The sequence below is a fragment of the Castanea sativa genome, chromosome 5 (assembly GCF_040712315.1).
Source record: "Castanea sativa cultivar Marrone di Chiusa Pesio chromosome 5, ASM4071231v1".
Taxonomy (NCBI): Eukaryota; Viridiplantae; Streptophyta; class Magnoliopsida; order Fagales; family Fagaceae; genus Castanea; species Castanea sativa.
The window spans coordinates 59,801,588-59,873,676 of record NC_134017.1 but is presented as its reverse complement, the minus strand read 5'-3'; the positions used below and the strand labels follow the sequence as shown (position 1 = coordinate 59,873,676).

At 38.4% G+C, this 72,089-nt stretch overlaps 4 protein-coding genes, 2 long non-coding RNA genes and 1 pseudogene across 9 annotated transcripts; 4 read left to right on the top strand and 3 right to left on the bottom strand.

The window, feature by feature from the left end:
• Window positions 1-20,393: 20,393 nt before the first annotated feature.
• Window positions 20,394-20,831, bottom strand: LOC142635535 (uncharacterized). The gene is made up of 2 exons (XM_075809673.1): window positions 20,736-20,831; window positions 20,394-20,654 (listed from the first exon to the last, which is right to left on the bottom strand). Exons 1-2 carry the CDS (start codon window positions 20,829-20,831, stop codon window positions 20,394-20,396), a joined length of 357 nt encoding a protein of 118 aa, XP_075665788.1.
• A 4,034-nt stretch (window positions 20,832-24,865) lies between these two features.
• LOC142636467 (putative LRR receptor-like serine/threonine-protein kinase At1g56130) lies at window positions 24,866-30,089 on the bottom strand. Its single transcript, XM_075810709.1, has 7 exons — window positions 29,475-30,089; window positions 29,116-29,311; window positions 28,864-29,025; window positions 28,342-28,460; window positions 27,688-27,898; window positions 25,296-25,527; window positions 24,866-25,009 (listed from the first exon to the last, which is right to left on the bottom strand). The coding sequence occupies exons 1-6, from the start codon at window positions 29,811-29,813 to the stop codon at window positions 25,418-25,420; spliced, it is 1,137 nt and encodes a 378-aa protein (XP_075666824.1). The 5' UTR covers window positions 29,814-30,089; the 3' UTR covers window positions 24,866-25,009; window positions 25,296-25,417.
• A 9,234-nt stretch (window positions 30,090-39,323) lies between these two features.
• Window positions 39,324-54,576, bottom strand: LOC142636470 (putative LRR receptor-like serine/threonine-protein kinase At1g56130; annotated as a pseudogene).
• A 742-nt stretch (window positions 54,577-55,318) lies between these two features.
• On the top strand, window positions 55,319-57,205 carry LOC142636474 (uncharacterized). Its single transcript, XR_012844332.1, has 3 exons — window positions 55,319-55,771; window positions 56,857-56,964; window positions 57,073-57,205. It is a non-coding gene; the product is annotated as an uncharacterized LOC142636474 (long non-coding RNA).
• Window positions 57,206-58,710: 1,505 nt separating this feature from the next.
• LOC142636468 (uncharacterized) lies at window positions 58,711-59,743 on the top strand. Its single transcript, XM_075810710.1, has 2 exons — window positions 58,711-58,797; window positions 59,018-59,743. The coding sequence occupies exons 1-2, from the start codon at window positions 58,711-58,713 to the stop codon at window positions 59,741-59,743; spliced, it is 813 nt and encodes a 270-aa protein (XP_075666825.1).
• Window positions 59,744-60,527: 784 nt separating this feature from the next.
• Window positions 60,528-63,427, top strand: LOC142635533 (very-long-chain (3R)-3-hydroxyacyl-CoA dehydratase PASTICCINO 2A-like; the record flags this gene model as incomplete). The annotated part of the gene is made up of 9 exons (XM_075809672.1): window positions 60,528-60,541; window positions 60,808-60,919; window positions 61,059-61,077; window positions 61,195-61,283; window positions 61,385-61,438; window positions 61,935-62,005; window positions 62,089-62,170; window positions 62,966-63,062; window positions 63,169-63,427. Coding segments are annotated over 9 exons (609 nt in total), but the record flags the coding sequence as incomplete, so codon positions are not given.
• Window positions 63,428-65,462: 2,035 nt separating this feature from the next.
• On the top strand, window positions 65,463-67,186 carry LOC142636473 (uncharacterized). Of its 4 annotated transcripts, none has more exons than XR_012844330.1 (4): window positions 65,463-65,979; window positions 66,078-66,180; window positions 66,285-66,893; window positions 67,011-67,186. It is a non-coding gene; the product is annotated as an uncharacterized LOC142636473 (long non-coding RNA). The 4 variants fall into 4 exon arrangements; XR_012844329.1 differs by having other exon boundaries at window positions 66,273-66,893; XR_012844331.1 differs by having other exon boundaries at window positions 66,078-66,382; window positions 66,801-66,893.
• The last annotated feature ends 4,903 nt before the right edge of the window (window positions 67,187-72,089 follow it).

Sequence of the window (72,089 nt, the reverse complement as noted above, 5' to 3'; positions counted from 1 at the left end):
AAATGCCACAAGGTCTTCCAAAAATAACTCATGAAGTGAACATCCCTATCAGACACTATGGTTTTGGGGAGACCATAAAGCTTGACAATCTCATCAAAGTAAAGCTTTGCAATTTTAGAAGCATCAGAAGTCTTAGAACATGGTAGGAAATGAGCCATCTTAGAGAAGCGATTAACAACTACTAGGATAGAATCATGCTTCCTAAAGGTGCGGGGCAAACCTAGCACAAAGTTCATACTCACATCCTGCCACAGGCGATCTGGCACAGGTAAAGGCGTGTACAAACCAGTGTTTTGCTTGCGATGCTTGGCTAGTTGACATGTATGACACTGACCAACTATCTTGGCAACGCCCCTCTTAAGACCAGACCAATAGAATTGACGTTCCACTTTCTCAATTGTCTTATCTCGGCCAAAATGACCTGCAAGGCCTCCTGCATGTATCTCCCAAGCTAGGAAATCTCTCACTGACGACCGAGGGATACACAACTTGTTGGCTTTGAACAAGTAACCATCTTGAAGGGTATAATCATCCAAGATGGGACATGAAGCATTACTTAGGCTAGTGTAGAGCTCCCCAAAATCTAGGCATGACTGATAGTCATCCTTAAGTCGTTCAAACCCAGTGACCTTAACACTCATGACTGATAGCAAAGACACTCTTCGACTCAGTGCATCAGCAGCCTTATTCTCAACTCCCGCTCTATGTTTCACCACAAAGTAGTAGCATTGCAGAAATTGAACCCAACTACCGTGCCTAAAATTTAGCTTCTTTTGGGAATTGAGATAGCGCAAAGCTTCATGATTAGAGTAGATAATAAACTCTCGAGACAACAAGTAATGGCGCCAATGCCAAAGAGCTCGTACAATGGCATAAAATTCTTTGTCATATGTGGAGTACTTTTGCTTAACATCATTCAACTTCTCACTGAAATAGGCAATTGGGTGGCGCTCTTGACTAAGTACTCCCCCTATGCCAATACCTGAGGCATCACATTCCACTTCAAAAGGCTTGGTGAAATCAGGGAGATGCATGACAAGTGCCTCAGTCATCTTCTGTTTCACCTCCTTGAAGGCCTTAGTAGCAGCTTTTGTCCAAATAAACTCCCCATGTTTCAAGCAGTCAGTGATGGGGGACATAATGGTACTTAACCCTTTAATGAATCGACGATAAAAGGAAGCGAGCCCATGAAAGCTTCAAATCTCATGTATATTTTTGGGCTCGGACCAATCTATAATTGCTTGAACCTTCTGGGGGTCGGCAGAAACTCCTTCAGATGACACTATGAAACCTAGGAAGACAACTTTATGGGTAAAGAAAGAGCACTTCTTGAGGTTACCATATAAACTCTCCTTCCTATGCGTTGTACAAACTTGAGTTAGGTGGTCTAAGTGTTGCTCCCTAGACTTACTATAAATGAGGATATCATCAAAGTACACAACCAAGAATTTTCCCATAAAAGGCTTGAGCACTTGAGTCATCACTCTCATAAAGGTACTAGGAGCATTGGACAATCCAAAAGGCATAACCATCCACTCATATAAACCATCTTTCATCTTGAAGGCAGTTTTCCACTCATCACCAGGACGAACCTTAATTTGATGATAGCCACTTTTCAAGTCTATCTTGGAGAAGATCATTGCTCCAGCCATCATATCCAACATGTCATCCAACCGAGGGATAGGAAAACAATACTTCACAGTGATCTTATTGATGGCACTACTATCACCACACATTCTCCAAGTCCCATCTTTCTTTGGAGTTAAGAGTGCAGGGACTGCACAAGGGCTCATGCTCTCACGAACAAATCCCTTCCTAAGTAGTTCTTCTACTTGCCTTTGCAACTCAACATGTTCTGCAGGGCTCATCCTATAATGAGGCAAGTTAGGTAGGGTTGCTTCGGGCACAAAATCTATGACGTGTTGGATATCACGCATGGGCAGTAAATGATCGGGGAGTTCCTCAAGGAAAACATCCTTAAATTCCTGGAGCACGAACCTCACTTCTTCAGGTTGCTCCTCATAGGTCTCTCCATGAAGTTCCCTAGCAACCAAGACAAACACAATGGATTCCTAAACTGCTACCCTTTCAAATGCCTTTGGGCTTATGATGTTCAGACCTTTCGCCTTCGGCACTTCTGGCTTCTTGCTCATGTCGATTGGCTTGGGTTTCAAAGGATTAAGCACAATCTTCTTGCCTCCAAACATAAATGAGCAAGAATTGGATCGCCCATGAAGGGTGACATCCAAATCATAAAGCCAAGGTCTACCTAAGATAATATGCCCTACATCCATGGGAATTACGTCACACCATATTTCTGCCTTGTAGGTGAGGAATTGAAGTGGGACAACACATCTCTCTTTTATGGCTATAGAGGAAGTATCCACCCAAGAAACTTTATATGGGTTAGGGTGTGGGATCAATTTCAAGCCTAGGCGGGAAACAGCGTTAGAGGACACCGCATTAATGCAACTCCCACTATCTATAATAACCTTTCACGTTTTGTCTCCACACTTAGTGTAAGTTTGGAAGATGGCACTTCTTCGCCAATCATCAGTTTCCCTTTGTTCTGTCAAAGCACACCTTACCACATTCACTCTAGGGACACCAAAAACAGCCTTGGCATCATCAACCTGGGGAGAGATGGCTCTAATGCACGTGAGGTAGCTGAGATCATCTTCCCATCCGGCCTCAACATCTTGGACTTCTTCAGCATTTGGATCATACACTAGCTCTTCAACATTTTCTACCTTTTCATCATCCTCTTGAATGACAAGGGTCCTAGAGGGACATCTAGTTGCGACATGTCCAATCCCATTGCATTTGAAGCATTGGAGGCGAGAGCCTAATCTTGAGGGCTCATTGATCACACCTTTTCCCTTGTCCTCTTTCTCTATCGGGATGCTATTGGGGTTGACCTTAGGGGGTAAGGCAAGTTTAGGTCTACTAGCAAAAGGTTGAGGGTTGGGAGGAACGCTTCGAAGCTCAGAACGTCGCCAAAAGATAGACTTGGATGCTAACTCACAATTCCTAGCTAGGTCATAGGCTTCTTTTAAGGTGGTGACTCCTCGAGTGATAATCTCGCCTAGTAGGTTAGCATTTAAACCCTTCTTGAACCTATTGAGTGTGACAACCTCTTCCTCAACTATTTGAATTTGCCTCTGGAATTCCTTGAATTTCTCTATGTACTCGGTCACAAGAGCAGTGCCTTGTTTTAGGCGATCCCATTCCTCAAGGAGGGAGCTCCTATAAGTTGGAGGAAGATATTTCCCCGAGAGGGCGTCCTTCATCTCAATCCAATCAATAATGGGGGGCTCACATCGTCGCCTAAGGGTTTCCTCAAGTTCCTCCCAGAAAAGATCAGCTCTCCCAATTAACTTCATCCTAGCATACCTCACTTTCCTATTCTCAGCCCAATGGTAATAGTCAAAGAATTTCTCCATTTGACGTAACCAATCAGTGAAAATCCATGGGTCTAGGCAGCCATCAAAGGTGGGTGCTTCTATCCTTTTCTTAGACATCCTATCATCATAATCCCTAGGACCATAGTGATTATAGTGATCATGTTCAACATGTGGAGCCCTATTAAAGTGACCATTGTTGTTTTGCCCAAGCATGTTATCTCCTTCATGGTTAGTGGTCTCTCTTTGAGATGTTTCAATTCGCTCTACCCTATCCAGCAAATCACGGACACTCTTGGCTAGGTCTCCTATGGTTTGCTCTAAAGAGGGCCTAGATTCGGAAGTGGATTGATGTTCAGGGTTTGACATGACGCGACCACTACGTAGATGCATGCAACACAATATTTATGAATGCAATTGAGATTCCCAAAAATTCAAGTAATCAATTCTCAATGTAAAATTAAAGGTCAAGCAAGAGTGCATGTAGAGACTAGATCAATGAATCAAAGGAAGAAATTGCAGACAAATAGTGACAGTGTTCACAATATTAAGAGATAGACCAAATAAAAGTCAAATTCCAATAAGCTCCACAATTAATAATAAGAATCAGATATTTTGAAGAAATTGGTTTTTGTTTTTTTGTTTTTTTTTTTGGGAATTTTAGAGTGGGTACTGAAAGAGGACACAAACAGTAAAACAGCTAATTTGAGCACAAAATGGATAGGATAATGGAGTATGGTGGGATATGCAAATAAAAAAACATAAAGATAATATTTTTTTAATGAGACAAAATTGAATCCACCAAAAAATAGAGTCAGAATTGTACCCTAGTCAGTGGCTCCACTTATTGCTCTAGGTATACAAGGTCTGCTCCTCAAGTAGTGAGTTGACTTAGGCTGAGTGGACCTGTGGAAACAACTTAAGCCCAATACAAGTAATAGGCTGTCACAACAACAATGCTCTCTTCTTCTTTTTTTTCAAAATAAGAAATTACTCTATGCTATGGACTTGAGACATTACAGGCTTTAAAATAAACTCAAAACGATAGGCTCTAAAAGAACTCAACCCGCATACTTAAAAAAAAAAAACAATAAAGACCATAGAAACTAAAAGAGAGCAGAATCTCTACAAGAAAATTTTGCTCGGCAATGGGCTCGCGGCGCTAAGGACCGACGACTGAGGTGGTGCAAAGATGAGGTGGCTGCTGTCTTAGGTCTTGGCATCGGAGTGTGTCGGCGTCCTCAGCGGCGGTGGTTGACGTCTTCAGCGGTGGTGGTCGAGGGTGATAATGGGTTCGGTGGTCAGTGGATGTTGGGTTTTAGGGCAGTGGGTGTTGATCTTGTGGGTTTCGGTGGCTGGTGGTTGATGGGTTGCCGTATTTTTTTTTTTTTTGGGTTGTGGGTAGATGATCCCAGCTACCTCACGTGCATTAGAGCGGGGCGTTAATGGGTTCTATGATCAGAGGCGGGCACGGATGGTGGTCACCGGCTTGGGAGGCACCACTGGCTTCTCTGTTGGTTTAGGGGTGAGAAACTCATGTGGGGCTTGGGGGAATACATGGGTTGCAGAGGCTAGCTTGGGCTTGTTCAAGATCTCATGGGAAAAAAACTTGAAAGGTACTATCATGATTGGCTTGCTTTTTTTGATGGCTTTGCTTTGACGTGGGTGTCTACGGTTGTGTTGAATGGACCGAAAGTCTGCTTTGATACCAAAACTGACGTAGGACAACCACAATAGTATAATTGAACAGAAAAATAATAGGATAAACCCTAGGAGTCAGCACCTAAGGGCTGCTTGGAGTCAGCACCAAGCAAATTGGAGTCGGCACCAGTGTAAAAGAAAACAAACGTTTTTTTATAGTCCTCAAAAGCCGTCTTACAATAATCAGAAAAAGTGTTTAAATAGCTAACAACACAAAACCCTAATTATTAAATGTTCGGGCTTGCTTAATCTCAAGCCCAATAACTAATAGGCTCCATCCATAATGCCACAGGTTGGGCCGTCTTCTTTTTGCTCTTCCTCCCATGCGTGTGTATAATTGGGGGCTTGTATCTTGTATCCGCACCAGTCACCCAAGTACACAGGGAGTATACAAGGGGGAACAAATCAAAGACAAACATTACAAAAGTCAAGAAAATCCAAAATAGAAAGAAAAGGATGGCTTCTCCATACAGAGAACCAATCAAGTAAGGTTCGGAAAAAAAGAAGCTTAAGATCAGGCATGGAACTCTCGATGTCTTCAAAACATCTACTATTTCTCTCCTTCCAAATACACCACAACAAACAATGAGGAATGGCCATCCAAATATCTCCATTACGATGGTGACCAAAACGACCTTGCCAGCAAGCCAAAAGCCCAACAACAGACCTTGGCATAACCCAACAAACTCCAAATAAACCGAAGACCTTATCCCACAACTCCATGGCAACCGGGCAATGAAGGAAAAGATGGTCAACACTTTCACAATTGCACTTGCACATATAACACCAATCCAAAATGCAAACTTTTCTTTTTCTTAAATTGTCAATAGTTAGACATTTCCCCAAAGCTACGGTCCAAACAAGAAAAGCCACTCTAGAGGGGATCTTTTGCTTCCAAATGCTTTTCCAAGGGAAAAACTGCTCACTATGGCCAACAAGAAGATGGTAGTAAGTACTAACCATGAACCCTTTACTCTTACAGGGCAACCAACAAATCCTGTCCTCCCCAATCCCCCTTACAGGAGTGCTATAAATGGAATTGATGAAGCTCCTAAAAGCTTCCAATTCACGATTATGCACTTCCCTACAAAACTGAAACTCCCAATGGAGGACTCCATTGGTGTACCTCATAAGATCCGCCACAGTTACCTCTTTTCTACGACAAATCCTATATAATTTAGGATAGCGGTCTGTAAGAGAAGAAGTTTCACACCAATGATCTAGCCAAAACAGCACCTTTGATCCATTTCCAATATCATACATAATGAAACGAGATAAAGAGTGCCACCCCCGTCTAATATTTTTCCACAAATAGACACCATAAGGACCAGAGAAAGAGCTAGAACACCAGCCACCCCAATCACAACCATACTTCACCTCAATCACTTGACGACATAGAGCATCCCTTTCTTACCCAAATCTCCATAACCACTTCCCTAATAAGGCAACATTGAAGGTTCTCAGGTTCCTAATCCCCAACCCACCTAAAGAGAGAGGAGTACATACCGAAGACCAATCAACTAGATGAAATTTGGGCTCATCACCTAGACCACCCCAAAGAAAGTCTCGTTGAAGTCTAGCAATTCGATTGGCCACAGAAGCAGGAATAGGGAATAAGGAAAGGAAATAAGTAGGAAGATTAGAGAGAGTGCTTTTAATTAAAGTGACTCTACCTCCCTTGGATAAATATAATTTTTTCCAACCTGCTAATTTTCTTTCCATCCTTTCAAGAATTGGAATCCATATTGACTTGTCCTTAAATTTTGCCCCCAAAGGAAGACCCAAGTATTTCATTGGGAGGGACCTTTGCTTGCATCCTAAGACAGCCACCAAAAGATCCATATCATGAACTAACCCCACTGCCACCAACTCCGACTTACCCAAATTTACCTTCAGACCCGACACAGCTTCAAACCAAATGAGCACCATACGGAAAGTCAGCAGCTGATCAATATTAGCATCACAAAAAATAAGAGTATCATCAGCGAAAAGGAGATGGGAAACCATCAAAGGTCTTCCATCAGAAACACCAACACTAAAGCCTAATAAACGACCTTCATGGGCAGTATTATCCAACATTCTACTGACGGCTTCCATAACCAACACAAATAACAAGGGGGACAAAGGATCACCTTGCCGCAACCCCCTTGAACTTCCAAAAAAGCCATGAGGAGTACCATTAATAAGGATAGAGAAACGAACCGTTGATACACAAAACGAAATCCATTGCCTCCACTTATCGGAAAAACCGCAACGCTCAAGCAAGTAATTAAGAAATCTCCATTCACATGATCGAAGGCTTTCTCTATGTCCAGTTTACATAACAACCCTGGCTGACCAGACTTCAATCTACTTCAAGACATTCATTAGCAATAAGAACGGAATCAAGGATCTGCCTATTTAGAACAAAGGCATTTTGAGGAGCTAAGATGATCTCTCCTAAAACCATGCGATGATGACTAGCCAAAGCTTTGGCAAGAATTTATAAACCCCCCCAACAAGGCTAATAGGCAGGAAGTCCTTTACTTTCACTGCTGCAGCTTTTTTAGGAATGAGAGAAATGAAAGTTGCATTCTAGCTTTTTTCAAACTGGCCAGTATCATGGAAATGGTGGAACACAACCATGATGTCTGATTTGAGAATCCCTCAGCAAGTTTGAAAGAAAGCCATCGAAAAACCATCAGGCCTAGGAGATTTATCCTCATTAAACTCCATGATGACATCAAAGATCTCAGAATCCTCAAAAGGTCTCTCTAACCAATCCACATTATCCCTAAAAATCCTAGGAAAATCCAAAACATCTGGGAAAGGGTGCTGCTCTTGCCACTCCGAGTAAAGGTTCAAATAGAATTGTTCAATATGGCCAGCAATCCTATCCTAGCTGGAAGACAAAGCCCCATCAATCATGAGGTTTTCAATACAATTACTTCTTCTATTAGAATTAGCCATCCTATGAAAAAACCTCGTATTGGAGTCACCCTCCTTTAAAAACAACACTTTGGACTTTTGTCTCCAGCTAATCTCCTCTAACAAGGTTGCCTTCTCAAGATCGGCACGAAGGGATGCTTTTTCCAACATTTCCTCTTCTGTTAGAGGTTGATTGTCTGCTTTAACATCGAGAGCATTCAACTTACTCCATAATTGCTGTTTCTTGACCATGATATTGCCAAAATCTGTTTCGTTCCACTTCTTTAGGTCTGATTTTAGAGCAGTCAACTTCTTGGCTAGAATGAAACTAGGGGTCCCTTGAAAATGGTAATTTTCCCACCAGGACTTCACCTTATCTAGAAACCCTTCTGCCTTCAACCATATATTCTCAAAACGAAAGGGGATTTGCCCTCTTCGATGATTCCCACTCTCCAACAGAATAGGGAAGTGATTAGATAACACTCTAGGAAGCCTTTTTTGGGAGAAATGAGAGAAGTGATCTACCAAAGCCGGAGAAAAGAGGAACCAATCTATTCTAGAGGCCAAGGTAGAGTTAGACCATGTGAAAAGACCTCCCTTAAAAGGGTTATCCATTAGCCCATGGAGAGAAATAAAATCTGAAAAATCATTCATGCAGCGAGTGAATCTTCCCGCCCCTAATCTCTCCGAAGGAAAGCGGATGACATTAAAATCACCTCCTAAACACCAAGGTAAATTCCACCAACTGATCAAGCCTGCCAATTCCTCCCATAAAAATTGACACTTCCTATTTAAATTTGGGCCATAGGTACCTGTGAAGGCCCACTCAAAATGATCACTGACATTTTTGAACCTACACGAAATTGAAAAATGCCCCATTGCTTTTTCTATTTTTTCAACCACCCTTCTGTCCCACAAGAGCAGAATTCCACCAGAAGCTCCCTCAGAACCCAAATATAACCAATCTATGAAAGGACAACTCCAAATACTTCTAACAAGTCCTCTTGTAACCCATTCCAATTTTTTCTCTAGCAATCAAACGATATCAGCCCTCCAAGAGCATAAAAAATTACGAACCTTGAGCCGTTTTTCCTTGCCATTCAGACCTCTGACATTCCAAGATATAATCTTCAAATTCATTGGGAAATAAATAAAGCCCTGTCCTCACCATTATCACTGCGTCGAGAAGAAGTTGAACCAAAATTGACAGAGCTAAACAAACCCCTCAATTCCCTTATCCCTTTCCTTCCTGAGCTCTTCATGGCTTTGTCAGATTTTTCCTTAATATCCCTTTGCTGTAACTCAGCTTCAACAGCCAACAGGAATTTGGTAGCTGGCTCTTCCAAACCTTTGAGGGATGTCCCAAGAAAATCATCAAAGCCACTGAATTTTTCCTGAAACGATTCTGAGTACTTGTCCTTTCCCAGCAAACTCTCCAAAACCAGAGTTGCTGACCCTTCATAAATTTCCCTGACACCCAGAGGTAAGGAGAAGGCCAGAGGTTCGACACTTAGAGGAGGCAATAAATTCGAAAACTGAGAAGCATCCTCAGAACAAATATCTGATACCCAATCCTCCACACTAACATCAACCCCTTTATCTAGTTCTGAATTTATCTCCCTAGGTTCCGATGACATCTTTGCTACCAACGCCAACTGGTTCGACTCATCCACTCCAACAACGGCAGCTTCCGGTGGCAAAGAAATATGAATCGGGACTGACACTCTCTTCCCGTCTCGTAATTTGAGAACCCACTGCTCAGAATTTCCCCATTTCCTGATGGCATTGTCTATGTGCTCATAGATGATCCGTTGGATGTCACGATGCAAGGCCACTTCATCATCGAAGCACAAGGACTCATCCACCGAAGCATCAGAACAGCTAGACTCAGCCACGAAGGCTTCAGAGTTGTCGAACACTGAGAGAAACTTCTCGGTGCTCGTCGATACCATGTACGATGGCGAAGGCTCAACGACAAACTCATCGCTACCAGTTTCTGCTGTTGCTGACGATATTAGTTGGGAGGGAGGGGCTTGCGAGGAGTAAAAAGACAGTGGGTGGGTCTGAGATCGTATCAAGGAGGGCTGGGAAGGCTTAGGTTTCCATTTATAAGAATTTTTCTGTTTGGGCTTAGAGGTAGAGGTAGAGGCTGGGTCAGTCGAAGGTGGAAGGGCTTTGGGTTTGGAGTTAGGCCCACGAATAGGACAGGATTGAAAGGGGTTTGGACTAGGAATGGGCTTTGGGTTAGAGGCTTGAGCGGGTTTTGGGTTTGGAATTTAATTGATTAGAGGGACAAATTTGGGCTTAAAAGAAAGAGAGGGCTTTGGGTTAGATGCTTGGCCCATGGAAGGGTCCACCTCAGTAACTTTGGACCAGCTGATCCCCCACTTACCACTAGGCCCACGATCCAGCCTAAAAGAGAGTTCCAAACTCATCCCACCATCACCTTTAGCTAAAAAGACCTTCTCCACTGACAGAGTATTCTCCTTCCCAAGACTGCTTCTGCGAGAATTTTGGGTCTGAGAACCCAGATTTGCAAAGTTGGACTTTCGAGAATCCAACATTAAATTTTTTGGATTCGCAATGCCGCGGGAATCCTGGGTTAAAGAAGACTTCTCCGCCGCTACCTGCCTGAGAGTTTTGGGTTCATTACGACAGCCTTGCTCCACTGCTGCCACAAAAGATTTGGAGGCTTTGTATTCAGACCCAGGTAAAAGCTTAGGGGGTAGGTTAAAGGCAAGAGTTCCTGGAGCTATCGCCTTCCTCAAGTAACTACCAAAACCTCTCCAACAACAGCCCAGTTTTCCTTCCGGAACTACTATGAAACCTTTCCGTCGGCCATGTAAGAGTTCTGAGATCATAAGGAAAGAGCCATGTGCATTGAAACCCAGTTGAAGAATAAAAATTGTCTCTCCATCTCTAACAGTTTTCGCAAAGTGTCCAGGGGGCTTGGTGGAAATAAAATCTTCCATCAAAGATAACATTCTCTTTGTAGTCTCTTTGCCCATGAATATTGATTGTAATGAAACTCTACCTCTCTCGAAAATACGTAAAAGGAAGAAGGAACCCCCTTCTTCAACAGAAAATTCAAAAGATTTTGACTCAACAAAGAAAAATAAAGAGCCACCCATGACAAATTATATCCCAAAAGATACTAATTACTCACACAAAGATAACATCTTTAGGATCCACAACAACAAATATTTGCAAAAACCCAGGATATTGGGTTCCAAAATGTCAACAAAAGAAGATCAAACATTGAAAACTTCAACTACACCTTTGCTGATTTATTGTACTGGTCCTCCATCTTAATAATGTACATGATCTTCAAACAACTTCGTGTTTAATACATTCATCAAAATAGATATTTGGAATGTGAGAAATCCTAGACCACTTGGCACTGCTCTCCTTTGCACATCTTTCCTTTAATTTGGGGCAATTACAGATATTCAGCACTTCGGTTGGCTTGAAATTGGGTTAAAAGCTCCACGAAATTCTTATCTCCAACTATCCAATGATCGTTCGTCACTATCCCAACTAATACTTATTATTAGAGATGATATACAAGATAATAAATTAAAACATTGGTACAACAGATATTTACAAATGAGCATTGGCTCCTGAAGTCACCATTCTTAAAAAATTTGTAGTTAACACCCACTGAGGTATAGTGAAGAGCATTGTTAGGGTTCTCATAAAATAAGGGAAAACAGTTAACCAAGTAATAGAAGAGGCATAAAGATTTATTAGCGTTTGACATGACCTTAAAATAAAAAATAAAAAGAAAAGAATTATGCAGGATGGGCTATACCTAATATAGTTTCCACCATCTTTGTCAAACTAGTTAACATGATGTTTATTTTTTATTTTCTTTTCTTATTTTTAGAATGGAGCATTAGAAGTTTTCTTTTGAGGTAGCTAATCATCATTTCCAGAAGCTCTAGTATAGATAGACACCCATAGAATGAAAGAAACCAAGTTCAAGTTTCTAACCGGTTTTATTAATATTCTTTAAATTACTATGGCTGGAATAAATTAATTTGATTCTTCAATTACATTCATGCGGCATATACTAAAATAAATCAGTTAGGTTTATGTCAATAGCACCTGGTGTTCATACCTAGGTGTTAAATTCAGAAAAAGATATGAAAGAAAAGAGTACTATGACTTGAGATACATACAGTTTTAAGTTTGAGGATGCAGTTACCCATGAGGGAAATCCTCCAGACAGATGATTGTAGGACAAATCTCTGCACGCAAAGGAATGTGAAAAGTATTGAGCAGACACATAATGCACTCCCCCCCCCCCCCCCCCCGGAAAAAAAAAATCAGAATAAGAAATCTACAAAGCAACTAGACTGTTTTATCAATTGGTCGCATGCCAAATGCAAAACATTCTGATTTGGACACTTTATTGCATGAAATTTGGAAGATACCACACAAAGTAAGAAGGTTTCTTCTTCTTCTTCTTCTTCTTCTTCTTCTCTTTTTGGCCCCTTGATCAATTTAATTTAAGAATTATGCAAACTTGAAATGATAATAACAGCAATTAATTAATTAATTAATATTTTTAGGTATATTTTACATATTGTATTTGTAGTTAGGCAATAAAAATAAAGAAAGAAAAGAAAGTAGAATACTAGAATATGACAATACTATTATTTAAGCAAAAAAAAAGGGGGGAGTTTCTCCATTTTATAGGGAAAGGGAACTTTCTCCAATGTTAGGGTTATATTTGCCCAAGTCCATGTGTGGGCTTAGGCCCATTGTACTACTCCTAGTGTATTTTTTCTACTAGTCCTTAAGGTTTGCAGTTGTATGGATCCTAACTAGTGAAGGAAGAATTGGAGTAATTCGAGGTAGTTGTGCACTCCCAAGAGAAGGTAGAGGGGGTTTAGAGAGAACTAGCTTATCATTCACATAATGAGCAAGTACAAATACATGATTCTATTTATACTCGAGATCATGGTATTTTTTAAGCAAAATTATCTCTAAATAACTTTTAATCAACGAACCAATTGTAACAAAGTGCTTTAACAACTACCTAAATTAAATACAATCTTTAGCTTCCTACTTGCCTATTTCCCTCACATGTCATGATTCTCACAGATAATTCCTACACATGATGCCACTTTCACACGCTTACACACATAATTTTGGCTGTTGACTTGCTTGCACACGACATATGGGTTGGGGTTGCTTGGCAAGCATAGCACAAGGCCCTTACTAGGCTCCCAAGATATCCCTCCCTTTGAAAAGCACCTTGCCCACAAGGTGAGGGAATTGGAGCTGCAAGGTATGGAATAACTCTCACGTAACATAATCTACATGAGTGCCTTGATTTGACAAGCACCTCTATAGCAACCTTGTTGCCCAGCTTGGTCACTATTCTTTGTAAGATTTCTTTGGGTTCAGGAGAGAGATCCCCCTCTTTGTTAACTTGAGGATATGTTGACAAAGGAGTAGTATGTAGTTTTCCCAATTTTGGCCTGAGGTAGATACTTGAAAGACTGAATGGATCTGAAATTCAGAGGAATCCTTTGAAGGATTTAAATGGAACAAAGTACATCGGTGACAGCTTCAAATGGCTTTGAAGTCCCAAATATTTTTGTCTGTAAGGGAGTCTCAAGAACAACCAATCATCCACTGAGTATTCTCAACTAAAGTTGAGGAGTTAGGATGTTAAAGGGATGTGGATAACACCAAGTTGTCACTATGGGTAACTAATAGAATTAAAGCTTTATAGAAATCTATTGGGACTTCCCTTAAGGGTTTCAAAGAACAAGTTACAGGTTTGCTCTTAGCTCTAGAAGCTCGAAGAAATAAGCGGATGCTTGATGTAGCTTCTAAGAGGAAGATGGGAAAGGCTGGGCACAAAGGGCATTGGGAATTAAAGAGTTTATGTTCGTGGGGTGATGAGAATGAGTTAGAAAGGAACAAGAGTGCTAGTCAGGATCGGGCTGTTGTAGTGCATCAATGAATTTGAGAATTTTTTCTTGGAATGTGAAAGGGTTGAATGAGCAGGATAAGCGGCTCCAGGTCTGAAATTTGATTCGAAAGTGGAAAGTAGATTTTGTTTGTCTGCAAGAAACTAAGATGGAGTTAATTAATAGAGGTGTCATTTGTAGTTTGTGGGGAGGTCAACCTGTAGATTGGCTTTATTTAGGCTCTATGGGTGCTTCAGGTGGGGTTTTATTGATGTGGGACAACAAGGCTGTGGATAAGGTAGAGGAAGCGGTGGGCTGTTTTTTTGTCTATTGTAAATTCAAAAATGTGGTGGATCATTTTGTTTGGGCTTTCACTGGTGTTTATGGACCAAATAGTGATAGAAATAGAAGTTTCTTATGGGAGGAGTTGGCTGGTTTATGTAGTTGGTGGGATGTGCCTTGGTGTGTGGGAGGTGATTTTAATGTGGTGCGGTTTCCTTCTGAACTCTTGGGTTCTGCAAATTTCACTTCAGCTATGCATCAGTTTTCAACTTTTATCTCTAAGCATAGCCTTATTGACCTGCCTTTGGTTGGGGGAAGTTTCACTTGGTCTAATTCTAGAGAGGTTGTTTCAAGATCTAGATTGGTTAGGTTTCTATTGTCAGTAGATTGGGAGGAGAAATTTCCTTTTGTGTGTCAACGCCATCTATCTAGGTTGCTTTCAGATCACTTTCCTATCCTTCTTGAGGGTGGGAATTCACATGGAGGCAAAAAACCTTTTAGGTTTGAGAACATGTGGTTAAAGGATGAGGGATTCTTGGATAGGGTGAGTTATTGGTGGGAGTCCTCTCATTTCCAAGGAACTCCTAGTTTTGCTTTGGCTAACAAACTGAAGACGTTGAAAGTGGATTTAAAAAGATGGAAGGTGGAGGAGTTCGGCAATATAGGTCTGAGGGTGCAGAATTTATGGAAGGAGTTTAATACGTTGGAAGTTATTGAAGATGTCCGAGTTCTCTCAGCAGAGGAAAGTAGGGATAAGGATCGAATTCGTGGAGAGCTAGAAAAAACTACTTTGTTGGAAGAAATTTGCTGGAGGCAGAAATCTAGGGCTCTGTATCTTAGAGAGGGAGATAGGAACACAAAATTTTTCATCGTATTGCAAATTCGCATAGAAGATGCAATACTATCGATAGGCTTATGGTGGATGGAGAGTTAACTACGGATCAGGGGAGCATTGAGGGGTGCATTACTCATTTCTATTGGCAGTTGTACACGGAAAATAAGGTCCACAGACCTCTTTTGGATGAGGTTGCTTTTTCTAGAATTATTGAGGAAGATGCCACTTGGTTGGATAGGCCTTTTGATAAAGAAGAAGTTTTTGGAGTGGTCCGTGATTTCAATGGTGATAAAGCACCAGGTCCGGATGGTTTTACAATGGCATTTTTCCAGTCTTGTTGGAGCTTGGTGAAATCAGATATAATGAATGTGTTTCATAATTTTCATGCCCACGCTATGTTTGAAAAGAGCCTCAATGCTACTTTTCTTGCTCTCATTCCTAAGAAAACTGATGTTGTGGATGTTAAAGACTTTCGGCCTGTTAGTTTAGTGGGAGGAGTGTACAAGATTATTGCTAAGGTGTTAGCCAATCGAATGCATAGGGTGATTCACGGCCTTATTTCTGAATCTCAGAATGCCTTTGTGAAAGGTAGACAGATTTTAGATTCTGTTCTTATTGCTTCTGAGTGTTTAGACAGCCGATTGAAAGCAAGGGTTCCGGGGGTGCTGTGCAAACTGGATATTGAGAAAGCATATGATCACTTGAATTGGGAGTTTCTCATGTTTTCGTTACAGCAGTGTGGCTTTTCTGAAAAGTGGAGAAGGTGGATCAAGTGTTGTGTAGCAACTGTTAAATTCTCCATTTTGATCAATGGTAGCCCTTCTACCTTTTTTGGGAGTTCTAGAGGACTTCGGCAAGGTGACCCTTTATCCCCTTTTCTCTTTGATATTGTCATGAAGGCATTGAGCCGTATGTTGGCTACAGCTATTGCAGCAGGGTAGTTTTCAGGCATTACAGTGGGGAATGCAACTGGTTCCTTAATAACAGTGTCTCACCTTTTGTTCGCGGATGATACTCTTATTTTCTGTGATGCTGATAGCAATCATATAACAGCCTTGCATGGGATTCTCTCTAGATTTGAGGAGATGTTTGGCTTAAAAATTAATTTAGGAAAGTCTGAATTGGTTCCAGTTGGGGATGTGCCTAATCTTCATGAGTTAGTGGAGATTTTGGGCTACAGGGAGTCAGCTATTCCGTTGAAATATTTAGGTCTCCTGTTGGGGGCTTCTTTTAAAGATAAGACGATTTGGAATCTTATTGGAGAAGATGGAGCGAAGGCTAGCTGGTTGGAAGAGGTTGTATTTATCTAAGAGGGGCAAGGTTACTCTTATTAAGAGTACTCTCTCTAGCTTACCTACATATTTCCTTTCTCTTTTCCCTATCTCAGACAAGGTGGCTAAGAAGATGGAGAAATTACAAAGGGACTTCCTTTGGACTGGTATGGGGGATGAGCATAAAATTCACTTAGTAAATTGGCCTAAGATATGTAGGCCAGTGAAGAATGGAGGGATAGGCATTCGGTGTTTGAGAAGGTTTAACTCTGCCTTATTAGCCAAATGGTTGTGGCGCTATGGTTTGGAGAATGAGGCCTTTTGGAGATGGGTCATTGGGGTGAAGTATAGGAATGAGTGCGGTGGTTGGTGCACAAAATCTGTGTTTGGGGATTATGGTGTTTGTTTGTGAAAGTTCATTCGGAGTGGCTGGGGGAATTTTTCCAAATTCATTCGGTATGAAGTGGGTGATGGAACCCGTGTGAATTTTTGGGATGATGTGTGGTGTAGGGATTGTCCGCTTAAGGAGGCGTTTCTAGATCTATATAATATCAGTAGGACAAGGGATGCTTCGGTCTCTGACGTTATGTGCATTGTAAATGTGAGAGTTTCTTGGGACATTCAGTTTCGTTGGTTAGTGAATGAACAAGAGTCACAATCTTTGGATTTGTTTATGGTTTTGATATACTCCACAAAGGTGCGGGGTGTTGGTTCTGACGTTCTTTGTTGGATGCCAGCCAGCAGATGAAGTTTTAAGGTGAGTGGGTATTACCATTCTATTTCCCCTTTTACTGGTAGTTCTTTCCCTTGGAAAATGGTGTGGCAAGCGAAGGTTTCTCCTCGGGTAGTGTTTTTCTCTTGGACTGCAGCTTTAAGCAAGATTCTAACTATAGACAACCTTTGGAAGAGGCATTTTGTTGTCCTTGAGTGGTGTTTTATATGCAAAAGGTGTGGGGAGTCTGTAGATCATCTCCTCCTTCACTGTCCTATAGCTTTTGAGATGTGGAGTATGATCTTTAGCTTGTTTGGTGTTTGTTGGGTGATGCCTCAGAGAGTAGTGGATTTGCTGGATTGTTGGACATGCAAATTCAGGCGTCATCGTAATGTAGTTATCTGGAGGCTTGTACCGCACTGTTTGATGTGGTCTATTTGGCGGGAACGGAATTCTAGAAGCTTTGAGGATCATGAACGGTCCTTGATTGAGCTTAAGTCTTTCTTCTTTTTTAGTCTTCTCAAATGGTGTCTTATTTTACCATCTTTTTCATGTTTTTCCCTTCCTGTGTTGTTAGATCATTGTAATTTGGTTTCTTGATGTTTTGCCTTTTTGTACATTTTTTATGTACTGGGCTGTGTGTTTTTATATAATTTCTTTATTACTCATAAAAAAAAACTAATTATGCATTTGTCAGCTTGTATAGTCATTCTTTCTGGGGTAGCTACAAGATTGTTTTTGAGGATAGACAAGATCTGCTCCTATGTCTTCAACCATCTATAATTTGCTAGTACCAAGTATGTAGTCTATAAGCCAAGGGGGTGGAAATTGGAAACCCATACAGGGCTTCAAAGGGAGTCTTGATGGTGTTTTGAAAATTGTTGTTATTCCAATATTCTGCCAAAGGCAACCAAGGGAGTTTTGACCGTTATTTTAGATCTCACTCCTAATATATCAAAGCAACCTACACCTCACGATCAGGTCTATTATTCTCTTAGGATTAAGAGTTTATGCAAATAAAAGTCGTGAGATTTATTATTCATTTGACAGTCGTTAGAAGAATAATAAATCTCACAGCGGTCCAGTTCAATATGTCTTAACTCTTAAAACATATCAACATATCAACTAAAAGTCTCCACTTCCATGATCAAGAAAAATCATCTTAGTTGATACATTATAGTCTTCGCAGATGAAATGCCCAATTTCATCACCGACTACGAACTAAAATTCTGAGTTTACAAAGAACTTGTGATTTATATCTTCTGAGACTTTTCACATAAATCACATACTATGCATCTCATGGACTATATGATAATGTCCCAATATTCTTGTTACCATTATTTTAGATAATAATAAAACAACTTTATTAATCACAATATTAAGTCATACACAATGTCATACATAATATCATACATAGCATCATACAATAGGATTTAAGGGCACAAATCCTAACACCTACACGTCTCCTCACTTGCTTCAAATACTTCTTCATCTTTTCTCCTTTGCATTCGAAATCACTGTTCACCTGATTGGTGACCACCTAAGAGCTACAATACACAATCACACTTGTTTCCCCCACGGTTTTAGCGAGATCCAGTCCTGCTACTAAAGCTTCGTGCTTTGCTTTATTGTTTGTTGTAGGAAAGTTGAGACAAACCATGCATTCGATCTCGTCCCCTTCTGGGGAATAGAGCACTACACCGGCTTTGCCAGCTTACCTGCTAGACAACCCGACCGTGTGGATGATCCACTAAGGATGTTCTTCTGCCCCCTGGCCTTCCATATTGGTGAACTCTACAATAAAGTTGACGACCGCTTGTCCCTTTATGGTAGTACGGGGTGGTATTGTACGTCAAATTCACTCAATTATATCGCCCATAGCATCATTCGTTTAACGGCTTTGGGATTACTCATTGCTCACTGTAGAGGCTTGTCAATTAGGACGACCACATTGTAGGCCTGGAAGTAAGGCTTGAGCTTACAAATTTCCGTAACTAAAGCGAAGGCGAGCTTCTCCATTTGTGAGTACCTTACCTCCATGCCTCGGAGTGCTCGGCTAGTGTAGTATATGGGCTTCTGCACCTTATCTTCTTCCATAACTAAGGCAGCACTGACCGGAATTGGGGATACAGCTAAGTAGAGGAATAATTCTTCCCTCTGTTTAGAGGGACTTAGCAACAGTGGGGAAGAGAGGTAGGCCTTCAGATCCTCAAATGCTTGTTGACACTCGGCCATCCACTCCAAAGACTTCTTTCATGTGCGAAAGAAAGGTAGACACTTGTCTATTGCCCTTAATACGAACCTATTCAATGCGGCTACCTTGCCGTTGAGGCTTTGTACCTCTTTCACGTTCCTTGGTGGTGCCATCTCCATTATGGCTCGGATCTTGTCTGGGTTAACTTTGATACCTCTCTGAGACAACATGAACCCCAGGAACTTTCCAGCCATCACCCTGAACACACACTTGCTCGGATTGAGTTTCATGTTGTAAGAGCGGAGGGTGTCGAAGGTCTTCCTGAGATCGTCCAAATGGTCATCCTCCCTTCGGCTTTTCACTAGCATGTCGTCAACGTAGACTTGGACATTTCTTCCAATTTGATGTGTAAACATCTTGTTCATAAGCCTCTAATATGTTGCACCCGCGTTCTTGAGGTCGAACGGCATTTCTTTGTTACAGAAAAGGCCTTGGCTAGTGACGAACGAAGTCTTCTCCTAATCAACTTCATCCAGTTTGATCTGGTTGTAGCCAGAAAAAGCATCCATGAAGCTCAGTAACTAGTGTCAGGCTAAAGAGTCTACTAAGACGTCAACCTACAGGAGAGGGTAGCTGTCCTTGGGGCACGCCTTGTTTAGGTCCGTAAAGTCTACGCACATCCTCCACTTGGAGTTGGCTATCTTGACCATCACCACGTTGGCCACCCAGTTGGGGTAGTAAACTTCTCTAACAAAGTCTGCATCTTGCAACTTGCGGACTTCTTCCACTATGGCTCGGTCTCATTCTTGGGCAAACACTCCCTTCTTCTGACAAATAAGGAGAAAAGTGGGCGACACATTCAACTTGTGCACCATGACTGAAGTGTCGATCTCGGGCACGTCTCCCTGGCTCTAGGCAAAGACATCTTGGTTTTCTTTTAGAAACATGGTGAGCACCTAATGGATTGGCGGACTAGCAAGAGTGTTGATTCTAGTCATTCACTCAGGCCTTGAGTTATCGAGGAGTATCTCTTCCAATCCCTCCATGGGCTCTGCAACCATCCGTTGTTCTTCTATGCTTATGGTTTGTAAATGGTCGTCCATTTCTCGCATCGCTATGTAGCACTTGCGTGCTACCACTTGGTCCCCACGTATCTCTCTTACTCAGTACTTGGTGGGGAATTTGATCATCAGATGGTAGGTCGAAGTTACGGTCTTCCACAAGTTGAGAGTAGGTCGACCTAAGATGGCATTGTAGGCAGATAACCAGTCGACAATAAGGAATGTAACATCCTTAGTGATCTGCTGAAGGTAATCACCAACTATTACAGGTAATGTGACCACGCCAAGGGGGTATACTCTTGTTCCTCCGAACCCAACGAGTGGGGTGTTAGTCGGAACCAATCGTTCTCTCTTAATTCTCATCTGTTGGAACACCAAATAGTAGAGGATTTCAACAGAGCTCCCGTTTTCAACTAAGAGTCGATGAGTGTTTTAGTCCCCTACCTGTATGCTAACAATAAGCGCATCGTCATGTGGGTGATGGAGACGTCGAGCATCCTCCTTCGAGAATACAATTATGGGGGTATCGATTTGCGCCATCTTTGGGACGAAGCCCGTCAGCTGGACATTCTGAACCATCCTGAGGTAAATTTTACGGGCTTTTTAGATGAGCCAGAAGCTGCAGTGCCTTCTACAATCATTCTTATGTCTCCCAAGGGTGGCCTAGGATGCTCATTCTCCCTTCTGGCAGCTTGTTCTTGCGATGCATCTGTCCTTTCCTTACTGATGAACCTCTGCAACTTTCCTTGTTTGATAAGAGCTTCTATTTGCTGCTTTAAGTCGTAGCAGTCATACGTATCATGACCGTGATCATGGTGAAAACGGCAGTACTTGTCTCTTAACCTCTTACTGGGGTCTCCCTTCAGCTTGCTAGGAAATGTCAAGGCTCCTTCGTCCTTGATCTGCATCAGGTCTTGATCAATTAGGTCATTCAGCAGGGTGAAGCTTATGAACCTCCCAATGGGGGGTTGAAGTGCCTACCCTCTCGTCGGTCTCCTAACCTTGTTGTCTTCCGTCCCTTGTCCTGCCATGCTTCCTCGTGTCTTTCCTTATTCTTAGGCTTTTCTTCCTAGGCCAACAGTGCGTCCTCTACATTCATGTACTTAGTATCCCTGTAGAGTACATCCGACATAGACTTCAAGTTGTTTTTGTATAGAGAAAACAGAAACTTACCCTTTCATAACCCATTGGTGAATGCAGCCACGAGTATCTTGTTGTCAGCTTCATCAATCAAGAAGGCCTCCTTGTTAAAGCGAGTTATGTAAGACCTCAGCATCTCATCGTCCTGTTGTTTGATGTTCATCAGGCATACAGTGGACTTCTTATACCTATGCCCCCTATAAAGTACGAGGTGAACTGTATGCTCAACTCCTTGAAGGTGTTGATGGAGTTAGGCATCAACTTGCTGAACCATACCCTTGCGAGACCCTTCAGCATAGTTGGAAAGGCCTGGCACATAATCCCATCCGCCACGCCTTGCAAGTGCATCAAGATTTTGAAAGACTCCAAGTGATCTAAGGGATCCTTAGATCCATTGTAGGCCTCTACTTGTGGCATGCAGAACTTCTGCGAAAAGGAAAATGAAGTGACAGATGTAGTAAAGGGTGAATCCGTCCGATGGACCAATTCGTCGAGGTCGTTAGACACCCATTCTTTAAGGGCGTTCATCATGAAATCCATCCATTCCTTCATCATCTGCATCTCCGTGACCATGTATGGTGAAGCCGTATCTGCGATGAATGGACGGCTTGTATCCTATCGCTCTTGTCTGCTTAGGGCGTTGCTGCCCTCTGGCCCTTCTTGGTCCCTTCTCTCAGCGCTAGTACCTTCTTGGTCCTCCTCTTGAGTGTTAAGTCTTGCATTCTTTTGGCACAGTTTCTCCTCACGTACCCGAGATAACACCTGTGCAACACAGAAAAAGAAGACCCTACGGAGAGTATCGGTGTGGTACCGACCAAATACCTTTCATAACTCTAGAGTCCTAAAGCTGGGGTAAATTATGCCTACCTTGATTTGTGAGGGTTTTGGGATTTTTATAGTAGTGTAGAGCTGACCTTCATTTCTTGGTGGAGAAGATCTTCCCTTGTAAGGAAGATCCTCATTAATGCATGTACTTTGCAGGATCCTTTCCTTGTAGGATTCCTTTGATTAGGGTTGATTGTGAGATACAAGAAATTTCCTTACACAGATATCCGTGGGGGTCAAGTTAAGTCAGGCTGGATCCGTCAGCTTCTTTGACCTCGTCGACCTCTCCACAACCGTCAACCATCTGCTCTGTCCTAGCATGCCCATCGGCCTATGGAGATGCCTGTAGAGTTTCCTTGTGGGGTCATCCCATATGGTGTCGTCGGCCTAACTCTTCTGTGAAGCTGAAGGGTATGTGGGTGCCGACGACCTTTTTGCACAATGTTTCAGGGGTATTAAATTTATGGCTAAAATATCTCTATCAGGTACTAAATGGCCAAAGCAGATTTCTTAGTATCATTTAGTGATTTTTTTTTTTTTTTACTTTGAATAAGTCCTACCAAACGAGCAGTTACATCAAGTAGAAATTGCCTATTTATTGGCCTATATATCTCACAGTCCTATTGAGTGAGAACTGAGAAATGTAAGAATGATGTAGTCCTTCATTTTATGTTGGTTGGAGGGTCTAATCCACTTTATTCAAACTAGGGATGGCAATTTAGATCCGACCCACGAATACCCGGTCTGACCCGACCCTAGTGGGTTGGATTTTACCTGGCCCGATAAAGAATAGGGTTGGGTATAGGTTTAAAAAAAAAAAAAAAAATCGAAGTGAGTTCGGGTCAGGTCCGGGTTTTATCAAAAAAATCTGAAGCCTGACCCGAAACCCGGCCCAGATATTACCCGGTTATTTGAGATTACTAAAACACCCCTTATATATATATCATTGTAAACCCTAACTAACCAAATACCCAGCCACCTCTCTCCCCATTTCAGTTCACTTCTCTCTCAGTCATGCCTTCTGCCCTCACCCTAACCTTCAATCTCTCTGTCACGCCTCACCCTAACGCATAAGAGCACGCAGCCACGCCTCACGCACTCACTCTTAAGCCACGCTTTGACCTCACTCACTCGCTCTCAAGCCACGCCTCGACCTCACTCTTAAGCACGCAGCCATTGTTTGGGTTTTCTTCTTCCAATTGCTTGTGGGTATTGTTTGTTTTTGTCAAATAGATTTATGGTTGTTTGTCAAATTTAAATGTTGAGATGTTCATCAGTGGATGTTAGGCTATGGAGATTTTTTATTTATTGAACCAATGGAATGATATGTCTAAATTATTTTATCTTAGGTTCATATGGGTCAAAATCTATGTGTGTTTCCCAGTTGTTATCAATGAGCTTTTGGATACCACAAAATGGAAATGCCTATTTGTAGCACCTCATGTTTGTGGATTCCCCAGTTTTTAAGCTAGTAAGCCTAAATCATTCATATGAGTTTTGAATGGGCTTGAATCTAGGCAAAAATCTTAATGGGCTTCAAAAAAAAAATTTTTTCTTGGGCCAGATTTTGGCCTAAGAAGATAAACGGGGCCCAGCGGGGCGAGTCTGGGCCCCGGAAAAAAAAATCCGATTAATAATCGTGCCGAGTTCAGGTCGCGGGTCTTGGCTTGCGAGTCGGGTCTAGGTATGTAAAAACCTAGCCCAAACTCAACCCGTTGCCATTCCTAATTCAAACGAGGCTAATTTGTGTTTCCTATGTGCATAGCTCACCAATACTGCGATTTCTCATATTTTTGCAGCATTCATGCCCCGTATGCCATTTCATCTATAGGATAATAGTGAGAAGAAGACTGGAAACGTCAAAATAAAGTTGTGACAGTAAACAATTGTGGTCAAGCATATGATTTCACCTCGGTATTATGCAACTATAAGCCTATAACTTCCCAAAGAAGAAAATTTTCATTGTTGATTGAAATCATGATTCAAGACAAGACAAATATCTCAGTATTTACACACATGACATCACATATTATCATTTGGAAAAGGTGAAAGCCAATCAAGCATAAAGAGTATTGAATTTGAAGTGCCTTAGATAGCAAAGGTAGTGTTACTGAGTGACTACAACAAAGACAGATTTTTTTCACCTTCCATCTCCAATTATGCCACCAAACATGGTTTCAGTAACATTTACAGGAGAAGGCAATGGATCAATGAGTTGGCTAAGATCAGTGTTACCCTCATGATGCTTTCTATCTTCTTCACTCAAAAAGCTGCTTGTTATATCTTTGAAATTCCAATTAGTTAAATAACTCGGCTTTGATGTAACAATGCCAGCCTTAATATCTCCTGCAAGCATGGCCACAACACGGGACATTGGTGGCTGCATGTTTGGTGATGCCTGTGTGCACATCAAAGACACTACTATCACTCGAGCAGCTTCATTTTCGTCAAATTCTGATAATGTGGGATCTACCAACCTTAAACTCTGATTATTTTCATGTAGAGTCCATGCCTGGTGATTCATGACAAGGAGAGCAAATAAGAATTTTCTTTATAATGCAATAAATTAAGAAATGGAAAAGGAGAGAGAAACTTCCTTTCCTCATTCCAGAAGATAAATTTTTTCAGTGTCCAAGCTGTCATCTGAGTTTGGTCTCCCACTTAGGATCTCCAAAGCAACAACACCAAAACCGAAAACATCAGCTTTCTCAGTCAAGTGCCCACACATCGCATACTCCGGTGCCAAATAGCCTCTGAAACATTTAAAATTAATATGCAAGTTTATTTAAAACTATCAATGTATCTGATCAGGTTCAATTTCCATAGGAAAATTGAATATCAATAATGAAAAAAAAAATTCCAATAGCATCCTCAAGTTTGTTATAGTTATTGATCATTCTTCAAATGAATCTAGTGATTATTGATTGACTGCTAGATACTTATATAAGGATCTAGATCTTAAACTGTAATATGCATCTTGGTACAATATAAAACAGGCATTAAAGACAAAGACTTTGAGAAAATGGATAAGGAGTTTACATGGTCCCCGCAACTCGGGTGTTGATGTGGGTTTTAGTGTCATCATAAAGTTTTGCCAATCCAAAATCTGATATTTCCGGGCATAGCTTTCCATCAATCAAAATATTGCTAGCCTTCACATCTCAATGTACAATCCTTGGCCTTGACTCTTCATGGAGATAAGCTAGTCCTTTTGCAGTTCCCAAACAAACATTGAAGCGAGTAGGCCAATCAAGATGCAACTTACTTTTTCCTGCATTAGTAGTAGTTCCCATCTAATTAGATTAAGAGTCATCAATCAAATGCCAAATCCTTATTCAAGAGTTATTTGAGTGCAATGATACAAAGCTTCCCATATGGATATTGTCAAAGAACGTTAGAGTTTGGAAAAATCAGATTATGTCTTAGGGTAAAAAAAACATAGTCATATGAGATTTGGGCTACTTCAAATTATTTGGCAGTGGTCCAAAACATAATTGACAATGCTTAATGACATAACAACATCGCTTTAGTCCCAAAACTTGGGGGTTGGTTATAGATCCTCCACAGATTAATCAAGATTAGGCTCATGTATTTACTTCTATCATTCTATCTTATCTAAAATCATACTCTTGGTTACTTCCTTAATTGAAATTTTTTTTACTACTTCAAGCAATATTAATGAGAATATTAATCACGTTCCTCTGCACATAACTAAACTATCTCAAGTGACTCCCTCTCATCTTTTCATCAATTTTTCCTCTATTTTAAAGAAAATTTCTTCATTTTAAATACCATTTTTCTTTGTATTTCCAGTTATTCATCTTAATATTCTCATTTAAACTACAATAATTTTATGAACATGTTATTTCTTAAGATTTTAACATTTAGTACCACAAATCATAGTTTGTATTATAATAGTCATATAAAAATTTTCCTTTAACTTAATAAGTACTCTATGATCACACAATTTTTTAAATGTGCTTCTCCACTTCCTTCACCTTACTTTCATATATCCTATGATTCACATCATCTTCAAACTCTCCACCCTTATGAAGTGTGGATCTAAGATATCAAAGGCACTAACTCTTTGGTATCTCTTGACCCTCATGTCTTAGAACTTATGAACTTTATTTATATTGTTACCAAACAAACATTCTATGTACTTCAATTTCTTTTGATAGGTTGTACTTCAATTTTTCTTAGTAGAAATCCTTTGTATTCTAAAACATCTCTTTAAATTTCTAATTTGATATTGATTCCGCATTTAGTTCATCCACTAAAACAATATCATTTGCAAAAGCATAAATCATAGGATTTCATGTTGAATTGATTGGTGAACTCCTATAGCCAACACATAGAGATATGGATTAATATTTATCCTTGATGCAAACCTATAAGGATAGGAAACTTATTTGCAATGTCTTTCTTTGTTCTCTTTTTAGTTACAACTTTGTCATATATATCCTTAGTCAACTTAATATACATAAAAGTAGCTCTTTTTTTCCCTTAAAAAATCACCACATAAACTCTTCAAATAACCTATCATATGATTTCTCTAGGTCAATAAAACCTATATGGGGATCTTTACTGACTTCTTTATCTTTCCTTTAGATGTTTAGTAAGAAAATAGTAGGCATAAAACCAAATTGATTCTTTGATATTGTTGTTTCGTGACTTAATCTATATTCAATCACACTCTCCCAAATTTTTTGCAACCACCAAAGCAAAAGCACTACTCACATTTGTGTTATACCCCAAAAGGGCTAGTGTAGTCACAATTGACACTCATGATAGTTTTCATAAAACCCACAACCCAGTATACACCTTATATGGGACTCAACACACTTTGCTATTCAATATTAACCTAGGGCATCCCTAATGTTCTCGTCCAAGCCCACTTTGTGGGGGCAATGTCTTTGAGCTCAACAAGAGGTTACCAAGTTGGGTTTAATATTATTTGTAAACACCAGAAAAAAAAAAAAAAAAAAGAAGAAGCAGAAGAAGAAGAAGAAGAAGAAGAAGAAGGTGCTAGCCCCATCTGCTCTATATCCCAAAAAGACTAATCTAGTCACTATTGCTCTAATACAATGTTAAATTACCTATTAGAAATTGGTAAATTTAATCATTTAGCCGCATAATTTTAATACTCCCCCTTATGTGTGAGCTTAAACACCTTATTAATAGGTGAGACCCAATACAGGGGATTTTGAATGGGAGGTAGAGTGGAGGAGAAAATGATCAAACTTAGGACCTCCTAAGTTGATACCATTAAATTACCAATTCTCCCAAAAACTTAAGCTATTAGGAGATGGTGGATTTAATAATTAAACGTCATAATTCTAACAATAATTATATATTTCTAATAATTGAATGAATGATGATTTTATGGGCGGCATGGAAGGTGTGAAATGAGTATAAAGTATGTTCCTACCAAATAGTGCCTGATCAAGGCTTCCATTTTCAAGATATTCATAAACAAGAAGGCGCCTATCTCCCTCAATGCAGCATCCGTTTAGTTTCACAAGGTTACGATGTTGCACCGCAGATATGGTAGAAATTTCAGTTACAAATTGACTCTTCCCTTGGTGAGATGCCACCGATAATTGCTTCACAGCTACAATCCTCCCATCAGATAGTGTGCCCTGTGAAGTTGTAAAATTCAGTGACACGAAAAGTGAAATTCAGGGTTTTTTTTTGGTTCACAAATGGGAATGTTGGTATGTTCCTTGAACATTGCACTACTGCTTTATTCTTTTAAGCAACTCCAATAAATAGCATGACAAAACTTTATTACTTACTGTAGCTAAAATGTTAAAGATAGCCAATTACGTACAATTCTTAGGAAAAAGGTCGTTTTCAGCACACAAAGGTCCCACTTTTTTTTCAGCCTTCGGAAACATAAATATATATATATATATATATATATATATATATATATATATATATATTTTAAAGAAATTACTTTCTTAAAAGAATATTTTAGTTGCTTTTAGTATCATTTAGGTGATGATTTTGCTGACTTAGTTTTCTCATCAAACATAATGCCAAGTGTCTATCCAACATTACATACAATAATGTACTTTACCTTGAAAACAGGTCCAAATCCTCCCTCCCCTAACTTTTTTGAAGGGTTGAAGTCATCAGTCGCACTTCTCAGCTCAGCATAACTGAAAATGTTTGGTCGGAGGCCTATTCCAAGAAGCTCTGCAGGTTCAAGCAAGAGAGGATCTAGTTAACTGATTTAAACTCTTCATTATTGTCACAGTTATATATTTTGAACAATTATATATTTTGAACAATTTGATTTTTCTTTTGAGGTGGGGGGGGGGGGGGGCCCAGGGAGTGTTGGTAACATAGGATTTCAATTTAATGATATTATGTAGAAAATTTCAGCTAGACCCTTATTCCCTTTCATGGAAAGGATCCATACTATTATCCAAGCAATAATAGTACTCATACTTTTCTAACAACTAGTCTAGGATTTAGCCTTTCCAAATATCAGAGAGTACCTTGAATTTTAACCAAAGTGAGTGGTACAGAGTCCATTAGTGTTTATTTCTTAGGCTGTATTTCACCAGTACCTCCACTACTGCTGTAATGTTCTTACCGTCCTCATTATTGTGCTGTTGTTTTCTCTTCATGCAGAAAACTGCAAATATGAAAATCAAGCTCACGACTCCTACCGGGACTGCAATTCCTACAATCAAACCCAACCTGCTTTTCTTTCCTCGATTGCTTGGAGGAATCCCAGTAACATTAGATACAAAATCTGAGTAATTATTTATTATTAGTAATAAGCAGAAAATAATCATATAAAAAACATCACAAATCAATTCATAAATCATATCAGATACATTACCTGAAACAACATGAATGGCTGAAATTAGTGGCCCATAATGACCTTGTACAGGTATGCAACAAGTGTCCTTACCAGCCCAAAATAGATGAATTTCAAGATAATTCTCTGACACATTAGCCTTAAAAATCTTCTGGAGTGCTCTCTCAACGCCCCCTGCCTCCTTTGATATGTCAAAGTCCTTAAATTCTAGACTACCCTAGAAAACAAATTATAGGATAATTTTATAATTCTTATTGAATGATATAAAAAGGAATTCTTTGAAATTAAAAATAATTTGTATTATAGAAACTCTACACGAGGAGGTAATGATCTTTATTCAAGAATGGAATATATTTTTCTCTAAAGCAATCTATAGTCACCTGAATGTAGATATCGAATACACTCCTCGCTCGACTCATCCAAGTTTGAGAGCTTGGATCATCAAGACCAGTTTCCGCAAAAAACAAGCTGACATTATAAAGACCATTATGAAGACCTAGGCCATAGTATCTAAGTGATCCTGGGGACACCCTTGAAGTTTGGTAAAGTTCTGGGGTGTTAGTTGCAATGACTTGTGCCGAAGTGTTTTGAACATAACTATTATTTTCAAACAACCCCACATTGCTGACTGCCCATTTTTCTGTATCAGTTACATGATACCATGCTGCACCAAAGAATGCTGAGTTTTCGGCCTCGTACACTATACCCTCAGCAGCCATCTCTGGGCCACCACACTTGATTGAAAAGTTTGCATCTGTGGAATCATTATGTAAACTCAACTAATTTCACTTACTGATGTTTTCCCAAAAGAAGCTAATACAAATTTCTGTTCAGAATAAAAATATTCAGGTTGATTTTGGCTTGGAAGAGTGTCATTATATAAGTCACATGCCAATGCAATATATTTTACCTTTCATTTCCAAGTATAATCGAAATTCATAAAGTAGGCACCATACATTAACCATTCAGGTCATCAGGGTAAAATTAATAGTTGCAGAAAGCAACAACTCTCCCTCTCTCTCTTCTAATACACACAAGCATGTATAAAATAAGAGGGTATTGCTTCTGTCCTTCCTAAAGTTGGCTTTATAAAAGACGAAGGCTCAAGTTTGCAAAATTTCTGGCTTTCCAAGTTGTAGCAAAGTTCATGCATACTTCTTTTGTCAATAACCATCTGAGTATTAGATTATTTAATCTCAAAAGGAGTTGTAATGAGTACAGCTCAGAGCTGCCACAAAGCCAAATTTCAGTATGACTTTCTAGTTCCTTTTTTGACATCTATAGAATTAACATAAGCTAGCCTGCCTTCTTACTTCAAGTTTCTACTTGTGATAAGAACCAAAATGTGTTTCATCCCCTTAGCAATTTTATTTATGATATAAAGGAAGTATCAATAGAAAAATAATACCTGAGAAGCAGCGCAATTTTCCTTAACTTGATATTAAATTAAATCATAAATAACTAAAGGGGTAACCTATGGCAAACTACCCTATCAAGATTAACAGGGTCTGACCCACTTTCTGCTATAATAATGTCAGGTTTTGTAAAAATTCGGTCAATCAACAGATCAAAGGAAACACTTAAAAGGGGAAGGATGAATTAGATTATTCTTTCCTTTTTCAAAAAAATGAACATAATTTTGCTTATACATGAAATACCATTTATTGTTCAAATATTGTTTGGCAACACAATACTCAAGAAAATTGGAAGATATCTATTTTTTTACAGTTTGATTTGAATCTACATATGATCCCACCATCCTATGGGAAAATACCGGGGCCCCATCAATCATGATAGGCTGTGCCCTGTCATATCCAATAACAAAGTATAAGAAAGAAATAACTTACAAAGTGGAGAGTTCCTTTTGCATGGGAAATTTCTCTGGAGGCAATTCAGTCCTGTCATAACACTGCAAACACAGATCTGAATTAACAAATTTCATGAAAGAATTCATTGAACTAAAGATGTGAAATGGTAATCACTTTCTTTCTCATGCCTACTTTTGGACTTTGTTAAAAGAGGGTGAGAGGAGGAACCGCAACTCACCTTATGTTTGATTTGTCAAATACGAAGTTGTTTGCCACCAAATTCCTACATAATTTTATCCAATGATCCTTCGTCACTATCACAATTGATACTTATTATTAGAGATGATATATAGGATTATAAATTAAAACATTGGTACAGCAGATATTTGCAAATGAGCATTGGCTCCTGAAGTCACCATTCTTCAAAAATCAGTAGTTAACACCCACTGAGGTATAGTGAAGAGCATTGTTAGGGTTCTCATAAAATAAGGGAAAACAGTTAACCAAGTAATAGAAGAGGCATAAAGATTTAAAAATCCATATTACATTATATATAATATAATATATGGATTTATATATGTAATATATGATTTTATATTACATTATATATATACTATATGGATTGTTAGAATCCTTATAAACCAAGATGACTAACAGATGCAAAATGGCTATAGCACATGCAAGATGACTAAGCCATGCAATCCGTATAAAACAAGGCATGAAATAAAATCTAAGCCATGCATTGAATGAAGTCCAAGGCATGGAATGAAGTCTTAGCCATGCAATAAATCAAGCCGTGCAATGCATTAACATTCAAGTCCAAGCTGTGCAATTATAATCCAAACGGTGCAAAGCATAGGACAGTTACTCCAACAATCAACAATAACCATAAATCAATGCAATCCGTGGGACATCAAGATAATTACCATCAAATTGTCTTATTATACGTCCCATCGCACTTGACAGTTATTGTTTTATTCAATAACTGTATCCTCTAGGCCATAATCATACACGGCTCCTCTTCAATAACAATATATCCTTGTGCAGACACGGATATATATACACATATACAAGTGATGCAATTCTCTACATTATATTCAAATGATGCAATAACTATTAAGACACAGCACCATTACTCTATGATGCAGAAAATTGAAACACAAAGATAACGGTTTTCTTAAATTCTAAAATTCAATCATATATTATACAATCATAAGATGAAAACCTGGCTCTAATACCAATTGTAGGAAAAACTAGTTTTGTATCTCATACGAAACATGTAACGGAAGTAACAAACAATAATCTATTTCATTCATGATTGATAACATGCACTATGTAAAATTCAGAATTTAAGAACAAAATAGCATACCTTGGTGTGGAGAAATTCAAAACAAAGATTAGAAGTACTTGGGAACACTTTTAATCTTCACTCCAATTCCACTTTATGCCCAAGATGTGTGGTCTCTTAATTAGTTTTCAAGAGAGAATGATAGAATGTCTCACTCTAACATACACATCATTTTCACAATGATGTCTCTCTCTAATTCTTTTTTCTTAATAAAAAATTTTGTATGTTTCTCCCTTTATAACTAACTGATTATCTAATTGGGTGACCTATTGGGCATTTCCAATTGGGCTTAGTGTGTGGCTTGGAGTGGAACCAAATGGGACCAATAAGACACTAGCTCTAATAGGCCTTGGGCTTTTCCGTTAACTCTTGACAAGTCCAAAGCTACCATTAATTATATTTAATACCACTATATAAATATAATTGCACTCTAGACCTTATTAATAAATTATATCCCAAGACTTTATTGTACATGCAACCCCTTCATAAAATATTTGTAGTAATATAAAGTCATAAATATAAATTGCTACTTTGAAAATTACTAAATCTTAATCCTTGAGTACCCAGTTTAATCCTTTAAGTTATTCATCATATATTTATGAAATCCAATTTCATAAATATATACTTTAGTAACTCTTTACTAAAGTGGTTAGGCCTAATACTCTGAATAACCAAACCCATTAAACTTATCTCAAAGGAATATTTTATATTTTCATTAAGAGATTATGAATTTCATCTTGAGAATATATGTTCCATCTGCCCAACATACTGAAGTTTTGACCGTTACTTTAGATCTCACTCCTAATATATCAAAGCAACCTACACCTCATAATCAAGTCTATTATTCTCTCAGGATTAAGAGTTCATGCTAATAAAAGTCGTGAGATTTATTATTCATTTGACTGTCGTTAGGAGAATAATAAATCTCACAGCGGGTCTAGTTCAATATGTCTTAACTCTTAAAACATATCAACTAGAAGTCTCCACTTCCATGATCAAGATAAATCATCTTAGTTGATACATTATAGTCTTTGCAGATGAAATGCCCAATTTTATCACCGACTACGAACTAAAATTCTGAGTTTAGAAAGAATTTGTGATTTATATCTTCTGTGACTTTTCACATAAATCACATACTATGCATCTCATGGATTATATGATAATGTCTCAATATTCATGTTACCATTATTTTAGATAATAATAAAACAACTTTATTAATCACAATATTAAGTTATACACAATGTCATACATAATATCATACATAGCATTATACAATAGGATTTAAGGGCACAAATCCTAACATCTACACGTCTCATTACCTGCTCCAAATACTTCTTCATCTTTTCTCCTTTGCATTCGAAATCACCGTTCACCTAATTGGTGACCACCTAGGAGTTACAATACACAATCACACTTGTTTGCCCCACTGTTTTAGTGAGATCTAGTCCTGCTACTAAAGCTTCATACTTTGCTTTATTATTTGTTGTAGGGAAGTCGAGACGAACCGTGCATTTAATCGCGTCCCCTTCTAGGGAATAGAGCACTACACTGGCTTTGCCAGCTTACCTGTTAGACAACCCGTCTGTGTGGATGATCCATTGAGGATGTTCTTTTGCCCCCTGGCCTTCCATATTGGTGACCTCTACAATAAAGTCGACGATCGCTTGTCCCTTTATGGTAGTAAGGGGGTGGTATTGTACGTCAAATTCACTCAATTCTATCGCCCATAGCATCATTCATTCAACGGCTTCAAGATTACTCATTACTCACTGTAGAGGCTTGTCAATTAGGACGACCACATTATAGGCCTGGAAGTAGGGCTTGAGCTTACGAATTGTGGTACCTTACTTCCACGCCTCGGAGTGCTCGGCTAGTGTAGTATATGGGCTTCTGCACCTTATCTTCTTCCCTGACTAAGGCAGCACTAATGGCAGCTGGGGATACAGCAAGTAGAGGAATAATTCTTCCCTCGGTTTAGAGGGACTTAGCAACGGTAGGGAAGAAAGGTAGGCCTTCAGATCCTCAAATGCTTGTTGACACTCGGCCATCCACTCCAAAGACTTCTTTAGTGTGCGGAAGAAAGGTAGACACTTGCCTATTGCCCTTAATACGAACCTATTCAATGCGGCTACCTTGCCGTTGAGGCTTTGTACCTCTTTCACGTTCCTTGGTGGTGCCATCTCCATTATGGCTCGGATCTTGTCTGGGTTAACTTCAATACCTCTCTGAGACAGCATGAACCCCAAGAACTTTCCAGCCATCACCCTGAACACACACTTGCTTGGATTGAGTTTCATGTTGTAAGAGCGGAGGGTGTCGAAGGTCTCCCTGAGATTGTCCAAATGGTCATTCTCCCTTCGGCTTTTCACTAGCATGTCATCAACGAAGACTTGGACATTTCTTCCAATCTGATGTGCAAACATCTTGTTTATGAGCCTCTAATATGTTGCGCCCGCGTTCTTAAGGCCGAACGGCATTTCTTTGTAGCAGAAGAGGCCTTGGCTAGTGACGAACGAAGTCTTCTTCTAATCAACTTCATCCAGTTTGATCTGGTTGTAGCCAAAAAAAGCAGCCATGAAGCTCAGTAACTAGTGTCAGGCTATAGAGTCTACTAAGACGTCAACCTGCGGGAGAGGGTAGCTGTCCTTGGGGCATGCCTTGTTTAGATCCGTAAAGTCTACGTACATCCTCCACTTCCCGTTGGCTATCTTGACCATCACCACGTTGGCCAACCAGTCGGAGTAGTAAACTTCTCTAATGAAGTCTGCATCTTGCAACTTGCGAACTTCTTCTGCTATGCCTCGGTCTCATTCTTGGGCAAACACTCTCTTCTTCTAACGGATAAGGAGAAAAGTGGGCGACACATTCAGCCTGTGCACCATAACTGAAGCGTCAATCTCGGGCATGTCTCCCTGGCTCTAGGCAAAGATATCCTGGTTTTCTTTTAGAAACGTGGTGAGCACCTAATGGATTGGCGGACTAGCGAGAGTGTCCATTCTAGTCATTCGCTCAGGCCTTGAGTTATCGAGGAGTATCTCTTCCAATCCCTCGACGGGCTCTGCAACCATCCGCTGTTCTTCTATGCTTATGGTTTGTAAATGGTCATTCATTTCTCGCATCGCTATGTAGCACTCGCGTGCTACCACTTGGTCCCCACGTAGCTCTCTTACTTAGTACTTGGTGGGGAATTTGATCATCAGATGGTAGGTCGAAGTTACGGCCTTCCATAAGTTGAGAGTAGGTCGACCCAAGATGGCATTGTAGGCAGATGAGCAGTCGACAATAAGGAATGTAGCATCCTTAGTGATATGCTAAAGGTAATCACCAACTATTACAGGTAATGTGGCCACGCCAAGGGGGTATACTCTTGTTCCTCCGAACCTAACTAGCAGGGCGTTAGTCAGAACCAATCATTTTCTCTTAATTCTCATATGTTGGACCACCAAGTAGTAGAAGATTTCAACAGAGCTCCTGTTGTCAACTAAGAGTCGATGAGTGTTTTAGTCCCCTACCTGTATGCTAACAATGAGCGCATCGTCATGTGGGTGGTGGAGATGTCGAGCATCTTCCTCTGAGAATATAATTATGGGGGTATCGAGCCACGCCATCTTTGGGACGAAGCCCATTAGCTGGATGTTCTGAACCATCATGAGGTAAATTTTACGGGCTTTTTAGATGAGCTAGAAGCTGCAGTGCCTTCTACAATCATTCTTATGTCTCCCAAGGGTGGCCTAGGACGCTCGTTCTCCCTTCTGGCAGCTTGTTCTTGCGATGCGTCCATCCTTTCCTTGCTGATGAACCTCTACAACTTTCCTTGTTTGATAAGAGCTTTTATTTGCTGCTTTAAGTCGTAGCAGTCATACGTATCATGACCGTGATCATGGTGAAAACGGTAGTACTTGTCTCTTAACCTCTTACTGGGGTCTCCCTTCAGCTTGCTAGGAAATGTCAAGGCTCCTTTGTCCTTGATCTACATCAAGACTTGATCGATTAGGTCATTCAGTAGGGTGAAGCTTACGAACCTCCCAGTGGGGGGTTTGAAGCACTTGCCCTCCCGTCGGTCTCCTATCCTTGTTGTCTTCCGTCCCTTGTCCTGCCATACTTCCTTTTGTCTTTCCCTCTTTTTAGTCTTTTCTTCCTAGGCCAACAGCGCGTCCTCTACATTCATGTACTTAGTATCCCTGTAGAGTACATCCAACATAGATTTCGAGTTGTTTTTGTATAGAGAAAACAGAAACTTACCCTTTCGTAACCCATTAGTGAATGCAGCCACGAGTATCTTATTGTCAGCTTCATCAATCAAGAAGGCCTCCTTGTTAAAGCGAGTTATGTAAGACCTCAGCATCTCATCATCCTGTTGTTTGATGTTCATCAGGCATGAAGTGGACTTCTTATACCTATGCCCCCTATAAAGTGCAAGGCGAATTGTATGCTCAACTCCTTGAAGGTGTTGATGGAGTTTGGCATCAACTTGCTGAACCATACCCTTGCGAGACCCTTCAGCGTAGTTGGAAAGGCCTGGCATATGATCCCATCCGCCACACCTTGCAAGTGCATCAAGATTTTGAAATACTCCAGGTGATCTAAGGGATCCTTAGATCTGTTGTAGGCCTCTACTTGTGGCATGCAGTACTTCTGCGAAAAGGGAAATGAAGTGACAGAAACAGTGAAGGGTGAATCCGTCCGATGGACCGATTCATCGAGGTTGCTAGACACCCATTCTCTGAGGGCGTTCATTATGAAATCCATCCGTTCCTTCATCATCTGCATCTCCGTGACCATGTATGGTGAAGCCGTATCTGCGACGAATGGACGACTTGTATCCTATCGTTCTTGTCTGCTTAGGGCGTTGCTGCCCTCTAACCCTTCTTGGTCCTTTCTCTCAGCGCAAGTACCTTCTTGGTCCTCCTCTTGAGTGTTAAGTCTTGCATTCTTTTGGCGCAGTTTCTCCTCACATACCCGAGACAACGCCTGTGCAACACAGAAAAAGAAGACCCTACAGAAAGTACCGGTGTGGTACCGGCCAAATACCTTCCGAAGGTTAACTCAGAAAACTTTCATAACTCTAGAGTCCTAGAGCTGGGATAAATTATGCCTACCTTGATTTGTGAGGGCTTTGGGATTTTTATAGTAGTGTAGAGCTAACCTTTGTTTCTTGGTGGAGAAGATCTTTCCTTGTAGGGAAGATCCTCATTAATGCACGTACTTTGTAGGATCCTTTCCTTATAGGATTCCTTTGATTAGGGTTGATTGTGAGATACAAGCAATTTCCTTACACAGATATCCGTGGGGGTCAAGTTAAGTCAGGCTGGATCCGTCAGCTTCTTTGACCTCGTCGACCTTTCCACAACCGTCAACCATCTGCTCTGTCCTAGCATGCCCATCGGCCTATGGAGACGCCTGTAGAGTTTCTTATGGAGTCATCCCATATGGTGTCGCCGGCCTAACTCTTCTGTGAAGCTGAAGGGTATGTGGGTGTCGACGACCCTTTTGCACAATGTTTCAGGGGTATTAAATTTATGGCTAAAATATCTCTATCAGGTACCAAATGGCCAAAGCTGATTTCTTAGTATCATTTAGTGATTTTTTTTTTCTTTTTTTTTACTTTGAATAAGTCCTACCAAACGAGCAGTTACATCAAGTAGAAATCACCTATTTATTGGCCTATATATCTCACAGTTCTATTGAGTGAGAATTGAGAAATGTAAGAATGATGTAGTCCTTCATTTTATGTTGGTTGGAGGATCTAATCCACTTTATTCAAACTAAGGATGGCAATTTAGATCTGACCCGCAGATACCGAGTCCAACCCGACCCTAATGGGCCGGATTTTACCCAGCCCGATAAAGAATAGGGTCTAGTATGGGTTTAAAAAAAAAAAAAAAAAACCGAAGCGGGTCCGGGTCGAGTCTGGGTTTTATTAAAAAAATCTGAAACCTGACCCGAAACCCGACCCAAATATTACCCGGTTATTTGAGATTACTAAAACACCCATATTATATATATATATATATATATATATATATATATATATATATATATATCATTGTAAACCCTAGCTAACCAAATACCCAGCCACCTCTCTTCCCATTTCAATTCACTTCTCTCTCAGTCACGCCTTCTGCCCTCACCCTAACCCTCAATCTCTCTGTCACGCCTCACCCTAACGCATAAGAGCACACAGCCACGCCTCACTCACTCACTCTCAAGCACGCAGCCATTGTTTGGGTTGTCTTCTTCCAATTGCTTGTGGTTTTTTTATTTTTTTTTTGTCAAATAGATTGATGTTTGTTTGTCAAATTTAAATGTTGAGATGTTCATCAGTGGATGTTAGGCTATGGAGATTTTTTATTTATTGAACCAATGGAATGATATGTCTAAATTATTATATTTTAGGTTCATATGGGTCAATATCTGTGTGTTTCCCAGTTGTTATCAATTAGCTTTTGGATACCACAAAATGAAAATGCCTATTTGTAGCACCTCATGTTTGTGTATTTCGCAGTTTTTAAGCTATCAAGCCTAAATCATTCATATGAGTTTTGAATGGGCTTGAATCTAGGCAAAAATCTTAATGGGCTTAAAAAAAAATTTGCTTGGGCTAGATTTTGGCCCAAGAAGATAAACAGGGCCCGGCGAGGCGGGTCTGGGCCCTGGAAAAAAAAAATCCGATTAATAATCGGGCCGGGTTTAGGTTGCGGGTCTTGGCCTGTGGGTCGGGTCCAGGTATGCAAAAACCCGGCCCAAACCCGACCCATTTCCATTCCTAATTCAAACAAGGCTAATTTATGTTTCCTATGTGCATAGCTCACCAATACTACGATTTCTCATATTTCTGTAACATTCATGCCCCGCATGCCATTTCATCTATAGGATAATAGTGAGAAGAAGACTGAAAACGTCAAAATAAAGTTTTGATAGTAAAAAATTGTGGTCAAGCATATGATTTTACATCAGTATTATGCACCTATAAGCCTATAACTTCCCAAAGAAGAAAATTTTCATTGTAGATTGAAATCATGATTCAAGACAAGACAAATATCTCAGTATTTACACACATGACATCACATATTATCATTTGCAAAAGGTGAAAGCCAATCAAGCATAAAGAGTATTGAATTTGAAGTGCCTTAGACAGCAAAGGTAATGTTACTGAGTGACTGCAACAAAGACAGATTTCTTCACCTTCCATCTCCAATTATGCCACCAAACATGGTTTCAGTAACATTTACAGGAGAAGGCAATGGATCACTGAGTTGGCTAAGATCAGTGTTACCCTCATGATGCTTTCTATCTTCTTCACTCAAAAAGTTGCTTGTTATATCTTTGTAATTCCAATCAGTTAAATAACTCGGCTTTGATGTAACAATGCCAACCTCAATATCTCCTGCAAGCATGGCCACAACACGGGACATTGGTGGCTGCATGTTTGGTGATGCCTGTGTGCACATCAAAGACACTGCTATCACTCGAGCAACTTCATTTTCGTCAAATTCTGATAATGTGGGATCTACCAACCTTACACTCTGATTATTTTCATGTAGAGTCCGTGCCTGGTGATTCATGACAAGGAGAGCAAATAAGAATTTTCTTTATAATGCAATAAATTAAGAAATGGAAAAGGAGAGAGAAACTTCCTTTCCCATACCCATTCAAGAAGATAAATTTTTTCAGTGTCCAAGCTGTCGTCTGAGCTTGGTCTCCCACTTAGGATCTCCAAAGCAACAACACCAAAACCGAAAACATCAGCTTTCTCAGTCAAGTGCCCATGCATCGCATACTCCGGTGCCAAATAGCCTCTGAAACATTTAAAATTAATATGCAAGTTTATTTAAAACTATCAATGTATCTAATCAGGTTCAATTTTCATAGGAAAATTGAATATCAGTAATGAAAAAAAAAATTCCAATAGCATCCTCAAGTTTGTAATAGTTATTGATCATTCTTCAAATGAATCTAGTGATTATTGATTGACTGTTAGATACTTATATAAGGATCTAGATCTTACACTGTAATATGCATCTTGGTACAATATAAAACAGGCATTAAAGACAAAGACTTTGAGAAAGTGGATAAGGAGTTTACATGGTCCCTGCAACTCGGGTGTTGATGTGGGTTTTAGTGTCATCATAAAGTTTTGCCAATCCAAAATCTGATATTTTCGGGCATAGCTTTCCATCAATCAAAATATTGCTAGCCTTCACATCTCGATGTACAATCCTTGGCCTTGACTCTTCATGGAGATATGCAAGTCCTCTTGCAGTTCCCAAGCAAACATTGAAGCGAGTAGGCCAATCAAGATGCAACTTACTTTTTCTTGCATTAGTAGTAGTTCCCATCTAATTAGATTAAGAGTCATCAATCAAATGCCAAATCCTTATTCAGGAGTTATTTGAGTGCAATGATACAAAGCATCCCATATGGATATTGTCAGAGAACATTAGAGTTTGGAAAAATCAAATTATGTCTTGGGGTAAAAAAAACATAGTCATATGAGATTTGGGCTACTTCAAATTATTTGGCAGTGGTCCAAAACATAATTGACAATGCTTAATGACATAACAACATCGCTTTAGTCCCGAAACTTGGGGGTTGGTTATAGATCCTCCACAGATTAATCAAGATTAGGCTCATGTATTCACTTCTATCATTCTATCTTATCTAAAATCATACTCTTTGTTACTTCCTTAATTGAAAATTTTTTTACTACTTCAAGTAATATTAATGAGAATATTAATCACGTTCCTCTGCACATAACTAAACTATCTCAAGTGACTCCCTCTCATCTTTTCATCAATTTTTCCTCTATTTTAAAGCAAATTTCTTCATTTTAAATACCATTTTTCTTTGTATTTCCTCTATGATCACACAATTTTTTTAATGTGCTTCTCCACTTCCTTCACCTTACTTTCATATATCCTATGATTCACATCATCTTCAAACTCTCCACCCTTATGAAGTGTGGATCTAAGATATCAAAGGCACTAACTCTTTGGTATCTCTTGACCCTCATGTCTTAGAACTTATGAACTTTATTTATATTGTTACCAAACAAACATTCTATGTACTTCAATTTTTTTTTTGATAGGTTGCACTTAAATTTTTCTTAGTAGAAATCCCTTGTATTCTAAAACATCTCTTTAAATTTCTAATTTGATATTGATTCCGCATTTAGTTCATCCACTAAAACAACATCATTTGCAAAAGCATAAATCATAGGATTTCATGTTGAATTGATTTGGTGAACTCCTATAGCCAACACATAGAGATATGGATTCATATTTATCCTTGATGCAAACCTATAAGGATAGGAAACTTACTTGCAATGTCTTTCTTTGTTCTCTTTCTAGTTACAACTTTGTCATATATATCCTTCGTCAACTTAATATACATAAAAGTAGCTCTTTTTTTCCCTTAAAAAATCACCACATAAACTCTTCAAATAACCTATCATATGATTTCTCTAGGTCAATAAAACCTATATGGGGATCTTTATTGACTTCTTTATATCTTTCCTTTAGATGTTTATGTAAGAAAATAGTAGGCATAAAACCAAATTGATTCTTTGATATTGTTGTTTCGTGACTTAATCTATATTCAATCACACTCTCCCAAAAGAAAAGCACTACTCACATCTGTGTTATGCCCCAAAAGGGCTAGTGTAGTCACAATTGAGACTCATGATAGTTTTCATAAAACCCACAACCCAGTATACGCCTTATATGGGACAAAACACACTTTGCTATCAATATCAACCTAGGCCATCACAAGATCCTCCACCTAAATCCCTAATGTTCTTGTCCAAGCCCACTTTGTGGGGGCAATGTCTCTGAGCTCAACAAGAGGTTACCAAGTTGGGTTTAATATTATTTGAAACCACCTGGAAAAAAAAAAAAGAAGAAGAAGAAGAAGAAGAAGAAGAAGAAGAAGAAGAAGAAGAAGGTGCTAGCCTTATCTGCTCTATATCCCAAAAAGACTAATCTAGTCACTATTGCTCTAATATAATGTTAAATTATCTATTAGAAAATGGTAAATTTAATCATTTAGCCACATAATCTTAACACTCCCCCTTATGTGTGAGCTTAAACACCTTATTAATAGGTGAGGCCCAATACGGGGGATTTTGAATGAGAGGTAGAGTGGAGGAGATAAGGATCAAACTTAGGACCTCCTAAGTTGATACCATTAAATTACCAATTCTCCCAAAAGCTTAAGCTATTAGGAGATAGTGGATTTAATAATTAAACTTCATAATTCTAACAATAATTAAATATTTCTAATAATTGAATGAATAATGATTTTATGGGCAGCATGGAAGGTGTGAAATGAGTATAAAGTATGTTCCTACCAAATAGTGCCTGATCAAGGCTTCTGTTTTCAAGATATTCATAAACAAGAAGGCGCCTATCTCCCTCAATGCAGCATCCATATAATTTCACAAGGTTACGATGTTGCACAGCAGATATGGTAGAAATTTCAGTTACAAATTGACTCTTCCCTTGGTGAGATGCCACCGATAATTGCTTCACAGCTACAATCCTCCCATCAGATAGTGTGCCCTGTGAAGTTGTAAAAATCAGTGACACGAAAAGTGAAATTCAGGGTTTTTTTTTTGGTTCACAAGTGGGAATGTTGGTATGTTCCTTGAACATTGCACTACTGCTTTATTCTTTTAAGCAACTCCAATAAATAGCATGACAAAACTTTATTACTTACTGTAGCTAAAATGTTAAAGATAGCCAATTACGTACAATTCTTAGGAAAAAGGTCGTTTTTAGTACACAAAGGTCCCACTTTTTTTTCAGCCTTCGGAAACATAAATATATATATATATATATATATATTTTTTTTTAAAGAAATTACTTTCTTAAAAGAATATTTTAGTTGCTTTTAGCATCATTTAGGTGATGATTTTGCTGACTTAGTTTTGTCATCAAACATAATGCCAAGTGTCTATCCAACATTACATACAATAATGTACTTTACCTTGAAAACAGGTCCAAATCCTCCCTCCCCTAACTTTTTTGAAGGGTTGAAGTCATCAGTCGCACTTCTCAGCTCAGCATAACTGAAAATGTTTGGTTGGAGGCCTATTCCAAGAAGCTCTGCAGGTTCAAGCAAGAGAGGATCTAGTTAACTGATTTAAACTCTTCATTATTGTCACAGTTATATATTTTGAACAATTTGATTTTTCTTTTGAGGTGGGGGGGGGGGGGGTGAGGGAGTGTTGGTAACATAGGATTTCAATTTAATGATATTATGTAGAAAATTTCAGCTAGACCCTTATTCCCTTTCATGGAAAGGATCCATACTATTATCCAAGCAATAATAGTACTCATACTTTTCTAACAACTAGTCTAGGATTTAGCCTTTTCAAATATCAGAGAGTAACTTGAATTTTAACCAAAAGTGAGTGGTACAGAGTCCATTAGTGTTTATTTCTTAGGATGTATTTCACCAGTACCTCCACTACTGCTGTAATGTTCTTACCGTCCTCATTATTGTGCTGTGGTTTTCTCTTCATGTAGAAAACTGCAAATATGAAAATCAAGCTCACGATTCCTACAGGGACTGAAATTCCTACAATCAAACCCAACCTGTTTTTCTTTCCTCGATTGCTTGGTGGAATCCCAGTAACATTAGATACAAAATCTGAGTAATTATTTATTATTAGTAATAAGCAGAAAATATTCCTATAAAAAACATCACAAATCAATTCATAAATCATATCAGATACATTACCTGAAACAACATGAATGGCTGAAATTAGTGGCCCATAATGACCTCGTACAGGTATGCAACAAGTGCAGTTACCAGCCCAAAATAGATGAATTTCAAGATAATTCTCCGACACATTAGCCTTAAAAATCTTCTGGAGTGCTCTCTCAACGCCCCCTGCCTCCTTTGATATGTCAAAGTCCTTAAATTCTAGACTACCCTAGAAAACAAATTATAGGATAATTTTATAATTCTTATTGAATGAATTAAAATGGAATTCTTTGAAATTAAAAATAATTTGTATTATAGAAACTCTACACGAGGAGGTAATGATCTTTATTCAAGAATGGAATATATTTTTCTCTAAAGCAATCTATAGTCACCTGAATGTAGATATCGAATACACGCCTCACTCGACTCATCCAAGTTTGGGAGCTTGGATCATCAAGACCAGTTTCCGCAAAAAACAAGCTGACATTATAAATACCATTATGAAGACCTAGGCCATAGTATCTAAGTGATCCTGGGGACACCCTTGAAGTTTGGTAAAGTTCTGGGGTGTTAGTTGCAATGACTTGTGCCGAAGTGTTTTGAACATAACTATTATTTTCAAACAACCCCACATTGCTGACTGCCCAATTTTCTGTATTAGTTACATAATACCATGCTGCACCAAAGAATGCTGAGTTTTCGGCCTCGTACACTATACCCTCAGCAGTCATCTCTGGGCCACCACACTTGATTGAAAAGTTTGCATCTGTGGAATCATTATGTAAACTCAACTAATTTCACTTACTGATGTTTTCCCAAAAGAAGCTAATACAAATTTCTGTTCAGAATAAAAATATTCAGGTTGATTTTGGCTTGGAAGAGTGTCATGATATAAGTTACATGCCAATGCAATATATTTTACCTTTCATTTCCAAGTATAATTGAATTCATAAAGTAGGCACCATACATTAACCATTCAGGTCATCAGGGTAAAATTAATTGTTGCAGAAAGCAACAACTCTCTCTCTCTCTCTTCTAATACACACAAGCATGTATAAAATAAGAGGGTATTGCTTCTGTCCTTCCTAAAGTTGGCTTTATAAAAGATGAAGGCTCAAGTTTGCAAAATTTCTGGCTTTCCAAGTTGTAGCAAAGTTCATGCATACTTCTTTTGTCATAACCATCTGAGTATAAGATTATTTAATCCCAAATTTCAGTATGACTTTCTAGTTCCTTTTTTGACATCTATAGAATTAACATAAGCTAGCCTGCCTTCTTACTTCAAGTTTCTACTTGTGACAAGAACCAAAATGTGTTTCATCCCCTAAAGGAAGTATCAATAGAAAAATAATACCTGAGAAGCAGCGCAATTTTCCTTAACTTGATATTAAATTAAATCATAAATAACTAAAGGGGTAACCTATGGCAAACTACCCTATCAAGATTAACAGGGTCTGACCCACTTTCTGCTATAATAATGTCAGGCTTTGTAAAAATTCGGCCAATCAACAGATCAAAGGAAACTCTTAAAAGGGGAAGGATGAATTAGATTATTCTTTCCTTTTTCAAAAAAATGAACATAATTTTGCTTATACATGAAATACCATTTATTGTTCAAATATTGTTTGGCTACACAATGCTCAAGAAAATTGGAAGATATCTATTTTTTTATGGTTGTAGATTAATTTGATACAATTTTATTTGAATCTATATATGATCCCACCATCCTATGGGAAAATACCGGGGCCCCATCAATCATGATAGGCTGTGCCCTGTCATATCCCATAACAAAGTTTAAGAAAGAAATAACTTACAAAGTGGAGGGTTCCTTTTGCATGGGAAATTTCTCTGGAGGCAATTCAGTCCTGGCATAACACTGCAAACACAGATCTGAATTAACAAATTTCATGAAAGAATTCATTGAACTAAAGATGTGAAATGGTAATCACTTTCTTTCTCATGCCTACTTTTGGACTTTGTTAAAATAGGGTGAGAGGAGGAACCACAGATCACCTTATTTTTTATTTGTCAAATACGAAGTTGTTTGCCACCAAATTCCTACATAATTTTATCCAATGATCCTTCGTCACTATCACAACTGATACTTATTATTAGAGATGATATATAGGATTATAAATTAATACATTGGTACAGCAGATATTTACAAATGAGCATTGGCTCCTGAAGTCACCATTCTTCAAAAATCAGTAGTTAACACCCACTGAGGTATAGTGAAGAGCTTTGTTAGGGTTCTCATAAAATAAGGGAAAACAGTTAACCAAGTAATAGAAGAGGCATAATGATTTATTAGCGTTTGACATGACCTTAAAATAAAAAATAAAAAGAAAAGAATTATGCAGGATGGGCTATACCTAATATAGTTTCCACCATCTTTGTCAAAATAGTTAACATGATGTTTATTTTTTATTTTCTTTTCTTATTTTTAAAATGGAGCACTAGAAGTTTTCTTTTGAGGTAGCTAATCATCATTTCCAGAAGCTCTAGTATAGATAGACACCCATAGAATGAAAGAAACAAGTTCAAGTTTCTAACCGGTTTTATTAATATTCTTTAAATTACTATGGCTGGAATAAATTAATTTGATTCTTCAATTACATTCATGTGGCATATACTAAAATAAATCAGTTAGGTTTATGTCAATAGCACCTGGTGTTCATACCTAGGTGTTAAATTCAGAAAAAGATATGAAAGAAAAGAGTACTATGACTTGAGATGCATACAGTTTTAAGTTTGAGGGTGCAGTTACGCATGAGGGAAATCCTCCAGACAGATGATTATAGGACAAATCTCTGCACGCAAAGGAATGTGAAAAGTATTGAGCAGACACATAATGCACCCCCACAAATAAATAATAATAATAATCAGAATAAGAAATCTACAAAGCAACTAGACTGTTTTATCAATTGGTCGCAGGCCAAGTGCAAAACATTCTGATTTGGACACTTTATTGCATGAAATTTAGAAGATACCATACAAAGTAAGAAGGTTTCTTTTTCTTCTTCATCACTTTTTTTGCCCCTTGATCAATTTAATTTAAGAATTATACAAACTTGAAATGATAATAACAGCAATTAATTAATTAATTAATATTTTTAGGTATATTTTACATATTTTATTTGCAGTTAGGCAATAAAAATAAAGAAAGAAAAGAAAGTAGAATGCTAAAATATGACAATGCTATTATTTAAGCATAAAAAAGGGGGAGTTTCTCCATTTTATAGGGAAAGGGAACTTTCTCCATTGTTAGGGTTATATTCGCCGAAGTCCATGTGTGGGCTTAGGCCCATTGTACTATTCCTAGTGTAATTTTTCTACTAGTCCTTAAGGTTTGCAGTTGTATGGATCCTAACTAGTGAAGGAAGAATTGGAGTAATTCGAGGTAGTTGTGGACTCCCAAGAGAAGGTAGAGAGAGTTTAGAGAGAACTAGCTTATCATTCACATAATGAGCAAGTACAAATACATGATTCTATTTATACTCGAGATCATGGTCTTTTTAAAGCAAGATTATCTCTAAATAACTTCTAATCAACGAACCAATTGTAACAAAGTGCTCTAACAACCACCTTAATGAAATACAATCTTTAGCTTCCTACTTGCCTATTTCGCTCACACGTCATTATTCTCACACATAATTCCTACACATGATGCTACTTTCACACGCTTACACACATAATTTTGGCTGTTGACTTGCTTGCACACGACATATGGGTTGGGGTTGCTTGACAAGCATAGCACAAGGCCCTTACTAGGCTCCCAAGATATCCCTCCCTTTGAAAAGCACCTTGCCCACAAGGTGAGGGAATTGGAGCTGCAAGGTATCGAATAACTCTCATGTAACATAATCTGCACGAGTGCCTTGAGTTGACAAGCACCTCTATAGCAACCTTGTTGCCCAGCTTGGTCACTGTTCTTTGTAAGATTTCTTTGGGTTCAGGAGAGAGATTCCCCTCTTTGTTAACTTGAGGATATGTTAACACAGGAGTGGTATGTAATTTTCCCAATTTTGGCCTGAGGTAGATACTTGAAAGACTAGATGGATCTGAAATTCAGCGGAATCCTTTGAAGGATCTAAATGGAACAAAGTACATCGGTGACAGCTTCAAATGGCTTTGAAGTCCCAAATAATTTTGTCTGTAAGGGAGTCTCAAGAACAACCAATCATCCACTGAGTATTCTTAACTAATTATGCGTTTGTCAGCTTGTATAGTCATTCTTTCTTGGGCAGTTACAAGATTGTTTTTGAGGATAGACAAGATCTGCTCCTATGTCTTCAATTGTCTATAATTTGCTAGTACCAAGCATGTGGTCTATGAGCCAAGGGGGTGGAAATTGGAAACCCATACAGGGCTTCAAAGGGAGTCTTGATGGTGGTTTGAAAATTGCTGTTATTCCAATATTCTGCCAAGGGCAACCAATCTGACTACTTTTTAGGCTTGTAACAAGTATAGGATCTCAAGTAATGCTACTCTACCTAGTTGACCATTTCAGTTAGCCATCTTTCCAAGGATGAATATTGTTAAAAGATACTAAAATACTCACTCACACACACAATCACACACAGATTTGCTTGAAATGAAAAAGATACACATACCGAGGAGATTCACTTGAAACATAAAAAATAAAAAGAATAATGTTAAAGCATACTGAAAACTAGAAGGGTTAACATTAAATATTTAAGATGACATTATTATAATCTCATTGGAACCTAAGAATAATGTTAAATCATACTGAAAGGGAAAACATTAAGAGATTAAGATGACATATTATTATGTTACGAGAACTTACACATTCAGAAGTCCTAATTCCATGTTTAGGCTAGGAAGTGTTCCAGAGAGACTATTGTTTCCAAGAAACCTAACCATTTTGATAGAGTGTAAGAGAAAGCACAGGAGAATTAAAAAAGGACTGGCATGGGCGGGGGGGAGGGGGGGGGGGTGCAATTATGGATAAAACATAAGTCCACGATGATAACGAAGGAGGGCATAGATCAAGATCTTCAAGCATTGGGGACAAGGTGCTCAGCCCTGGCTTAGGTGGTAGAGGGGCAAGTTGGGTGTAGGTCTTAAGTTTGTAACTTTGAATCCTTCTGTTGCAAGAAGAAAGGAAAAACAATAAGGCAAGGGCATACTTACAAGGATTTGAGAGAACTTATACTGAGCAAACCACTTGGTATTTCACCTGTCAGGTTGTTGAAACTCAAATCCCTGAAAAAGTAAGTAATAAATTGAGAGAAATAAATAGAACAGAAAGAAGTCTCAGAAATCAGTCAGAATTTAAGGTTTAACTGTCCATTGGAACTCACAGTGTTTGTAAACTTTTGTATTCTCCAATATCAGATGGAATATTTCCAGTAATCAATGCACTTCTTAGAACTCTATGGGAGAAATAACAATGGATAATTAGTGCATAGGTGAATGAGTTTAGATTGTATATTTGGTAATAAAAAAAACAACGTTGGATGGCATATGAGCAAATGGCAGGGAAAGTTAACTTACAGTTCAGTCAAGGACGTAAAATTTTTAATAAAGTCAAGGGAGGAGCTCACATTGTATATATCACTGATTCGCCTACACGTATACACAAACATTATGAAACTAGTCTTGTTGAGAGAGACAGAGAAAACAATAATTTGAAAAATATACTCAAACTTTGCAATGAGGTCAAGTTAGAAAAACTAGATGGTATTGGACCTTCAAAAGAGTTTCCTTGAATTCTCCTACAAAAACGTTTAACCGGCTTATCAACAGTTGTATTATAGTAGCCATACTTCTCTGCTTTGGAGGAATGCATAAAAATCTAGAGATGACTAAAATTTATCATCCACGTAAAATACATTTGAAGATGAAACCAGAAACTTTGATGGCTTACAGTTGTGTTAGCTTTGTCCAGTTTCCAATGAAGTCTGGTATCCTTCCAGTGAAAGGATTGTCTGACGCCCACCTGAAACCCAAGCATATCTACTGTAAGCTGTGCTCATGATAAAAATCTTCATTTACATGAGTAAAATAAATAAATAAAGTGATGTCCTCTTAACATCATTTGCATGTTTTGAAGGTTGGCAAATGTCGAAGGGATTTCACCACCCAATCCACAACTGTCAATGAAACTGCAAAATTCACAAGCCAATATGATTTAGACATTGCAATTTGACACACTCTTGCATATGATTAAACAGAAGTAAAAGAACCTTAGAACTTACATGTACCGAAGTTTGACCAAATTACCCAGTTCTGGAGGAAGTGTTCCTGAGAAATTATTTGAAGCCAAAGACCTGCATGGTATATATTCGGAGAAGTTATATGTCAAAGAAATCATCAAAATTCATATGGTGTATTTTTTTCTCCCAGTAGTCAGTTTCAAAACTGATTTCATTGACTATTTAATTAAATGCAACTTCTGATTAACATTCAAGAGCTTTTTCAATCATATCAAAAAATTCATATGGTGTACCCTTTGGACAATGAGCCTATTATCATATCAAAAAATTCACAATTATAATCTAGATCACTTGAATATTTATGTAAAACTCTTAACATTTCTAGCAAAACACAATTTGGATAGGAATAATAAAGTGACAACTCAGATAGGGTAGCTAGTATCCAGGCCCAGAATGCAACCTTTTAGGAATCTTCAGGTAAGTCATTACCAATGACGACAAGTAGTATTTTTTGCAAAATGAAACCGTTCTAAAACTCACTTTTACTTTCTATTATATTATTTGCAAGATTTTAAAATGAATCTTCATTCCATAGAATTCATAGAAGCAATTAACTTCCATCAAAATAAGGCCTTGCATTAACAAAACAACACTTTTGATTAATGCTTTCTTTTCACAGAATAATTGATGTTTCACTGTAGGGTGCTTTCTTGTCTTACAGCATATAAAGCTCCTTCAGGTTTCCAAGCTCCTTTGGGATGGTCCCAGAGAACAAATTGTGCTGAATTGACCTAAAATGATTAAAAAAAAAAAAAACAATAAATCTAGGAATCAACAACCAGATATTCTCAGCAATTATACTTTATAATTTACCCACCAGTATTGATCAATTATTTCTATAAATAACATCACATTATATTTATATGGAAGTATCAAAAAGCATAATTAAGAAAATGAAATAATTGTTAAAATGAACTAATAGTAAGCAGATTATAACTGGAAAGGACAAACGAATTTTGGTATGAGAAATGTCCAAGACAGCATATGTTGCTGGCTTAATGTGTAACTGTCTAAGGTAGCAATAGAAGTGCTACCTTAGACAGTTTATATTGCACTTAACAAGTTGGATATGTTTTACATATTTTTACTGAATATATCTTTATGTTACCTTAGTCACTGCAGAAACATGAAACTACTCTAATAGATGACAAGCATAAAGTCAAATATTTGCTTCAAAGTTTGAACTATATATATGCCTTCTTTCAATACTTACAAATACTGCAATGCAGATAAATTTCCAATAAAGGTTGGCAAGGGGCCCGTGAAGAAATTTTTATCAATTATCCTACAGATGTAGAACAAAATTATCATCTTTAAATCTGAATCTCTCATTCAAATGAAAATTTTAACAATTAAATTTAATAAACAATAAGTTTTTTCCCCCACCTTAAAAAAGACAAATAGAAAAAATGAGTTAACTATCATAAATCAAATGCAGAGAGTGAAGAAATCCATACAAGTCGGTAAGAAATTTCAAAGCCACAAGTTCTTCTGGAATCTCGCCTCGTTTCTTCAACTCAAACACTCTCCTGGAAAAATATAAGAACAGCTAGCTTGCAATAAGTAAAGAAAATGATATGTATTCAAAAAGATATGTTAAGGTTAGTATGTGATAGACTACCACTTATTCCAAAAGAATATTGATTGAAAAATGGTGAATTTAATCACTTCACCATTATCCTAACAATCCCATCATGTGCCAAGAGATTTATGACGTAGTGACTCTATCAATTCTCTCTCATGAGGAGAAGTTGGGTTCAAATCCCCCCTCTCCCACTTGTTATAAGCCAAAAAATCCCCTTACATATGGGCTCAAAATTGCCTTCAATAAATAGGATCCAGCATATTGAATAACTTTTAAATGCAAGGTAGAGTGAGACAAGACTCAAATTCAAGAGTATCCATTTTGATACCATAGTAAACTACCCTTTGTCCCACAAAAGTTTAAACTGGTAGTAAAATGTGAATTAAATCCCTTATAATACTAAGGAGGAGGGTTGGGCCTAAGAAGAAATGAGGAATGAAAGTAGGGCACTATGTATCTATTAGGACTTAGGAGACATGTCTCCACTCTCAGTGAGAATCTCTTGAGGTGTAACATTATTGATGGGTGATGGCACCCAAACATTTTTTCATGGCCTCTTTAAGAGAATTGAATATGTTTTAGCTTTCCAGAAACTGAAATTGTAGTGATATATCTCAAGGGGTTAACATGGAAAGAGACAATATACTCCACAATCCACTATCAAAGTTAAAGTAAATCTTAATTCTTAACTACCCATATATGTGAATCTCAAATGGAAAAATGGAGTCCATTTCCTTGGTTGTACCATAACAAATAGGCACAATACTATGAGATGAGAACACATCCAAAACTTGGGACTTGATTGCATCATGCAGGGTCCATTACACTAGAACATTAGACCCCAAGCTAGTTTATGGATACAATTTGGTGATTAAAATGCAAACTACTAGTATTTATTCTCTTTTCCTGTCCTATTATTAGAGAGAGGGAGAGAGAGGCATACAATTTTGTAATATGGCAGATGGTACTATTGTTGTAGGTACAGTTGCATTTGATAGATGGGTTATTCCCTTTGTCCTCCAACCCAGTACCATTTACGGCAGATCCGCTACATGGATCTCCACTTATGTTCCACAATGCCATTGCTTGTGCATCCCATTGTTGGAATATTGAGTTCAATGCCCTCACTGTAACACAACCCTCAATATCATCACATCACTATCACATACTCAAATGATATGACCAAAATATAAAGACGTTCCAGATTCCAAAATACACTTTGATATAATAATAAAAAAACTCAAATTCAAAATTTCTTGCAAAAGGACCTGACCAAATCCAGTATATAATATATGGCCAAGGCCCAAGATATTTCTCTTATATTTTTGGGGATTAGATTGTCATGTAGCCCAAGGCCCAAATCCCGTATATAACTATAGATGGCCAAGGCCCAGTACACTTTTTTTTTCTATGTAGCCCAAAATCTATTTTGTATAATCCTTAAGGCTAAAGCACGTTAAACATTTCACCAAAACAATAGTTTTAAAAGTCTCCTATCAAGTGATAGTGCACTATTAACAAGTAATATCATCCATCCCTTAAGTTATGTTTGTGATTTCCTTTCCCTCTCCTACTATTTATCTATCACCAATACAAATAAAATAAATAAATAAATGAAGCAATCTCTCTCTATTTGAAATGAGGTTTCATATTTTAATTTTTCAATAGCTAAGCATTTTAATCTCGAATCAATTAAGCATTGTCTGTTGTGAAAGAAGAATTTAAAAATCTCAACATTTGGGATAAAATGTGGTAAAATTCCATTAATTTAGTGCATAATTCTTCAGTTAGTATGATTTTTGTAGTGACTAAAAATAAGAAAAGTGGTCACTTATATCCTTATGATTTCATACACTTTGTCCTCCAAAAGTTATAATAAACTTCATTTAATTTAAATTAAATTAATACATTTTGGTAAATTAATAAAGTCATAACATATAAATTGATACATTTTGCACGGAGGTTTTAAGAAAAGAAAAAAGTTGATGCAATTAAAGTAACAAATAATTGACGATGTGATATCAAGTTTGCACCAAAATATATCAATCAAATTAAAAGTTAAAGCTATCGATCTCTAGCATATCTCATAAAGATGCCACGTTTCTTGGTTAAGATACATATATGAAGTAAAATAAAATAAAGATTAAGAAAATATAATGTAATTAGTGTGTTTGGACGAACTTATATATCAATTTATTAGTGCAAAAGTAATTATATTTTGAAAAAAAAAAAATTTGATGTCTTAAAAACTGCAGGTTTTATTTTGAAGTGAAAATAACTCATTATCCTAACAAAACTTCATGCTAGAAAGTAGAATCACACTAATAGAGGCGAGAAAAAGAGAGAGAACTAAAGGGTGTTAATTTATGTCGGTGCAGGTAAACATGTACTACGACCTTCTCTGTATGAGTGAGTCCTCGCTAAAATCTCTTAATATCTCATACAAAGCTAGGAATAAAAATGGACAGATTTGGCTTTGCCAACGTTTAAATTAAACCCCATGTGATATGCTTGCTTTACTGCAATTTCATATTGAGCCAACTCTATACAGATTTGGTTTATTACAATTCATATATACAGATTTGAGAGGTTCATATCAGTATGTTGAAATGAAATGAAATGAAGAATATATTACAAAATATACAGAGAGAGAGAGTAGTACCTTCAGAAGGGTCTGTAGTTGGAGTTTGGGCGTTTGAGATGTCAAACGATACTAGGAAGAAGAACAAGAGACAGTAACCATAAGCAAATATTGAAGAAGACTGTGGCTTCACTTTCATATTCATCTTCAGAGCTTCCTATTTTACATGGATAAATGAAGTAGATATATAAAACCAGAGAAGTAGACAGCAGAATCTCAGATCAGTACCAAATCATTTGTTAGGGGGAAAAAAAAAAAAAAACAGAGAAGAAGAAGAAGAAGAAGAAGAAGAAGAAGAAGAAAGCAGGAATCCAAGCTTTGGCAGAATGGTGGACGAAGTGGAAGTTAATTTGCTTACAATTTGAAATCTCTTCTTCAAGGCTTGTCTGAGTTGTCTCTACTCTCTATAACTTGCAGAGGCAAAAATAGCAAATTAGCCCTTAGTTTCTAAGTATATAGTTAGCAGGCCCGGTTAGTAAACTATATAATTTACTAGCATCTCGAGTCTTAGAGGCTCGATTTTAGCCATAAATCGAGTCTTTGAGGCTCGGTTTTTGCAGGTTGATGTGGACTTTTTGCCACGTGGCGTCCACATGGAAATCGAGTCTTACAGACTCGATTTATTTGACGTGGCCATCTCGGTATGACGTGGTTGATCCACGTGGCAAAAGAGGAAACTGAAACCGAGTCTTAGAGACTCGATTTTAGTGCAGAGGCAAAAATAGAAAATTAGCCCTTAGTTTCTAAGTATATAGTTAGCAGACCCGGTAAGTAAACTATATAATTTACTAACATCTCGATTCTTAGAGGCTCGATTTTAGCCATAAATCAAGTCTTTGAGGCTCGGTTTTTGCAGGTTGATGTGGACTTTTTTCCACGTGGCGTCCACATGGAAATCGAGTCTTACAGACTCAATTTATTTGACGTGGCCATCTTGGTATGACGTGGTTGATCCACGTGGCAAAAGAGGAAACTAAAACCGAGTCTTAGAGACTCGATTTTAGTTTGGGGTTTTTTCAAACTTAACGCCTCTCACACTGATACTCTCCCCTCTCTCTAACAAACCAGACCCTCACACTCTTACTCTTCCTCTCACCCACCCTCACTCTTACACACCGAACCTCACTCAGTCTCACTCGCTCACCCTCTCCACTCTCACTCACTCACCCACTTCGTAGTCACCACTATTCTCTCACTCAGTCTCCACCCTTTTCCTTCAGTCTACGCGATCTCTCAAAGCTAAAAAAAAGGTGAGTGCTTTGTAGAAAGTACGGTGGGAAAAATCTGAGAAAACCTTGCTCTGCGCCTCCACTGCCTCCCTCTTGCTCACAGAGAACAACTTGTAAGGTAAGTGAATGTATATAACTTTTTTCTTTGTTCATGGATTATTCCGAAATTGCTAGAAGTTTGCTATGTTTTTTGCGTTGAATCTGGGTTTATTAGAATGGGTATTTTCTGTGTTTGTGTTTGGTTTGGGATTTTGGGTGTTTTTGTTATTCAATTGTGCTATTGCTTATGAGTTATGGGGTGTGTTTGTATGGGGTGTGTTTGTAATAGAAGCTGTATGATTTTGGGTTGCAAATCAGAATTTTGGGTTTTAAAAATGCTCTGTTAAGTTCTTAAAGTGCTTAACCATTGCTAAGAAAACTGTCTACAGTAAATAACTATATCCAGATTTGTAATAGAAGTTGTATGATTTTAGCGTGGACTGTTTTTGTTATTCAATTGTGCTATTGCTTATGAGTTATGGGGTGTGTTTGTATAAGCTGTGTTTTGAGTTTAAAGTGAGTGTATGTAAAAAAGGTATGAGGAGTTGTGGTTGCAATTCAGAGTTTTGGGTTTTGAAAATGCTTTTTTAAGCTCTTAAAGTGCTTAACCAAACGAACCCATGGTCTTTAGTTTTTGTTGTTTTCGGGTCCAATGCATGTTGCCTAAGAGGGTTTTGGACTTAAGTTTTTATTATTGTTGAAGTTGAACTGAAAAACTCCATGTTTTAAGATCTTTGTTCGAGTGGTCTTGTACTTTTGCATCTACTGATCTATTGTGGATCTTATAAATTCACTTTCTTTTCGCTTGTGTTTCTCTTGTAAAATGTTAGGAGGGCTTTAAGGAGACTTGTTGTTGAGTGGCCTAGGGGATGAAAGGTAATTTCATTAGGTGAATGGAGAGTGGAGACACAGTTAGCTCTACAACAAAATTTAAGGAACATGGGATTGAGGGGGTTTTAGGCTTCGGAAGCTTGGATTTTTCAATCAAGCTCTCTTGGGGAAATAGCTATGGCATTATGCCACATCATTAGTCCTTTTATGGATTAGGGTTGTGGGAGTAAATTTGGTGAGATAGGGATCAATGATGTTTTGTTAGTTATACCTACTTCCATAAGCATATTGTGTGTTCATTTCTCAAACTAACTGCTTATCATTTTTGTGTAGTATGGCTGCTGCAAATGCTAGACGGATTGACTATACAGAGCCTGGACCCATTGACAGGTCGGTGTTGTCAAAGCAACTCAAGCATCGGTCCGAAGCTATTTGGAATGGGTAGGTAAAACATAAAACTAAAGATTTAACTAATGTACATGCATTTAATTTATACAATGTACATGCATATGCCACCCATATATTAATCCATGGTTCGATTTTGTGCAGGATCCAGGATCCGTTACCTGCCGTAGCCGTAGTTCAGAGTTCTCCAATCGAGAGCCAATGGTGGACGACCGAGTCAGGAACATCATCAAGGCAGTTGGTTTGGAGGGACTCCTTTGGGTCCCGGGTAGAGAGATTGACCATGGTTTGATAACTGCCTTAGTGGAGCGATGGCGGTCCAAGACTCACACCTTCCACATGCCACATGGTGAGATCACCATCACATTGCAGGATGTGGAGGTTCTTCTTGGGCTTCTTGTTGATGGTGACGCTATAACAGGGAGCACGCAGAAAACTTAGGTGGATGTGTGCCGGGACTTCCTTGGCTTTCAACCTATAAATCAAGACAACCATAAGCAACTTACTGGTCAGAGGATTCTCATCAACCGGCTTTTGGAGCAAGTTGCCGATCCATTGCCGCCTAATGCTGAAGAGGACCAACTGCATAAGTATGCACGATGCTACATCCTAGCGCTATTGGGGGACACAATATTCATGGAAAAATCCGGCGATAGGGTGCATCTAATGTGGGTGCAACAGTTGGAAGACCTTCATAACCCACGAAGGTACAGTTGGGGAAGTGCTTGCCTTCCATGGTTGTACCGAGAGCTATGCAGGGCAAGCGAAGACACTAGTCAGATTGGTGGGTGCTTACTGTTACTCCAGTATTGGGCATGGGCCAGGTTCCCCTATTTGTGCCCCGCAGTTGAGCATGGTCCGCCAGTGGGTGTTTATGGTCCTCCAGTGCGTGGTCCAGTGTCCATGAAGTAAGTCTTTACCTCATGCACATCATCTACATTATGCGATCATTCCCTAAGCCTATAATAATGTAACTTGCTTTTATTTATTTATTTTAAAGGCTTCTAGCAATTTTTTATGTCAACATTGTGTAAATTTCAAATAGAGGTTCAATATATATGATTACGTTAATATACTCCAATTTTGTGATTTTCATGTGGCTTGTATGTGCTTTGTTTTTTATAATCGAGTTTCTTATTCTATTGTTATTATTAATTAAGTAAATATCTATAAGATGATCTCAGTAGTTATATGTGATTACATTATAGTTTTAACATTGGAATTATCTCTGTACGAAATAATCGAGATATTGATCTATTGCAACTGATTGTAGGTGGTTGTGGGTCCCAAACAAGAAAAATAGGCCCGCCCACATCTTCAGGGACAGGTATCACGAGCAAATAGCTTCAATGTTGCCAGGCCAGGTATGAAAATGCATTGTTTTACATGTTTAGGAACAAGATATTGGATTGAGGGGATTTGAAATATAAACATTGCTACCTAATGTGTTGTGTACTTGTTTTTTGGCTGTTGCAGGTGGTGTGGCAGCCATATAAAGCTGAGTTAGAGGACCTTCCGCCATGGTGCGTTGCAGGGAGGGCCGTGTGGACGGCAACGGTGCCGCTTGTATGTTTCCACATAGTAGAAAAACATACACCGGATCGTGTCGTTCGTCAATTTGGGATGATCCAAGAAATTCCTCGCAATGTTGACACCGACACTGTGCTTCATGGCATTGATTTGAGGGGGAAGGTCGGTGTTGATTGGACGCGAAAGCATGCTGTGCATATCAATGAGTGGGGTAATCGCCTTCGACGACGTTGTGAAGCAGTGCTTGGTGATATGCCTCCACAGTACGAGTACCATGACTGGTTCAAAAGGATAACTCGGAGGTTCATAGATAGGCCTGGTGCTATAGTGACTCTGCTGGTAACTTCTCAATGTCTTTTACATCTTACCATACTGAAATAGCATGAAACCACTATTTAGATAACATGATAGTATCACATTTTTTGCTTAGCACTTGGTCTCTCTATAATTTGCAATTATTACTAGCACAACCAATTCTGAACCAACATTTATTTTATTATCGATTGGCATTGTTGATTTGGTATTGCATTACTAATATGTGTGGTTTTTCCATGTGCAGATTAAGGGATACGTCCGTTTGTTGAGGCGTCACCCAGTGGGCACAGAGGACCACAAGGACATTACTAAGGTCCTAACGGCAGTGCATGCAATTGAACGTGTACAACCTCCTATTCCTGAGGCCCCGAATGAGGAGGTACCTACTCCAACGGGCCCAAGCACGAGCACAACCCCGGCCAGATGTCGCCCTCGTCCGCCTGTTGCTAGCCCTCGGGTTGTCCCTACCCCCGATCCTTCTCCATGCACCCCACATCCATCCCCTAGCCCTACCATCCCTTCATCCACCCCACATCCATCCCCTACCCCCACCATTCCTTCACCCACCCCACATCCATCTCCTCGCCCCACCATACTGACACCCACCCCACATCCTTGTCCTGGGTCTGACATTCGTCCACCTACTCCACGGTCATTTCCTCAGCTGTTACCCATTCCATCCTTTGACCTGGGTATTGATCCAACTCCACCTGACATGCAGCAGGAGCCACCCTCCCACAGTACATCTACTGCCCCGTCTTCAGCCATCGACCTACCCCATGTTCAGGCTGAGCAGACTGTTGGGTTACCTGCAGTGGCAGAAGGTCGGCCGAAACGCATATCAAAGGCACCTCCTTGTGGGACAAGGGGGCACAAACATGGACACAATACTGGGCCCGAGGCATCTGACGAAGGACATGCAAGACCTCCTCCTCATTATACTAGACGGCATAAGATTCAAAAAAGGTAACTCAAAGCTAAATGTGAAACAACACACTTTATAACTAGTGGTATTCCTCTTTTCACATTTCAATCTACTATTGATTACTTCATGATATTATTATGGAGATCAATATGGTTTTAACGTACATTTTTCGAAGTAGGTGATGGGAACGAGTGGTTGAAGGGGGCCAAAATGACAGTGATGCGGGTGTAGAAGACGGTAAGCAACTACTCTGACTTTGGCGGTTAAATCAATGGCCATTGTCTGCTACTATGGTAAAGTCTTGGGCTGCCAAGCCTAAGTACATCTAATTAACATTTGCCTATACCCTTGGATGCTTAGTTTCTGCCCAAAGAACAGGTTTTACTTTACTAATTGATGCTTGAAAGTTGTGACTCAACAAATTGGTGATATGAGTTCTGAGATTAGTTTTGTATTAGCCAATGGGTTAATTGCTTAGCAAAAAATTATTAGAAAACAATCTTTTTTTTACTGCTGCTGCTGGTTCTGTTTTGTGTGTGTGTTTTCATTTTCCTTTTGCAAATGATCCTCAGATCAAATGCCATTTCCTCCCTACCTAAATAAGAGGTGGAGGATAGCTCAAGGATTGAATCCCATGCTGGTGGTCATTATGTTCTAGTTACCCATATAAAACAAGTGTTTTTCTATTCCTTTTTTCTTAGTTTTTTTTTTCCCAGGCAGAATGATAATTTTGTACTCTCCTTTTCAGGCTTATCAAAGATTCTGGCAGACAAGTCAAGGATTTGGAGAGTATAAATGATCCAGACGCTAACAAGATGCTGAATGATTAAAAAACAGTCAATGGTGTGTTGTTAAAGCTGATTCCTATTTAGCCAGATCCTATTATAGATTTTTTGCCAAAATTTTAGTTTTTTGTCAGTTGATTAAATCTTGCATTCCAAATGCACTGAATGATGTTCATACTCTATGCACATCAAAAAAAAAATTCATATGTTGCTCTTAAAAAGCAGTACGTTAGCATCAGTTAGAATTTTCCACTATTTCAGATCTCTCACACCCATTTCCTTCTATCTGTTTCTCTTTTATATCTAAATTTGGAAATTGTGCAGGTTTCAAGTATTGTACCTTGCTGTGAAGACAGTGAGAGAGTCAGGGCATCAACACGTCTACTCTGCCGTTGAAAGACCCCTTCAGCTTGCTCAAACCGCCGCCATCTTGGAGGTTCTGTTCTACTTTTTTTTATAATTACTTTCCCAATTCAAATAGTCTCAGATTAACTCACTTCTGGTTTGCACATGTTTAAGTTTCTTAACTTCTTTGGGTGGTTGTTGTTGTTGTTTCGGATTCCCCGATGAAACAGATTTTTCATAGTCTAGTAGGTGAGTTTTGTTTTGTTTTGTTCTGTTCTGTTCATCAATAATGTTCCCTAAAGATCATGTTTTTATGTTAAACGAATACTTTTTGTTTTTGTTGTTAATAAATTTTATAAAAAACAGGTCTGGTGAGATCTCCAGTATCAGCAACATTGCCACAAATAGCTTCAAGGTTGTATTTGACTTGGTTCATCTTGTGGAGTTTCCCTCAGGTTTGAATCAATGAATGCATTTCTTTTGTAATACTCAACTGTCAAAATATTGTTTTTATTATTTTAGACTATATGTGATGTGTAGTTTATGATTTTGCCAGACTCAGACTCACATACTTGTGACCTCCCTAGTCATCAGCTGGTCCATCACGGAGGCAAGTGTTACATGATTTTCAGTTTTATTCCAACTGCATTCTTGGGTTCCTGTTTTGTTCTGTTTTTACGCATGTGTCAAACTGTTACCAATAAAAGGATTAGTGGTAAAGTGGTACAAATTTCTAAACACCACCTCTATGAAAAAATTACTGTACCATTAGTGGTGGCGTGGTACAAATAAAACCCCACCTACATGAAAAAATTACTGAGCATTGAGCCCTATAAATATGTATTGCTGAGTTTGATATCTGGGTTTTGTTTAGCACTTTAAAATTAGGAGAAAAAACTGCAGTGATTTAGAATGAGGAAAATTCCAATCTTTTGTAAAATTTTAGCCCCACAGGGTTTTTATGTTGAATCAAATCTCAACTTTTGTTGGTTGATGCTGCAGTCTGATATTGAATGTATAGTGTAAGCCTGGTGTTCTTTTTTCTTTATTGGAGCATATGGTATTAGAAATGATATTAGAAACCTTTTTTTCTTTGGTTCCTGCAGATTATTCGGTATTCTTTCTTTGGGCTGAAGGAGGCACTTGGTTTTGCACCTTCATGGCTCTTGTGGCTCAGGTATAGACTATGTACGTTTCTTCCCATTGGACGGAAAGGGAGTGATTGCTTTATTTCATTGAAATTTTATATATGACATGCAGGTATAGCACCTTTTTGTGCTTGTATCCAACTGGTATCTCTAGTGAAGTCGGTCTAATATATGTTGCCCTGCCATTTAGCAAGGTAACAATTTTAATGATGCAGAAAAGCAAGACTTCGTTTGCTAATATGTTTCGGTAGAACTATATACCTATTAAACTGAATTATCTGATATCTCCAACAACTTTAAATTACTACTTCATGTATATATCAAAATGAAGTTGTCCTAGTGAAGTGTTATTTAATTGTGTATTGATTAAACGCTACAAAGTGCAGTAACAGTGGTTTTAGAGTGTGGGAAACAACTTCAGTTATTTCAATTAGCTCCTTGCATCATCTATTTTGTGAAGTTAAAAAAGTATCTCTTAATGGTAAAAATGCTGCAATGGTTGATTGTGTCTGTAGAACTTTTTACATATTTCACGGTCTCTTTCTGGCCCCATATTCAGGAATTTTATGACTTATGAGAGTGTGAGAGCTTCGATCAAATGCAGATCCCTCCAAAAAAAAAAATAATAAGAGAGAAGAAGCAATCTCCTAGCCTGTTAGATATGCATTCCAAGTCCCATTTGGGTTATATAGCACAATTTTATGGATTGTTTGACAATCTCTTGACAAGCATTGACCTAGTTTTAAATGTGCTGATTTCATAATTTCTGTCATTCATTTTTACAAGTAGGACACACAAAGAATGGTCAGCATGAGAAAAAAAGATTGGAGTGGGGCTGGGAAAACTAAGTTTGGTGACTTTTGAATGATTATCTTTTGCTCTCTGCTTACAATGCTTTGAAAGGCATTTCCATTTCAACAATTAGCTTGCAATTTCAATGAAACTATTTGTTAAAAATGTGTGAACTGAACAAATTGAGGTGCTTGCAGGAATCTGAAAAGTATTGTATAAGGATGCCAAACAAATGGAACTTCTCTTTTGATTTCTTCTATGCTGCAATTCTTGCACTCGGAATCTATGTCCCAGGCATGAACTCAGATTCTTCTTTGGAAGTTAATAACTCATTATCTAGTTGGCTAATTTCATTTGTTTGCAGACTTCTTAACTGATGAAATGACATTATATATTGCAGGCAGTCCTCACATGTATGGGTATATGCTTGGGCAGAGGAAGAAAGCTCTCTCAAAGTCCAAGAAGGAGTAGAATGGCATAAAATTCTTTTAATGTCCTTGTGGGTGTGAAATGGAATTGTATTTATAAAAATGCTGTATTTAGGTGCAACAATTTTCGGTTTAGTGTTCTCAAATTAAAGACAAGAAGAAAATTGCCTTGTGTTGATTCAGAGTCTAGTTATCAGATTGATGATTTTCTAACTTGGGTTCCATGAGTAATGTAAATCTCAGCATAAACTCGGCTTTGGCTTAGGCACACACAAGAGGCCATTGAAGCTTACACAGACATTACTAATCGAGATCTGGCAGATGAGTCATCACTGGCAGTGGCAGTGAACAACCTCATTGCATTGAAAGGTCCAAAAGATGTTTCTGATGGCCTACAGAAACTTGATAGGCTGAAAGAGAAAGATTCACAGAACTTCCAGCTTGCTCATGGACTTAACTTGAAGCTTTCACCAAAACAAAAGGAAGCAGTATATGCAAATCGAGTTCTTTTGCTTCTCCACGCAAATAAGCTGGATCAGGTTTTGCACTCTTTATTTTTAACCTTTCTAATTTCAATTTAATCCTAACAAAGTGAGCCATTGTTGGTGGGATGATTTTCTTGATCAACTCTATCTCTCTGGATTCTTTACAGGCTCGAGAACTTGTTGCTGCACTTGCCTTTGTCGACATGTTTCTTGATAGTGTGATGCCTGTCTTGCTTCAAGCTTGTCTTTGTGAGAGAGAACAAAGTGTGAGAGCTGAAGAAGTTCTAGGACGATTGCTGAAAAGTTCCCGATAAGTCCAAGGTTGTTCTCCTAGCTAGGGCACGGGTTCTTGCTGCTTCTTGGTCATCCCCAAATTGCAGTGAGTCCACGGCTAAGATGGTGAGCAGTGAAATTTTTGTAATTGGAAGATGTTCAACAACTACTACTGACTCAATTGTTCCATGTTTAATTCAATATACATACTTTCTCAAACACACTTTAAATTGTTCAATCCATGTTTTTTTTCCAACAAATTCTTCTTTAAATAGATTGTTAACCATTGCCCTAAGGGCATCTGTTAATATTTTTGTTTAAAATTTTAAAAATAAATTAATATTGTCCAAGTCTTATCACTCTGTTAAGCCACGTAGGATATATAAACTAACGGACATAGATAGAAGCTTGAAAAATAGAACATTTTGCAAGATTATAGGGAGGAAAATTAAACACTCTTTTGCTGTGACTGGGTCCAAACCAACTTTCTCTTCAGCAATTAACCTTCAATCCAATTTTGCAAAATCAGCAATTTCCCTTTTCATGGCTGTAACTATATGTTTGAAAACAATTTATCTAGCTTTTTTTGCTGAAAGTATGCACAGAAAAGTAATAAAATAAAAATAAGTTTCAAATAGATTATAGAGTTTGGGCTATTAAAGTTGATCTTACAGGATGTTTTGCGGTGTACAACCACTGATTAGTCAAATATTGTTCTTTGTTAATTGCATCAAACTATAATTGTGTGTTGTAAAATCTTTGTTTAAACACAAATGACAGACTCCATTATTCATTTATTGGTAGCACCTTTTATTCAAAGCTGCCCATTTCTTTATGTTTATATACAGAATTTTTCCTCACATGAATTATAGGGATTTTGATGGTAACCTATGATTAAATACAACATGGCAATGGTTTATTATGAAGTTCTTTTGTATATATTCAGAAAAATCGTTATTTCCTCTGGCCTGATTTGCAATGACGTGTAGGATTGTTGGGGTTGGCAGAAATCCTCAATAGGGTAGTCGAAGTTAGCTTCATGATTGAATTAGCAAAGTTTAAATTTTTATTGGGATGTACATGCCTTTCACATGTTTGAATTATAAGTAGATATGGGGGGTTTGTTTGTGGGTAAATGCATGCGAGGTAAAAAGTCAGAAAATCAGCTCTGTGATTTTGGAGGGAGTTACAGTACCAAGAAACTGAGTGCTTTAGTGGTTCTTTTGGTATCCTCACATTACCATCTGATTGTGAAATATGCATTGAACTGTTAATTAAACAAGAGGTTACCATAGATAAAAAAAAATGTATGTTTTCAAGTGATTGCCTTTCTGCCCAATTTTACCTAACTAATATGACCGATGGAACATGATTAATTGTCTTGTTTAGTGGTTCATGTTAGATTTAAAAATGTACGCACTCTTCATTTTTGTAGGACAATAGCACATATAGAGTTGAAGCTGGAATTGGCCCTCCATCCCTAATAAACTTTGAAAATAGGCAGCTTGCAGATTGATAACTCTTTCAAGATGCCTCAAGACAGTTAACCGCAAAATCAGCTCCATATATTGAAAGTGGTTGAAGTCTCCAACGACTATGTGTCCATAAACTCACATCATAACCCACACCGCCAGATAAAATCAATCATTGGGTAGAAATGTTGCTGATTTCGTCATTTTATGGAGGTTCATATGGCGGCGGGTTTTCAAGTTCTGGTTCAGCAGCAACGAGATTCTCTTTAGCTTTAATGATTCTTTCTTGACGAGATTCTTCTTGCTTCCTTAGGTCTTCCATTTCTTTATATTTTTCCCTCGTACTTGCACCCTCTATAGAAAATGTAAATGAATGGAAACCTGAGCATTTAGGATTTCAAGAGTGAAAATGTTGCTGATTTGTGCTAGAGACTATCTTTCTCTTCAACTTCACAGCGAAGTGTCTGACATAGTGGCCTACGTGAAAACCTTGCTGGAAACAGTATATGCATATCGTGTCACTTTAGGTGCTACAAAGACACATTCAATCAAGGTAAATTATTCATTTCCAAATGAAGCTAAATTTCTACTGGAATAGATTTTCCTGAGGATTCTCCGCACAATTTAGTGGTTTTTTGTTGTCTCTCCCAGTGGATGCTCCAAATGTAATGGTGCAATTGGTTACATTGGCTCCATTTGAAATGAGAAGTTTGGAGAGGAGATGACAAAAAATTAAAAATCAGCCGGTGTTAATGTGAGTTTCTCTTCATCTTAGACTTGCACTAAACGTTGGTTATGTCTTCACCTTCTTCCTCATGTTAAGACAATTATGAAAATTGTAATCAGGTACATTATTAGAAGGATGAATCTACATCAACTGGAACCTGTGCTGTTTCTGTGGTTGGTGGTCAGAGGTCAGTGATATGTCATGTCTGCACGTAATCTCGGAATGCAAGGTCAGTTCTATAGGGAGTGCTTTGATTGCTCAGTTTCATGATGATTTACATGTTCAATTCGGTCAGCAGTGTTGGTAGGTTGTGTTTGTTGGACAGATAATTTTGTTGCTTTCACTTGCATTTTGTCAGAAAATATTTTGTAATTATAAGTAGATCACGCAAATAGGCAATACCCTACATGATTGGCCCATGTCCTACTCTAACAGTTTCCAACGCATGGCTCCCATTATTACTACTAAGAACACTTGAAAATCGAGAACCCCCTTCATTATAGTCCCATCTTATGTTCTCTATAGTAGCTTATGATTATCAGGTACACATCTTATATTTAGCTTGATTGTTATGAGAAATATATTTGTCTATTGTGACTTTGGTGTTAGATGTTGGAACATTTACAGTGTTCAATTCTAATCTGCAGGAAATTGGAGTTAATGTCACAATATTTTTTTATTAAGCTTGCGTTTGCCTGATGTTACCTTCACTGGCGAAATTAAGGACAATGCATGTTAACGTAAGTTTTCTATCTTATTACTTTTGAAGAGTTAATTACTAAATTTTGTCAAGAAAGAATCTCATGTGGTGCCTCGTAGCTGTACGTTTCTTGTCACACGATTGTATTTATTCTTAGGTTTGGAGGTTCATTTACATTTTCTATAGGGTGTGCAAGTACGAGGGAAAAATATAACGAAATGGAAGACCTGAGGAGCAAGAAGAATCTTGTCAAGAAAGAATCATTAAGCTAAAGAGAATCTCGCTGCTGCTGAACCAGAACTTCAAAATCGGCCGCCATATGAACCTCCACAAAATGACGAAATCAGCAACATTTCCACCCAATGATTGATTTTATCTGGCGGTGTGGGTTATGATGTGAGTTTTTGGACACATAGTCGTTGGAGACTTTAACCACTTTCAATATATGGAGCTGATTTTGCGGTTAACTGTCTTGAGGCATATTGAAAGAGATATGATAGTTTTTTTTGCTATCATAAAATGTATTGGTGTACCTATAAAATAAACTGTGATCTTGTTGTTGTATTGCTGCAAGAGTCCCCAGTGGACCACATTGTATGTATAGGTATTCTATTTGCAACTGTAAAGTCTGGAAACTAAAGTAATGGTCATTATGTTAATGGTCAGATATTTAGATTTTATGTTGTAACTTCTTCAGTTGCATCAACTTCAATCCAATTCAAGTACTTCACGAAGGCCACCTAATCCAATGCATGATTTTTATTATATAAAAAACTCCACTTCTCAGTCTTGATAAGCCATGTATAAGAGGAAAAAATTTATATCTTCTATCTCTGCAATACTATTTAATTCCAGAAGTTTGAAATTTCATAGCTGTAGTTTAGATGTGTTTCATAGTTTTGTTATTTATTTGAAATTAGTTAACAAATTTAGAAACTAAACTATTTAATTTATGTCTTTGAAACACGTGATTGTGCAGAAGTTTGAAATTAAACACCCTCTATTTTAGATTAATTTCATAGTTTTGTTATTTATCTGAAATTAGTTATCAAATGTGTAAATCGAGCCTTTGAAATTCGATTTTTAATGTGAAAATCAAGTTTCAAACTGTCGATTTTTAAATATATCCCCTGAGAACATAGTAAAAAATAATCGAGCCTTTGAAACAAAAATTAGCCAAAGGAAATCAAGTTTGAAAGACTCGATTTTATTACGTGACTTTTTAAAAATATATCAAAAAGATAAATGAAAATCATGTGTCAAATTTCTACAGTAGCTTTTTTCAAATTCGGTTTGTGATAAATGGAAAAAGATAAAATATAAATCGAGTCTCAGAGCCTCGATTTATATATAAAAACGAGTTTAAAAGCCTCGACGTACATTGAAAATGTTCCGCCTTTTAGAATCGAGTTTAAAAGCCTCGATTTACATGTAAAATCGAGTTTAAAAGCCTCGATTTACATGTAAAATCGAGTTTAAAAGCTTCGATTGACATTGAAAATCGTTCTGATTTTAATTTAGTGGTTTTTTTAAAAAAAATAATACATAGAGGAAATGCCGTCTTTGAAAATCGAGTTTCAAAGCCTCGATTTACATATAAAATCGAGTTTAAAAGCCTCAATTTACATGTAAAATCGAATTTAAAAGCTTTGATTTACAGTGAAAATCGTTCTGATTTTAATTTAGTGGTTTTTTAAAAAAATAATATATATATATAGGAACTGCCGCCTTTGAAAATCGAGTTTCAAAGCCTCGATTTACATATAAAATCTACTTTGAAAGCCTCGATTTACGTTGAAAATCGTTTTTCAAAGCCTCGATTTTCAGTTTAGTGGTTCTTTTAAAAATAATAATATTCCGCGAAAATGACGCCTTTAAAAATCGAGTTTAAAAGCCTCGATTTACATTAAAATTCTAGTTTTTAAAGCCTGGATTTTTTACTTTAGTGGTTTCCTAAAAATATCACCCCGTGGAAACGCCGTATGAATTTAACCAAAGGAAATCGAGTTCCAAAGACTCGATTTCCACTGGGATTTTGTTTTTTTTTTTTGGTTGCAGCTACTGCAGCGGTAAACAAGATTTAGTTTTTCCGTTCCCCTACAGCAATAAGCAACTAGATGCAACCAATCAAAGGGAGTAGTACATCAGAAACAAACAACCAGAATCAAACAGTTACTATTCATTGCTGGCTAGGCAAAAGCTGCACAACGCAACTAATGTGACGAGTACAATGGATAGCAAATAGTTCAAATACAACAACATTCAACAATAAACAAAATATAGAAAATAACAACTAACTAAAATTAACATAGTCTACATTCGGCAACAACATTCAACAAAGAAAAAAAAAACACTTGTACATAACCACAACATTCAGCACATGCATATACAGAAGATAACGACAAGTCCCACGTACATTGCCAAAACTTCAATCGAGTCTTCGCTCGCCTGACAAACATGAAAATACAATCGTTAGTTTCCAAATGCGAAGAACAAAAACCAAATGAAATTCATAGCATATTATATAAAAACAGTGAGAGCACTTGCCTAGTTTGTAGCACTACCACTTGTCGAAGCCCCACGGGAATTGGGACAGCTTCTACGGTTATCCCCCTCTTGATGACACACTCCACATCGCTGCCTCGATTGAATCTCCCTCAAGTCCGGATCTTCCCTCCGGCTTCCCTGTTCTCGCCGTACCCCATCCATTTCATTCCTTATTCTTGAGGCCACAGGACGACCTTTGGCCCGCAACAGCTGTGGGTCAGGCACCCACTATGGTCCGCGAACGTCCCTCCACAATGACTCTGACTTTGGCACCACAAAATTATGTGAATATGTGTGAATGGCGTTGTTCAAACTATAACATGGGTCAATATAGCTGGTCGCATCGAGGTGCAGACTTTGGAGAACTTTAATTGCATGTGAACAAGGGATCTTCAAGCTTTGCCACTTTCTACAACCACATATTCTATCAAATACGCGCACTTCATGACTGTGGTTTCCCCCTCCACCTCTATGGTCGTTGTACGGGGTAAGCACTTGATATACACCAGTTTCATGATTAAAATTTCTCACAGTGTGACCTGCAGTTTTCTGCACATTTTTGTTATAGATTTCCATTGCATAATCACTCCACACCTTACCTCGAGAGAGATCTTCCGTAACTTTTTTATGTCGATCGTGGAAATATGCAACAAGTTTGGACCAAGTAAACTCAACCATTGCCGCAATGGGCAAACCGCGGGCACCTTTCAGTACCCCATTAAAGCACTCAGAGATATTGGTTGTCATTGCCCCGTAACGTCTTCCACCATCATGTGACTGAGTCCATTTGTCCAAATCCTCACTGATTAAATATGTGTATGGCATATAACGTGCAACATGGCGATTAGTAGGGTCTACACCCCTCAGTAAATTAATCTCGACCTCCTTAATGATTTGCATTATAGACTCAAATTTAACCTCATGGGTCGCATATCCAGCTTTCAAGGCCAATGCCTTTAAAATCGGGTCATCAAAGCGTCTATTGAAGTTGCTAGCAACATGTCGAAGGCAATATCGGTGATATATCTGTTCTGTTCCATCCCTCCCTGTAGGCCACTGTCGAATGGCGTTTTTGATACCTTTATGTCGGTCAGAAATAATGCAAATGCCATTGGCAGGTGTAACATGCTCAATTGAAGCCCTGAGACACTCTAAAAACCACCCCCCAACTAGGCTCTGACTCCTTGTCCACAACAGTAAAGGCAAGAGGCAAAACCTTTTGGTTGGCATCGGTTGCCATTGCAATCATCAAAACCCCTTTGTATTTACCATACAAATGAGTCCCATCAATACTGATCACTGGGCTGCAATATTGGAATGCAGCAATGCATGGAGCAAATGCCCAATATACATAGCGTAGTAACGTAGAATTCTCGTATGGCCTAGGTATGGTGTGATAGTTGTACTGGGTACCCGAATCCTGATCCAAGTATGCCAACAACAACTTTCGCAACCTTTGGTAAGACTCCTCCCAATCCCCAAATATCTTAGCAATTGCCTTTTGTTTTGCGTCCCATACTTTATAGTAAGAAAGCTCATGTTTATACTTAGTATGTATGATGTCCCAGAGATCTTGTATACGAGCAGTGTGATTTTGTCACAATTTTCCCACAATTTCTGATGCAACAAAATTAGAATCCATCATTTTACCGTCTCTTCGCAGGCCAAAGGGTATACAAGTGTGTGGACCCACATAAGACGTGACCATCCATAGACCATTAACTTTAACCTTCATGAATGCCCCAACGTACCACTTGCAGTTGTCATCAACGCATGCAGCGCACAATTTACTTTTGGTCAACCTCCGGATTATAAAATTTCTATTATCATTTGCTGCGTATATTATCAATGCACGCTTCACCGCCGCCTTATTTGCAAAAGTCAAGCCTTTATGAAAATGCATCCCATCTTCCCAAGTAGAAACAAATGGTATCTGAAGACGTGAAGGATCAACCATATTTTCCCAAGTATTTGCGAAAAATGAGTCGGCAGGAGGTCTGTAGGCAGTGGTCGTATTTGTATCATGCTGGATGCCAATATCATCGTCTGCATCACCTTCATCATGGTACTCCATATTTTCCTCTTCAAAATTAGGAACGACTTCGTGGTCATCCATATCGTTCTCAAAGTCACCTCGCTCAATCCTCTCTTCATATTCATCCACGTCATCAATATTTTCACCATCATTCGTGGCATGATCTTCGTCTTCGTCTTCCTCTTCTAAATGTGTCTCTTGAGGATGGAGGGGTTCACCAGTACTAGCAACATGATCTTGAGATGGGAGCATATAACCTCCCATTGTATACCCTCCCATTGTAGTACATGCATCATCTAGGGCTGTAAATTGTAAAGCCGTAGTTGTTTGTTGCACCACTTCAGTATCAACTTCTACAAGCAGCTCCGAACTTATGTACAACTCAGCAGCATTTATTTGGGGTATTTTTTGGATCCTATTAAACATCATCTTTACATGTTTGTCTTCTTTGATCGCCATATACCCGTAATTTATTCGTTCACGAAGGACTTCTTGTGGGTAACGATAAATAATCTTGATGTCATACCAAGCAGGGTTCAAATTCAATGAGTGCATTATTTTCCTCTTCAAATCATCCAACGTCTTCAACTTACGACGTATCATCATGTAGTAGCATTCAATTCCCGGCCCTCTAAATGGGAATCCGTCAATCTC

What these genes read in the sequence shown, in the direction of transcription:
- LOC142636467 (XM_075810709.1), bottom strand. Translation starts at nt 29,813, where the DNA reads ATGGCTGCTGAGGGTATAGTGTACGAGGCCGAAAACTCAGCATTCTTT. An exon ending in TATTCGATATCTACATTCAG is followed by an intron (nt 29,312 to 29,474) that starts GTGACTATAGAT and finishes TTTGTTTTCTAG; the next exon opens with GGTAGTCTAGAATTTAAGGA. An exon ending in CCTTGATCAGGCACTATTTG is followed by an intron (nt 25,528 to 27,687) that starts GTAGGAACATAC and finishes CTACTAATGCAG; the next exon opens with GAAAAAGTAAGTTGCATCTT.
- LOC142635535 (XM_075809673.1), bottom strand. Translation starts at nt 20,831, where the DNA reads ATGGCGCAAATCGATACCCCCATAATTGTATTCTCGAAGGAGGATGCT. An exon ending in CGCTTATTGTTAGCATACAG is followed by an intron (nt 20,655 to 20,735) that starts GTAGGGGACTAA and finishes GTGTTCCAACAG; the next exon opens with ATGAGAATTAAGAGAGAACG.
- LOC142636468 (XM_075810710.1), top strand. Translation starts at nt 58,711, where the DNA reads ATGCCTCCACAGTACGAGTACCATGACTGGTTCAAAAGGATAACTCGG. An exon ending in GTGCTATAGTGACTCTGCTG is followed by an intron (nt 58,798 to 59,017) that starts GTAACTTCTCAA and finishes TTCCATGTGCAG; the next exon opens with ATTAAGGGATACGTCCGTTT.